Source organism: Punica granatum, chromosome 8 (genome assembly GCF_007655135.1).
Source record: "Punica granatum isolate Tunisia-2019 chromosome 8, ASM765513v2, whole genome shotgun sequence".
In the NCBI taxonomy this organism is placed as follows: Eukaryota; Viridiplantae; Streptophyta; class Magnoliopsida; order Myrtales; family Lythraceae; genus Punica; species Punica granatum.
The window spans coordinates 4030464-4098995 of record NC_045134.1 but is presented as its reverse complement, the minus strand read 5'-3'; the positions used below and the strand labels follow the sequence as shown (position 1 = coordinate 4098995).

Below are 68532 nucleotides of genomic sequence, written 5' to 3'. Positions count from 1 at the left end.
AGCTAAAAGAATGAACTCAGCAAGAAAATTAAAATAAATAAATAAATAAAAGAATGATGATTCATTTTGGGTTTGTAGGGCTTATGCATACGGAGAAAATAATGATTTAAGTATTATTCATCCTCTTTAAATGAGTAATAACCAATTAAAATGCTTGTGGTTGAAATATATGTGATCAATTGAATTTCTCACTTACAAATATTCTAATTGGATATTACATACCCAAATGACAGAGTAATACTCATCGAATATTTGGACGAATCGAGAAAATATTGATTGGATATTAGTCATCTACTTTGATTGAATAACAACCAATCAAATTCTATTGGATTTTTGGCTTATGTCCTTTCGATCTTATATATACGATTCCGTGGTAAAAGCGCGTGACTGGGGAAATAGAAAAGGACTTATAGGAATATCAAGAATAATCTAAGACTAGATATGGGCCCGCAGGCCCACAAGTTAACAGGCCAGAGGCCCGTATGCCCACGGTCCCACGGGCCCATGAGACCACCTCAACAGGAGAAATGCGCCTACAAATGTATTTGGATCGTTTGAGGCGAAGGGATCGTGGTCTTGAAGCTGATAAGCCGATGATTTGTCCCTACCAAGATCTTCTTTCGTGGTTCTGCGAATCGGAACGGTACCGTTTGGGCAGGCGGGAAAAATGCTGGAAGGTCCAAACCAATACTTGTTAGATTGTAACGACGTTCTTCCCTCATTATATGGCAAATGACTCGGTGCCAACTGAAATATTACAACACTGCTATTTTCAGGTTGAACCATGCATCAGAACAAAGTGAGTCGCTGAAAAATTAGATGTGAACATATATTGATTTCGATCATGGTGTAAACGAACCTGTAGTTTGTGATTCTTCAAGAGTGGGTAATCAAAAGCAGGCTGCTTGTAAATGTCCACGCAGTCGATAATCCCGTAGCCTGTCTATTATCATGCATAGCTAGAGATAATTTCCACGTAGCATATCGATATCGATATAATATTAGAAAGGCTGAGAAACCCTAAATCAGGAAACCTAGCTAATTTTCTTAATGAATGTGCATGGACAAAAAAAAAAGAAAAAAAAGAACCCCTAATCGATATGGTCTCGAATTCGATCACATGTGCTATAGGTACCTATAACTGGCAACAAGTAGCTGGATATCAATACCTTGAAACTCTTGATTGGAGGCTTATTGAGAGCATCCAGTTGCCAATCCAAGTCTAGGGTTTCCCCTGCTTGATCAGAGAGATCTCTAGCTTCAGTGGTTCCCTAATTGCTCAGAGCAAAGAAGATAGCCACAGTGGCTACAAGAGCAAACCCCTTGATCAGTCCCAATGACATAATTGATTAATTTGATAATTTCGGGAGATATCGAGTACGACTATAACAGTAACTAAATCATATTCCGTTATGTATGTATATACATATATATATAGATAAAATTTCAGGTTGCACGCGATCATCTTCTTTCTTCTTATGTTTAATTCAACCAAAATTCCGGTCTTCCCCCTCATGTAAGTTATTTACACTTCCATACTATTATATAAAGTCAGAGAAGTGGCTTTTGGTCTCACTTTACATTTCATATTAAACCCTCGTCAAATCCCCCAAAGCAAAATAAAAATAAAAATCCAGGCAGTTGAAGCCATTTCAGTAATTTACCCCTTTCAAACACCCGTATTTAATTTTGGCTCTACTCCAATCATATGCAGAGGTATGCTGACTGCTTTTCTTCGCTTCTTCACCTCTCATTCTCCATGCTGCAACTTATTCACTTTTCCAAATGCATAATTGATGATTCTTCAACTTGCACATATGTGTACTCACTTAGTTATATGCCCCAGAGACGACATATGTATTTGGATAATTCTAATTTATGATAATGATATTTATTCTGTTATTCATAAATCATTTATATTTAATATAGTAAGTCCATAAGATACTTGACAGATGTTTCATTCTCATAGAATTGAGAACATAAGTGACGGAGTATTTTGATACAAGTTTCTTTAAACTGTTCGTGGTCATAGGAATTTTAGTTGGGCACTATCATTATGGATAGGCCTCGTCTCTGTCGGTATACATAATTAGTATATATGCTAATGAAGATAGAATAATGAGTCTCATGCTATTTGATATCTACTATCGAGACAAGCATGTTGATACTTATAGAGATAAGTGACTCGAATTATGAGGCGCAAATAATATTCACGTGGTGTTTTACTGTTGTCAATGAATATTATCTAAATCGTATCAGTGCAAATAGTCCTTAGACTTGGGATGACACGGTTATCTCATATATAGGTAATTAGGATTTACTCATGCTTACATACTGGTGCTAAGCATGGATATCCGGCAGATAGTGATCTTAGTTAGTTATGTATGGAGGTAAGTGCCCAGTTGAGATGGGATTCATTGACCTATGTAAACGGGGAAAGATCCTATGGGTTTGAGTTCGTCATGAAATCCTAGCACTACAAGAAATTTTATATGTTGTGACAATTTCTATTGCTGCGAAAGAAATTTTATCACAAGAAAAATATATTATGATAAGAATATTAAATTACACTAAATAAAGTCTCATAATGCACATACTGAATACGTTTATAGATACATATATATTTATATGTATACACATATCTTTAACATTATGTGAGCGCCGAAAATCAAGTATTTACATAATAATTAATATATATGTATATTTAATGTGCATGTATATACATACTTAATTTGTATATTGTGATAAGATTTTAAATTACACTAACTAAAGTCTCATAATGCACATATTTAACATGTATGTAAATACATATATATTTATATGTATACACATATCTTCAATATTATGTGAGTATAAAAAACCAAGTGTTGTCATAATAACTAACATATATGTAAATACATATTTTCATATATTGTGACGCATAATGTATAACGTTTTTCATCGCGAAAATAAGTTTATCAGGATTATCGGGATGGTCCTGGTAATCATTATCGTCGTCGTGGCTGTATCGGGGTACTCCTTCTGGCATTAGTTCAACACCAAACACCAAGTCACACTGGAGTCCGAGATGTCTCGAGCACTTATTTTTCCTTCTTTAAACGAAGAAAGAAGCTTGTATAATTATTCGCCTTAAAGGAATTATATGATGTCCTCTTGCTAACTATTGATGTTACAGCTTCTTGCTCCGATTCAATCTTATAATGATTAGATTAAGCGTGATAAATAATTGCAAAGAAAAGGAAAGAGTAACCATTAAAAATAAATAAAAGCAATGACTCGAATGATAAGTGTTACGGAGGAGATGTTCAGCGAGCATGCCTACCCTCATCAACAAAGTGCAGAAAGACGAGTTTTGATCAAACAGAAATAGCATAATAGATGAACTGGTCAATCGATAATGAATGAACCTTCCCCCTTTGGGGAATGCCCCTCACTAGCTTCACCCCGAAAAAAGTGATCCAAAAATGGATTTGACCTAAAGTTTCAGAGCACGTCCGGCCAAAGATTTTTACCCCCAGACTCGTAACAGACAGCTAGGAACAAGAAAAGGGTCAGTAGTCTCTGGCTCTCTGTCGTAGCAGGTCCTTCTCCTTCTGCTGAGACGGCCCTCACCCAATAGTGAAATCCAGCAAATAAAGCAAAAACGGCAAGGTGGGATTCGCTGCTTACTGCTCATGGAAGGAGACATCCGACCTATACTATAGTCGTCCGCCTATCTTTCTGATCTCCTTTCCTTCTATTCATCCAATTTTTGGCTTTGACCTTTTCAAGGTGAAAAGGGGGCTTGATGGTCTTGGCTATCCTCTCGATCTAAGGTGCTTAGAGAAAGATCTCTTTTTTATAACTTTTAAAACTCGGTCCTGAGATTCCTTTTCACAGCCCTTTACGCAGCGTGATGATCTCCTCGGGGGATTACTTAGCCCCCATCCCCTTTGACTGACGTCAACTCCTAGCAGAACTTAGATTAGAGACCTTTTCTCGTTCTCGTACAGCCTGGTGCATCGTTGTAGTTAGGGGACCAGGCTGCTCATGAGCGTAAATAAAGGCTCTCTTGGTCCTTTCAAAGCAGATGTTTCACCTGCACATTCTTGCATGCGTCTTGTGCTCGTTCTAATTAATTTTACATACATAAAAATAGAATTATTCTCGAACTGAATGCGGTAAGATGGATGTCCCAACCGTTTGTGCCAAATGTCTTCAGTCTCTGCTTTCATTGCTCGTGCTCCCTGAAATGATGAAGACACTCGCCGTAGAAGCCAGACCTCCCCGTGAAGTTCACTCACTCCAATCGTACTCCCCGAGGTGCGGTCCTGAAATATACATAGGCCGGAGATGTAGTGTACACTACAATCAAGTTCTCGAAATAATTGAGCCACAGACAATAAGTTGCAATTGAAATCCGGCACGTATAGAACATTATGAAGAACCATATTTGTTCCAAATGAAACTTTCCCAATAAAAGTGGCTTTCGTTGTTCCGTTCGGAACATGGATGATCGGTCCATTATTAATAGGAATAATATCAAAAAGATTATCCAAGCTACCAGTCATATGTCGTGATGCTCCCAAACCAATGATCCAATCAAATTTGGAATTAATAGATACAAAGTTCTCACCACTTAGTCGATTAATCTCACTGTCATCACGTGAGACAATAGACATGAGTTGCTGCAATTGACCCTCAAAGAGATGGGCCAATCTGCTGAGGTCTGCGGGCTGGTCTCCATGGGCCTGGGCTTGGGCCGCCATGTGGCCAGCTGAATTGACATGTTGGGCTACTGAATTGGGCTGCCATTGTCCTCGTGAAGATTGGGCCGGACGAGTCTGAGATGGGCCGCCCAAGTGAAAACTTTCGGATTGGCTCGAATGAAAATTTCCGCCCGAATGACCATATCTGAAACTGACGCCTCCATTACCCGAACGCTGCTCTGGAATCGGGGATGAAGAAACCCAAATTTTCCTCTCGACCGTGGCTACCCTGTCGAAATTCCCTTCGGATTTCGTTGATTCGGCTGGTCGGAGGTCGGATATTCATGAAGTTGGTAGCATGTGGCTCAAGGGTGACTATTCCGTCCGCAATAGTCGCAAAACGGCCGTCCCCGCGACTTGAAATCGCCCCTGTTCGAGCCAAAATTAGGGTTTCCGCTGTTGAAGTTGTTTGCAGTTTTGGCCGCGAAGCCCATCACTTCGGTGCTGGAGTCTCTTCCCTGAACGATTAGTCATTGAGCCTCATCGTGAGCGGCCAAGGAGTGAGCTTTATTGACGTTCGGTAGGGGATCCATACTCAAGATTTGAGACCGAACGGTAGAGAATTCCGGGTTGAGTCCAATGAGGAATTGGTGGACTTTCTCTTTCTCCTTGTAGGCGGCGAGTCGAATATCAGCTTCACAGGTGCAGGGTGGTAAATCAAGGTACAACTCCAATTCGTCCCATAGACTCTTCAGTTTGGAGTAATACTCCGATATTGATTTCCTCTCCTGCCTGAGCAAACAAATATTGGTCTTGATTTGATGAATTCGTGCTTCATTTCCTTGCGAGAAACGTTCCTTGAGGTCGTCCCAGAGAACTTTGGCATACTTTGCTCCAACTACAGAGTTCTGCAAATCCTCATCTAAATGGTTAAAAATCCAGGAAACGAGCATCGAATTACAGGTTACCCATTGATCACGGTAAGGTTCTCCCTCTGCCGGCTGTTGCACCTTCCCTTCGATAAAGCCTAGTTTGTTCTTGGTTTGAAACGCTGTCTGCATTGCTTGTGACCAGATGTTATAGTTCCTGCCATTGAGTTTGCAGGAGACTAATTGGGTCCCGAGTCCATCTGAAGGAGATAAAATGTAGGCAGGAGGCATGCCCCCACTAGAATTGCTGTCTACGGTTGTTGTCGACATCTCAAGGAGAAAGGATGACAGATGACGCTCAGTGAAACTGGCAGATCTAGATGATGAGGGACGCTCAGTTCAAAAACTAGCACGACGGAAGCTCGACCGAAAAACAAGTCGGCAATGAGAAGAAATTATCAGGATCGATGCTCTGATACCATGTAAAGAGACGAAATTGAGCAGAAGAAGTTGAGGTTCTCATTCATCTTCATGGGTATGTATACAACTCAATTGTTGTCTATAAAAGAAAAGAAACATCTATAACTAAAAATAGATTGTCCTAAGTATGGTACATAAGGATATATGCATAAAATACAATGAGGAGAAATTCATTCCATAATATGGTCGCAATGATGTCGGCACTCACCGAAATTGCTGCTGCACTCACATTTGGCAACCCGACTATAGGCTTACCTGAGAGGCACCAACCGCCTTTGCTGGACCAAAGCACTGGTGCACCAAAGGGCATGATTATCAGGATGGTCCTAGTAATCATTATTGTCGCCGTGGCTGTATCGGGGTACTCTCTCTGGCGTTACTTCAGCAACAAAAAACAAGTCACACCGGAGGCCGAGATGACTTGAGCATTTTTTTCGTTTCCTTCTTCGAATAAAAAATGAAGCTTGCGTGATTATTAGCCTTAAAGAAATTATATGATGTACTCGTGCTAACTATTGAAGTTGATTGGATAATCCATGGGCCGGCGTAATCTCTGGTTTGGGCTTAATGGGGCAGGCCCGGCCCAATATGTATGTTTTCCCATAAAATAGAGCAGTCCGATGTTACCGCTTCTTGCACCAATTCAATCTCATAATCATTAGATTAAGCGTGACAAATAATTGCAACGAAAAGGAAAGAGCAACCATTAATAAATAAATAAATAAAATCAATGACTCGAATGATAAGTGTTACGATGATACATCTTTAGCATAGGCTCCTAATATCCGGCGAGCTGGATTTCCCCCCGACTATAACACCCCAACATGTGAATAACAAAGGAACAATGTACGGTGCGTAGATACTCTTGTTTGGTCGACTAATTCATCAACTGTAATCTCTGATTTGGTTGGTTTTTTTTTTCCTTCAGTTTAACAACATCGTGAAGAGGGCTATAATAAACACCCAATACATAATCGATTATGGCTTGCAAGTAACCGCAAAGGAGTTAATAAAAAATGTCAAACAAGAACTCCAGAACCCCATACCTCTTAATTGGTCAAGATGGTGTTTGTCTCGAACATCCTCACGGCAACAATTGATGACCGATGAAGGTGTTGTTTAATGTTAATTAATTACTCTCCACATAAACACACGGAAAATAGCTAATTAATGCCACAATTAATTTCAATGCTTCTAATTACCACAAAACTGATCATCCCGCCCCTTCTTTCTTTGCCTAGCTTGCACAACTTCTTAGTTAGGCCCTTGTTTGGTTCAAGTCGAACATTCCGATATAGAAATGTATGGAAGATACAAATATATACGTAAATGTATGATCTCATGATTTGTTTGGTTTAGTTTAACCCAGAACCGGAATGCGAATTCATTCGCTATACGGAGTATAGCAAATAAGCAGAAACGGAAGTGCTCATTCCAATCGGGGTCCCTTTCCGAGAACCAAACGGGCCCTTTATTGTTCAAGTGTTGTTCCACTGTTTCTTGTTTCGCACTTGCTGGCTCGTAATTGACGATGGATCAGTAGTATACCTAGCGAGATTACTCCAAAGGGCCTCGTATGTGTTCATGGGGGCAAACTAAGGTTCGGAAATTGGGACATGAGCTGTTTATCCGACAAAATTGCACCATATTTATACGCGTAGATACTCTTGTTTGGATAGTCTCGAGCAGCAAACTGCTCCTGATCACATTAAGTGAATCGCGGGACGATCAATGAAACGATACATGTAGTCGTATAAAACCAGATGGTGTGACATATCATTGGACTGATTTAATAAGTTCCATCCTGATCGGTAGCACGTTGCCTCTTAATATGGAAATTAATGAATTCCATATATCACAAGCCTCAATGGTTCGTGTTCTCCACATGAGGCGACACTCACTCTCGTTCGACTTGGCAAAAAGATTCTGAATGCAATTGGTATCGATGGAACTTATATACCAAACCAATGAGTCCCCCTTCGAACATTAAAAGAAAATATAAGAATGTCATAATTACATCTTATCGATTAAGGATAGGACATTAATTTCAATTCGTTATAAATGAACATCGGATCCCAAAATCATCTGAATGCTAGTCTTTCGTGTTTATCGAAATCAATTAGTGGTTCTTCTTAGTTCCGTCTCATATCACTTTCTCTAAAATTCCTAGTCCCATACCTTCTGATGATGGGTGTGAGTCATATGTTTAGACAATATTGTTCTTCAAAGGTTACAAGCAATTAGTAATCAAAATCTCTTCCCCTTCTTTAATTAAATTCTCTTCGATCATCATTAACTATAAATATATACGATGAGTTGCAATCTTTAACTCAATTGTCTCAACAATTTCTGTTCCAAAGTCCTTCTAGTTTCAAGCTTCTTCTAAACCGATCTCTTCTCCAATTAAGTTTCCGAAAATGTGGCTTAAGACTCTATTGCTTTCGGTTTTAGTCATAGCGAGTTATCCTTTGTCGTCGTCCTGTTTCTGCATCCATGCAGAGGACCAAGTCGCACTAGATCATCCTGTCCTTGGTACCAGCCTCCGTAAGTATAAGGATAGTCACCATTTGAAAACCAACGAGGTACCCTCATCTAAGACGATGATGAAGACTCGTGAAGACCAGGATAATCGTTATGATTCGAGTGTAAGAAGCTCATTACTACCGAGTCGCGCACTGCTCATGCGAGCTTCTACGTCAAGAAATGTTGTAAATGTCAACGATTACCTGAATGGAAGAGACGGAGAAGTTGACATGAATGAGGTGCTCACAACTCCGCCTTACAGACTTCATATATACTTTGTATGATGTTTCATTCGTTCTTCACATATATATTTCCGTTCCGACTGATGTTTTCGGCTTCCCTTCAACCTGGATCATGCCATAAGTTATATATAGAATAGTTAGCATCGGCAAGCGAGAGTCATTTTGAAGTTAATACATACGTTTTAGTTTTTCTAATGTTAATTATAATTAATTTATTAGTCAATCAATTAATCGATTAATCAATGCAAAATTTTCAGGCATTCAATGAAGCTTGGGAGTTGGCATGCAAATTAGAAGGAGGAGTTTTCGAAGTCCCCAGTGGTCAAATCTATCGTGTTAAGCCCATCACCTTCTCTGGACCTTGCACGCCTAATCTTACAATCAGGGTCAGTCCTTAACTTAATTATATCAATGAATGCAATATTAAATTTTTACGTATTCGAGAACATACGTTTGTAGAATTAATCGAGAGGGATTTCACTGCCGGTTACGCATTCTTTCTCATGATAAAGTTTCTATGCGTTCTTGGTTTATTTGGGGATAGATTCTGGGACAAATCCGAGCTTCCGTCGATGCGTCAGACTACAAAGATGATCCCCGGGAATGGCTTGTATTCCAGAACTTAGACAGCTTCACTGTAGAAGGTGGCGGCATCATCAACGGCAATGGACAGAAATGGTGGAAAAAATCTTGCAAGATCGACAAAACACAGGTAAGATGATGTCCAATGAACTTGTGTTTATATCCAACTGATCATGTGACGACCCGATCAAATTTCATTTATATCGCCCGGAATCTGTAACTATTATTCGAATAATACTGACAGTGAATGAACGGTTTTTTTTTTTTGTCCTTCTCTTGCAGCCGTGTAAGGGAGCACCTACGGTAAGTCACTCGCCTTCAATCATTTGATTCTTATCGGTGGGAGTTCAATTTTTGAAAGATTATATAGCATTGATATAAGTCGAACTTCAATCAGTTAAACTAACATGAAATATGCCGGCAAATAGTCGAAGCTCTCCTTCCTGTTTCGAGACTCTCTCTCATCACTTGAAAACCGAAATCAAAATGCAGGCCCTGACGTTCAACGACTGCAAGAACTTCATGGTATCGAACCTGAACCTCAAGAATGCACAACAGATGCATGTGAGAATCCAAAGATGCAAGAACGTACAGGTGAAAAATCTGCAAGTAATTGCGCCGGGAAATAGCCCAAACACCGACGGAATTCACGTCACTGGAAGCCAAAATATCCTCATATCCGATTCTGTTATTCGGACAGGTAAGTAGGAAGAACTGAGCGGAACATCGATGCATTGGGTGGATCCACTTATCGTTTTGTTACTATATTTCAGGGGATGATTGTATATCGATGGTCAGCGGGTGAAGACATGTCAAGGCGACTAACATAGTTTGTGGACCAGGCCATGGAATCAGGTCTTCATGGCGTGATAATATCTCTCAGTTCAATTACTACCGTTGTTTTTTCGAACTCCATAGAGTTCCATGATTTCCTTATGTAATGTACTCAACCGATCACATGTCCAAAGCAGCATTGGTAGCTTAGGAAAAGACAACGGGAAAGACTACGTCTCGGACGTGTTCGTACACGGAGCGAAGCTTTCAGGAACCACAAATGGCCTGAGGATAAAGACTTGGCAGGTAACTAAATTGGGTCGGGCCTCGGCAAAGCGCACCAATAAGCTTACTATGGCCAATCGAGGTCAAATTTGGCTACTGTTGGCTAGCCCTGGCCACCTAAAGACTCATCTTGGTCTTTTTTGGGTCTTTCAGGGAGGATCAGGTTATGCGAAGAACATCATAGTTGAAGACATTGCAATGAACAACGTGACCAACCCCATCATCATAGATCAGGATTATTGCAACAAGGAGGGACCGTGTCCCGAACAGGTATGAAGATAATATAACACATGTTCTGCAAAGTAAAAGCCATCACAATCCAGCAATGTTCCATCAGATATGTATGAAGTTTGACCCATCCGTCATCCGATCTAACTGCAGAAATCGGCAGTGCAAGTAAGCAATGTGACATATCGAGACATTAAAGGGACTAGCGCTTCTAAAGTAGCCATGAAGTTCGATTGCAGCAAGACGCATCCCTGTGAAGGAATAGTCTTGCAGGATATTGATCTTAGGAGCCAGTCCAGTGAAGTAGCCAAGGCTTCCTGTCTCAATGTTAGGTTCCAATACAAGGGGCAGGTCTCTCCTAGCTGCCCTTGACAAAATTCGGGATCGATAGTACAGGAAACTATAGCGATGATAAAATTGTTTATTCTTTGTTGCTGTAGATATGATTCGTCCAACCAATTACTGTTTATTGTAAGCAAATTATATTTATGTGAGCTCCGAAAACCAAGTATTCACATAATAATTGATATATGTATATTTAATGTGCATGTATATACATATTTAATTTGTATATTGTGATAAGATTGTTAAATTACACGAACTAAAGTCTCATAATTCACATACTTAACATGTATGTAGATACATATATATTTATATGTATACACATATTTTTAATATTATGTGAGCGCCATAAACCAAGTGTTGTCATAATAACTAACATATATGTAAGTACATATTTTAATATATTGTGATGCATATGTATAACGTTTTCATAGCGAAAATAAGTTTATCGAGATTATCAGGATGGTCCTGGTAATCATTATTGTTGTCGTGGCTCTATCGGGGTACTCCTTCTGGCATTAGTTCAGCACCAAACACCAAATCACCGGAGTCCGAGATGTCTCGAGCACTTTTTTTTCCTTCTTCGAATGAAGAAGGAAGCTCGTATAATTATTGGCCTTAAAAGGAATTATATGATGTCCTCGTGCTAACTATTGATATTTTGGGTTCCGGTGATGTGAATCCCGTCAATGTTCCGGTAACTGGCAGATGTTTCACCTGCATGTTTTTGCATGCATCTTGTGGTTGTTCCAATTAATTTAACAGTTTATGCTGATTATCAGGTCCCTTATCCTGGTCACGATGATATCGGCACTCACCGCCATTGCCCCGGCACCCACATTTGGCGACCCGACTATAGGCTTACCTGAGAGGCACCAACCGCCTTTGCCGGACCAAAGCACGGGTGCACCAAGGGGCGTGTTTATCGGAATGGTCCTGGTAATCATCATCATCGTCGTGGCTGTATTGGGGTACTCCCTCTGGCGTTACTTCAGCACCAAACAACAAGTCACACCGGAGTCCGAGATGACTTGAGCACTTTTTTTTTTCCTTCTTCGAACAAAAAGGGAAGGTCGTGTAATTATTAGCCTTAAAGGCATTATATGATGTACTCGAGCTAACTATTGATGTTACAGCTTCTTGCTCCGATTCAATCTTAAAATCATTATTAGATTAATCGTGATAAATAATTGCAAAGAAAAGGAAAGAGCAACCATTAAAAGATAAATAAATAAATAAAAGGAATGACTCGAATGACAAGTGTTACGATGATGTATCTTTAGCATAGGCTCCTAATATCCGGCGAGCTGGATTTCTTTCCGACTGTAACACCCCAAACATGTAAATAACAAATGAACGACGTACGGTTTGGAAATACATTTTTTGCCTTCAAATTGGTCAACTATTTCATCAACTATAATCTCTGATTTTTTTTAGTTTAACAGTATCGTGAAGAGGGATATAATAAATACCCTATACATAATCTATTATGACTTGCAAGTAACCGCAAACGAGTTAATCAAAAATGTCAAACAAAAACTCCAGAACCCCATACCTCTTGATTTGTCAAGATGGTGATTGTCTCGAACATCCCCACGGCAACAATTGATGACCAATGAAGGTGCTGTCTAATGTTAATAAATTACTCTCCGCATAAACACACGGAAATAGCTAATTAATGCCATAATTAATTCCAATGCTTCTAATTACCACAAAACTGATCATCCCGCCCCTTCTTTCTTTGCCTGGCTTGCACAACTTCTTAGTTAGGCCCTTGTTTGGTTCAAGTCGAACATTCCGATATAGAAATGTAATGGGATGGAAATGGAAGATACAAATATGTACGTAAATGTACGATCTCATGATTTGTCTGGTTTAGTTTAACCCAGAACCGGAATGCGAATTCATTGGCTATACGGAATATAGCAAAAACCAGAAACGGAAGTGCTCATTCCAATCGGGGTCCCTTTCAAAGAACCAAACGGGCCCTTGATTGTTCAAGTGTTGGTCCATTCTTTCTTGTTTCGCACTTGCTGGCTTGCAATTGACCATCGATCAGTAGTATACCTAGCGAGATTACTCCAAAGGGCCTCGTATGGGTTCATGGGGGCAAATTAAGGTAAGAACGACCATTCGGAAATTGGGACATGAGCTGTTTATCCGACAAAATTGCACCATATATATGTGCGTACATACTCTTGTTTGAATAATCTCGAGCAGCAAACTGGTCTTGATTACATTAAGTGAATCATGGGACGATCAATGAAACGATACATGTGGTCGTATAAAATCAGACGGTGTGACATATCATTGGACTGATTTAATAAGTTCCATCATGATCTGCAGTACGATTGCCTCTCAATAGGGAGATTGATGAATGCCATATATCACGAGCCTCAATGGTTCGTGTTCTCTGCAATGCAGCGAAAACCCTCTCTCAATCGACTTGGCAAAAAGATTTTGAATTCGATTGGTATCGATGGAACTTATATATGTACCAAACCAATGAGTCCCCCCTCGAACATAAAAAGAAAATATCAGAATGTCATAATTACATCATATCGATTAAGGATAGGACATTAATTTCAATTAGTTATAAATGAACGTCGGATCCCAAAATCATCCGAATGCTAGTCTTTCGTGTTTATCGAAATCAATTAGTGGTTCTTCTTAGTTCCGTCTCATATCACTTTCTTTAAAATTCCTAGTCCCATACCTTCTGATGATGGGTGTGGGTCATATGTTTAGACAATATTGTTCTTCAAAGGTTACAAGCAATTAGTAATCAAAATCTCTTCCCCTTCTTTAATTAAATTCTCTTCGATCATCATTAACTATAAATATATACGATGAGTTACATTCTTTAACTCAATTGTCTCAACACTTTCTGTTCCAAAGTCCTTCTAGTTTCAAGCTTCTTCTAAACCGATCTCTTCTCCAATTAAGTTTCCAAAAATGTGGCTTAAGACTCTATTGCTTTCGGTTTTAGTCATAGCGAGTTATCCTTTGTCATCGTCCTGTTTCCGCATCCATGCAGAGGACCGAGACGCACTAGATCATCCTGTCCTTGGTACCAGCCTCCGTAAGTATAAGGATAGTCACCATTTGAAAACCAACGGGGTACCCTCATCTAGGATGATGATGAAGACTCATGAAGACCAGGATAATCGTTATGATTCGAGTGTAAGAAGCTCATTACTACCGAGTCACGCACTGCTCATACATGCTTCTACGTCAAGAAATGTTGTAAATGTCAATGATTACCTGAATGGAAGAGACGGAGAAGTTGACATGAATGAGGTGCTCACAACTCCGCCTTACAGACTTCATATATACTTTGTATGATGTTTCATTCGTTCTTCACATATATATTTCCGTTCCGACTGATGTTTTCGGCTTCCCTTCAACCTGGATCATGCCATAAGTTATATATAGAATAGTTAGCATCGGCAAGCGAGAGTCATTTTGAAGTTAATACATACGTTTTAGTTTTTCTAATGTTAATTATAATTAATTTATTAGTCAATCAATTAATCGATTAATCAATGCAAAATTTTCAGGCATTCAATGAAGCTTGGGAGTTGGCATGCAAATTAGAAGGAGGAGTTTTCGAAGTCCCCAGTGGTCAAATCTATCGTGTTAAGCCCATCACCTTCTCTGGACCTTGCACGCCTAATCTTACAATCAGGGTCAGTCCTTAACTTAATTATATCAATGCATGCAATATTAAATTTTTACGTATTCGAGAACATACGTTTGTAGAATTAATCGAGAGGGATTTCACTGCCGGTTACGCATTCTTTCTCATGACAAAGTTTTTATATGTTCTTGGTTTATTTGGGGATAGATTCTGGGACAAATCCGAGCTTCCGTCGATGCGTCAGACTACAAAGATGATCCCCGGGAATGGCTTGTATTCCAGAACTTAGACAGCTTCACTGTAGATGGTGGCGGCATCATCAACGGCAATGGACAGAAATGGTGGAAAAAATCTTGCAAGATCGACAAAACACAGGTAAGATGATGTCCAATGAACTTGTGTTTATATCCAACTGATCATGTGACGATCCGATCAAATTTCATTTATATCGCCCGGAATCTGTAACTATTATTCGAATAATACTGACAGTGAATGAACGGTTTTTTTTTTTTGTCCTTCTCTTGCAGCCGTGTAAGGGAGCACCTACGGTAAGTCACTCGCCTTCAATCATTTGATTCTTATCAGTGGGAGTTCAATTTTTGAAAGATTATATAGCATTGATATAAGTCGAACTTCAATCAGTTAAACTAACATGAAATATGCCGGCAAATAGTCGAAGCTCTCCTTCCTGTTTCGAGACTCTCTCTCATCGCTTGAAAACCGAAATCAAAATGCAGGCCCTGACGTTCAACGACTGCAAGAACTTCATGGTATCGAACCTGAACCTCAAGAATGCACAACAGATGCATGTGAGAATCCAAAGATGCAAGAACGTACAGGTGAAAAATCTGCAAGTAATTGCGCCGGGAAATAGCCCAAACACCGACGGAATTCACGTCACTGGAAGCCAAAATATCCTCATATCCGATTCTGTTATTCGGACAGGTAAGTAGGAAGAACTGAGCGGAACATCGATGCATTGGGTGGATGCACTTACCGTTTTGTTACAATATTTCAGGGGATGATTGTATATCGATAGTCAGCGGGTCGAGCCATGTTGAGGCGACTAACATAGTTTGTGGACCAGGCCATGGAATCAGGTCTTCATGGCGTGATAATCTCTCTCAGTTCAATTACTACCATTGTTTTTTCGAACTCCATGGAGTTCTATGATTTCCTTATGTAATGTACTCAACCGATCACATGTCCAAAGCAGCATTGGTAGCTTAGGAAAAGACAACGGGAAAGACTACGTCTCGGACGTGTTCGTACACGGAGCGAAGCTTTCAGGAACCACAAATGGCCTGAGGATAAAGACTTGGCAGGTAACGAATTGGGTCGGGCCTCGGCAAAGCGCACCAATAAGCTTACTATGGCCTATCGAGGTCAAATTTGGCTACTGTTGGCTAGCCCTGGCCACCTAAAGACTCATCTTGGTCTTTTTTGGGTCTTTCAGGGAGGATCAGGTTATGCGAAGAACATCATATTTGAAGACATTGCAATGAACAACGTGACCAACCCCATCATCATAGATCAAAATTATTGCGACAAGGAGGGACCGTGTCCCAAACAGGTATGAAGATAATATAATCACATGTTCTGCAAAGTAAAAGCCATCACAATCCACCAATGTTCCATCAGATACGTATGATGTTTGACCCATCCGTCATCCGATCTAACTGCAGAAATCGGCAGTGCAAGTAAGCAACGTGACATATCGAGACATTAAAGGGACTAGCGCTTCTAAAGTAGCCATGAAGTTCGATTGCAGCAAGACGCATCCCTGTGAAGGAATAGTCTTGCAGGACATTGATCTTAGGAGCCAGTCCGGTGAAGTAGCCAAGGCTTCCTGTCTCAATGTTAGGTTCCAAAATAAGGGGCAGGTCTCTCCTAGCTGCCCCTGACAAAATTTGGGATCGATACTACAGGAAACTATAACGATGATAAAATTGTTTATTCTTTGTTGCTGTAGATATGATTCGTCCTACCAATTACTGTTTATTGTAAGCAAATTATATTTCTGGGAATAAAAAGTTTCATCTAATACTCAACTTGAGATCTAGAAATTTGACGTAACCAGCAAGAAGCAAAAAGATCAACATGTCTTTGCTAAGTCAGAGAAATGTTAGATACTAACCAAATGCAGAGTTGATGCCGAAGGCATGCTGTCTGTAGGAGTTATATACGAGATATATACATATGAATGCTAACCTGACAATTGAGTAAGCCTTATATTAGACTTCCAGCTGAGACCTCCTCGTAGCTGCGAGTACAATCATCCGGGAGCTTTTTTGAGTCGGGATTAACAAGTAACTCTTGCAAACTACAGTAGTCCATATCCACTGGAAAGCTGCTGTTCACAGCCAGGTCTGATCGATTTGCTTTATCCAGCTCAATTAGACTGCTCTGGTCCTCAGAAACAAAGGCTTCAAGAATCCCCTCATCAGATGGAACAGCAATATCAGGTTCTAGTGAACCGCCGAGTAGGGCTTCAAGGACAGACTTGGATGTGCAGTTTTCTTGAGACATAAATTTCACATCAAGAATAGGAGTTCCAAAATCCAACACGGAAGCAGGTTGAGAAATTGCAAGAACATCATGCAGTATATCTTCTTCCGAGTCTTTCCTTGGAACTTCACAAGCAATAAATTTGGCATTAGCAGAATTTGTTAATTCTTCCTCCACAGGATGGGAACTACTCTTGATATCTGTCAGAGGCAACTCCTCCAAAGCCTCAGATTCATCAGGAACCGGGCTAGAACCTGTTTCACAGCTAGGTTCTCCATCTTCATTTTTGGGGATTATCTGATGAGAACTTATGCTTCCAGAGATGGGTTTAGCAGCATCATCTGTCATATCCCTTGCTTCATGTGAATTTTCTTCCTTACTGGGCTGCCCCAGATTATTACTTTCTATGGCAATCTCCGCTAATGGATCCTCGTAATTTACACCTTCTAGAAAGGAAATCTTGGATAACTTCATTTCATCAGTCGCATTCAAGCCAACAGAAGAATCAGTCGCCGCCGCATCATACTGAACTCTAGGTGAAGCATTTTCTTCGCCGTTCTCATCTTCAGTTGAGAACTCGGGAGCCCTCACCACGAGTGACTCGGAATATCTTTGGGGTTGAATTGAAGTAGATGACAAGAATCCAGCAAAAGCAGATGCAAGGGCATCATCTATTGACACAGCTTGTCTTTTGTCTTTAGGAGACTCAGCCACTGCCCGACTTTCCACCACAGGGTTCTCTTCCTCATCATCCCCATGCGAAAAATCAGGAGCTGTAATTGTAAGACATGGAAGCAACTGACCAGAACTTTCAGAGTCGGACTTATTATCTTCAGGTGGGACAGAGAAATTATCTGAACAGTCCTTTTTATAGGGTTCTAACTCTCCATGATCATGATATTCACTCTCATTACCGTAGGAGTTGATATTTGAATCAGTCAGTGAACATTCCGGAGCCGAAAATCTCTTGCAAGACTGCTCTCCAGAACTGAGGGTTTTTTCATGAAGTGCTTCGAGTTTTTGCTCCACATGCTGCAACCTAGCTTCAATATTGCTGATCGGCTTAAGCATATTTTTCTCAAACCTCATGAAGAGATCTTCAATTCTGCTAATGCGAGAAACAAGCTGCTCCAAGACAGTTTCAATGTGACTATAAGAAGCATCTGGCTTTTTCTCAATATGTGGATTTTGAGATGTTTGATGAGCTGATTCGACAACAGGGTGGACAGCCTTGTCATTGGGGACTTCAAATTTCACTTCCTGCTCATTTACCTTTGAAAATGAAGTTGACTCAGATTCTTTAGAAAATTTATGTTGCTCTGTCACTTCTATCCCAGTTGTAGTTTGTTTTCCGTGAGCACTTGAATCAGAGGAACCTTTTTCCGGGAGAACACTAGCACCCTTTGATTTGGAGAGCTGCAGAAGGGAAGGTACCAGCATCGACAAAAGAGAACTTCCAGCTGAATTTTCTGCCTTATTCTCTTGAATTTCCAAATGAGGATCAATAGGGTCAACAAAAACATAGACTTCATCAACATACACGCAACTTCCACTTTGAATTGAGAGCAGACGAAGTGTGAGAGATATGCAGGGCTCTGCATCAGAGATCTCCGCTGTTGCCTCATAAAAATCCTGAAATATTGACATCAATGAGCACTGATATGACCGCAAGAAGGACAGCAATGTTGACATCTATACCATTATTCTTTGTAATAACTTAATGATATCCCCCATTCCATTTTTACTTACGCCAGTACAAGTTTCATGACATTCATCCTCCGTATCTTATTGCCAAGCCCTTTGCATTTCATGGTTTTTTTCCTTCTCCTCATTTAACATCCTCAATATACTTTAACATCCTCCTACTGCAAACATGCTGAAAAACTAGTAGCAAATACCTAATTTATATTACATTTTCAAATTGCCTGTCTTTAAACACCACAGGTTCAGACAAGAGGAACACATTCCTAAGCAAAGAACATTAACAGAAGGCACTAGCAACCACTGGGTACAGGCCATTCATTAAGTAGGATGGGAAGTAAACATAGTTTGGCAGAAAGAGTGGGTTTGAATTACCATAATCACGTTGTTCTTCAAATGCAAGGAGGTGCTCCCATCAGTAACTGCAGGTGAACTGGGGCCTTTGATATTAATCCATTCATCATCATTGGAGTTAGAGCTATCGTCTTTGTATCTTTCTTCGTCCAGGCCCTCATTAGAGTCCCTGATACATGTTGAACCCGATTCCCCACCACAACACACATCAGCAGCTTCAACTTTAGCCGCCACCCCACAACGAACAGTGCAAAGATACTCATTGTCAGCCTGTGGTTTCGGAGAGTAATATATCTCGTATATTCGAGAAGTGCTCCGAACATAAACCTGCCTCACCTCGTATCTCTGCGAGAAATTGACTGCAGCCACAAAGCACATTTCTCATTTAGCAGAACATCATTAAAGCATGAAACAACATATTCGTCACGAATGAATTGCTCGCATCAAGAATAGAAAACTATCTTATCATATAAAAGGAAATATCATGAAATTCTTCAATAACAGAAACAAAGTGGGATCTTTATGCGGTTGAAGCAGAGATGGAGTTGGTGATGAGCTGATAAATGACAGAGCCGAATCGAACCTCAGCCTAACAAATCTAAGAAACTTAAGAATTCTCGCCGTCTAACTCCAAATCAGTAGTTACCAAACATATGCCCTCATCAGCCATTGGAGAAGAGCTTACTCGTGATCTCGCAGGGGCCCGGATCGGCTGACGGGGGAGGAGACAGAACGAGGTGAGATTTGGGAGCTGAACTGAGAGCGGCTTCGTCGACAGGAGAAACGGAGGATTCGACCGTGACAGAGTTCCCGAGGGAGCCGCCGGAGACAGCCCAAGTCGTCTCGAAGCTCCACTCGGCGCGGAGTTCACTGGTTGACTCCATGGAGGCTCGAGAGCTCTCTGCAGCGAAAGGAAGAGCCTTTGGAGGAGAAGGGAAGCATGCGATGGCAATCTCGTAATATGTGGAATTTTATACTTTACCTGATAATCGGATGGCTTCAATTAGCTCCCTAAACTTCTCTCTTTCTTTCAATTGGCCCCATATTGACGGTCAAACATGCCAGTCAGTGTCGAGCATTTTGTTAGGGTCAACAGCGCAAGGAATTGCGGCCTTGACATAACAGCCAGAACTAAACTTGGCTTCTAAGAGTTAAAAACCTGTGGTTTCGATGATTATTGATCTCATGCTTGGAAGCAATGAGTTCGTTTTCTTCCTTATACACGAAAACCTTCATTTTTCGAACATGTTGTATGCGCTTGTGGAGACACATGCCACCGGAGGCGACGGGGAGCAGACAGAGCTTCCTTCATTGCTGGATGAAATCTGGTGCGAGATATTGGCTCGTTTTCCAGTTCAAGATCTCCTAAGACTGAAGGCGGTATGTAAAAGTTGATTACTAGTGACGAGTTCAAAACTTTTCATCTTGAGAGGCACTGAATTATAGCTAAAACAGCCTCCAAGAACCGAATGTACCTAAGCTTCGAGATTAATGGCAACGATGAGAGCATTCGGAGCCATAGTCTACAGTTGGAGCGTTCTAGTTCACCACCTCATTGATAGGTACCGCATGCGGAAATACTCCAAATTGAATATTAAGGTCCTCAATTCTTGCGATGGAGTGTTACTCGTTGCCATCTTCGGGTTTTATTTCATAGACGGATACTATTCTGCTGCTCGTCTGCAATCTGGTAACAAGATCTTACAAGCTGCTGCCTTATTGGAGATATAACGTGGAAGGTGTTGTGGAAGACTGCCACTGGAGGATGGTGCCCAGCTGTTCGGCCGGAAGATACAAGATCATCGGGTTGAGAGCTACTGCGAGGAAGATAGATTTCCATATTTGTGATTTTGGCTTGCATACACAAGAAGGGAACCAGGCCACGTGGAAGGAGCTCCACTTTCCTCCAACGTCGGATCTTCCTTTTGTGCAAAACACTCAGGCGAGCACCTACGACAATGGAAAATTGCATTGGTTGAACCCAGTACAGTACAACCCAGAAGAGACACGTTCGGATTCGTGCGCACTCTCTCTTGATATTGCAACTGAGAAGTTCAATGTTGCAGCTTGTTTTCCAGAGCTTTATACAGACAGTTGGTCGTGGTTCCAATATCCATTTGCATCAAATGAAATGTTCTACAGACGCATGATCCATACCCTTTCACCATGGAGGTTTGGGTGCTAAATGACTTTGGTTCGCCTGTATGGACCAGGCATCGGGTAATCGATCTTCTCGATCTTTATTTTAATCATTCTCTGAGTCACATGCAACCCGTAGCTATTTTGGATGGGGACAACAAGTTGGTAATGCGCGTCCCGTGGACTTCCGAGACACAGATGTTTGTGATCGACAAGCAATCGGGTGATTGGAAAGAGATTGCAGTGGATTTCAAAGAGTTTGCTCCGCTTGGCGCTGATGAATGGGCGGAACGCGATCAGTATTACATTCATCATGTAAATAGCCTAATGTTAGACTTGGCAGAGACCGACTGGAATTTCTACTATTTCCTTTGGAAGTTTACTTCTCTTACAAATGTTTAATTTTCATTAGATTAAAGTCGATTTTAGGAGGTTCATTGCTTGTACAAACCTCTTCAGATAATTGATTAAAAAAGAAAAGTTCTGTCGATCTAAAACACTAATATAATTCCACAAAAGAAGGAAGAATTCTAAAATCAAGCACGTAATTTCGAGTTAATTCGGTTCCAAATTTTGTTATATACTGATTTTGTTGCAGTTATTAATCATTTGACATGGTTCCTGATGGATGCAAGCCAACTGAATCCGATAAAAAAGAGCCATGCTATATACTGTACATACCGTGAATTGTCCGTACCTATCAAAACGTTTCAATCATCGAAAGTTACCGAAGCATGAGAAATTTGTTTACTTAATTACATCGATCCACAAAAAGATTTATTACATGACTTGCTGGATGTCGATATGGAAGCAAGTGGAACGATGGATCACGGGACGAAAGAAACAGGCATCACTTCACTTCTTATCGAGGACAAATTTCTTCTGAAACACGAATGAGATGCGGGCGTATTGGAAGAAATATAAGGACCGCTCCAACATCGGATCTTTCTTTTTCTAAAGAACGTAGAGGCAAGCCTTGGAGCAAATGGAAAAATGCATTGTTCGACCACACAGCACAACCCGGAAGAGAGAGCTCGGTGTCGGGCATGCTTTCTCTCGGTATCGCAACTAAGGAGTTCAATGTTGCAGCTTATTTTCCAGAGTCTTATAACAGAACAGGGTCATGGTGCAAATATTGACTCGCCTCAAACGGAATGTCCTGCCATATGTTTGGCCGCCCTCCATCCCCTTCCCCCTCCAATCCGTCATCCCCAACAACACCATGGAGGTTTTGGGTTCTGAACGACTTTAGCAATCCGCTATGGACCAGGCATCGAGTAATTAGACTTCACCATCCTTATTCTCATAGGATGATAAAACTGAACAGGGATGATAATATCCCCAAAGAGGATATATCCTAAAACCAAACACATTGCTTCTGGTTCAAATCCAAAGTTCTAGTTGCAATCTGCTCGTCTTTGGTTGCCTCGACCTGTGTGTGTTTAGATTGATCCTCGGATAATTCTGGTTGGACAGAAAATTTAGAAGTATCGCGATATTTTTCTGTTCCATTTGTTGGGTTCGTTTCCATTTGCTGGATCTCTAAACAGACAAAAATTGTTCCTAACAATTATATGGTATCGCAAACATGTCAAAAAAAAATTAATTGCCCAAACCGCAAAACAAATCTTTGTTAATGTGTTCACCTACTGCCATTAGTATAAACTGAATTTGGGCTTCTTTTTGTTCGTCCGTTCAATTAGTTGAGCAATTATTGATCATTTTACATGGTTTCACAGAGATGCAAAATAACAACCGAATTCGGAAGGAGCCGTGCATATATATACTATGGAGACACCTGGAATCATCCATACCTATCAAAACGTTTGTAGCATCGAAAAAGAATTACCAAAACATGAGAAACTTGTTTTCTTCATTATGCCTTTACCCGAAAGGTTTATTAAGTAAATCGCAAGCAAATGAGACGCTGAAGGACAGCAAGGGAGAAACAAATATCACTTCACTTCCTCGCGATGTTCTGATCAAGATCCTGCTCCTCCTCCCAGTGGAGAGTCTTGTCCAACTGAAAGATGTGTGCCATTACATGCACCGAGTGATTACTAGCCAGTATTTCACAAGACTGCATCTTAAAAGGTCAAGATCGCAAAGCGGGCTCATATGCAATACACTGCCCAACCACAGGATTAATCCGATCTCCAAGTACATATCTGGGGAAAGGTACCATGCCTCCTTCATATCCTTTGATTTTAACGATCAGGTTACAAAAGTTAATAGTCATGGTTTAGGGCTAGAACATTGTCTTCGCGCCCTCGTGAGTAAGTATCACATATGGAAGTATAAGATGGATGTTCGGGTCCGTGACTCTTGTGACGGGCTGCTTCTTTTAGAGATCACGGGCGATTGTGATCTCTTTGAGAGGACGCCTCTGCTAATTTGCAATCCAGTCACACGATCATACCAATTGTTGCCTGCCCCTGGAGAATTGGCTATGAACTATTTCTACGGGAAGATAGTATACGATTCTTCTAAAAGAAAGTACAAGATTATCGGGTTTATACTTAAGTTGGCAGCGGCTGCGAGATGTTTTATTCTTGAGTTGCCAGCAAAACCCAAGGGGGAACTGACCTCATGGAAGGAGATAAGCATACCGGCTTTTCCGTTGAGCGGATTGAGGGAGTTCGGGGCAAGTGTGTCCGTCAAAGGGAAATTGTACTGCCTGATGAGGCAATACAACAGAGAAGCGAAGCAGATGGAACAAGGCCTTCTATCTTTTGATGTTGTGACAGAAGAGGTCACCTACACCTGTCCAATCCTGCGACCCTTGAGTGTGTGGGACTTTGAATTTTCCTCAAGCAAGAAATTGTACCAGACGTACTGCCAGGAAGGCAAAATCGAGGTATGGGTTCTCGAGGATTTTGACAGTTTGGTTTGGTCCAAGCACCACATCATCGAAACTACTTGTCGAGATGATTTTTGCACCTTATATATGGAAGCACATATGATGAGGCCGATGGTACTTTTGGATGGGGACGACAAATTGATCGTGAAACACAAAGGAGATATGTGTGTGTACCTCAAGAGTTCGAAGGAGTGGGAAGGACTCGCAGTAGATTTCAAACGGTTCGCTCCATTTAGACACTGGTCCATGGCTCATTACGAATATTATGTTCCTCATGTTAATAGCCTCATCAGTTGGAATAATCTTGAGGTTAACTGAGTATCATTTCCATCTTCGCAAGGCGATCAATATCAAATCACTGTCGTGGAGGATATTACACATTGATGTGAGAAATCTATGATTGCTTGCTAAAGCAATGCAGGATTTCAATCTTGTAATATAGATAACATCGTGTATTCTTACATATGACAATTGTGTAACGAACAGAATATTTAGTCATACCACATCTCCCTCTTTTCCTATTATTTCCTGAACGATAAGATTGAACGAGGAGCTGTCAGCTTAAATGGCTCAAAATTCTATTAATCTCTAGCAGTGCAAAGAGTTCAGATGTACATAAGCTCCCGCTCTTTCAAAACGTACGGGGGTGGCAACAGATCGTAACCCAGCAAAATGGTTTTCCAATTGGGGTCGGGGACCTAAAATTGGCACGCCCAGTACAAGTCGGAATAGCGTCAAGTCCCTCCTTGATGAAGGACCTGATCATATGCAGAACCACCAAAAGAAGTCTTTAACCTTTTCCAATTCGCTGGCTCGTTTTTCCTCTTTGTGATCTGATAACAATTTCCCAGAAAAACAGAATACTCAGCGACCCGTGCAGTTCTGAAATGCAACATAAGCTTTCCGCTTCGACAAACCATTTCCAGATTCTTAATGGAAACGACCGAGCGGTGGCTACAGTCATGAAACAATTATCAGACAAATTAATGGGAAGAGAATAAAGCAAAGCATAACCGAATACAAGAACAGCTGTTTCTATATAGTTGTACCGGACTGCATGTGACACCGGTGCTTGGTCTGCCATAAACAGCAGTACTACATGTCCCATAGAGACCAGCTGGGCCTGTTAAAACTTAGAGGCCTTGAGTCACCCGAAAAGAAGATTATATGGAAGTAGAGACTTTAACTCAGATTATAACAACTTGCATGAGGGAATGAGGAGCTCGATGGGCTCGAGCTACTGTGCTGTCTAATCCTTATGACATAGCAAATAAACTTCAATTTTAACTTAGAAGGTAAAAAGATATACGGCCTCACACAGCTCATTGCAAGATCTTGATAATTAATTAGCACCAATTCGATTATCGGTATCATGATAATAGCCTCGTCAGTTGGGATGATCCTGATTCCTGAGGCTAACCGAGATATCCTTCCAAGGTTTGCAAGCGAATCAGTATATATCGAGTCATTGTCATGGAGCAGGACAGTAAAAAGTTCTTCCACCAGAAGACGCGCGAATCAGCTTGATGAAGGATCATATGGAAACCAGGAAGATTTGGGATCTGAACCGAGAGAGGCTTCAGGCTTTGTGTAACACCCCAAAATCCCACATTGGTGTGAGAAGAGATAGTAAAGTGGTTAATAAAGACCCGCCTACGGGATTACTAGCAACTTGGACTTAAACATTTTGTGTTGGTTGTTGGGCTCCTTAACAAGTTGTTGGGCCAGTCCCATAGATTGAGTCGGGTCTTTACAACTGGTATCAGAGCAGTGCACCAGCCAGAAGTGTGAGAATTGGGTGTTATGCAGACAAACTGCTACACCCGATCGACTGGGTGGGAGCCACCTCTAGAAATCTGCTTGCCTGGTGACACCCACCTCTAGAATCATACATGCCTAGTGTAGTGGGTCCCAAAAATCCGACATTGGTGGGAGGATTACTAAGTAAAGTGGTTAATAAAGACCCGCCTATTGGATTACTAACAACTTGGGTTTAAGCATTTTGTGCCCGCGGTCAGGCTCCTAATTTGTAACGTCTCATTTCCCGAGCCTCAAAATAATCCAAAATACAAGAATTATAAAAGGCATAAAACTTTCATACATATCCATAAATCCATAAATTATACAAATATGTAATAATACATGATTTTTCTAATAGTACTTCATAAATACAATTAACAAATTAAATCTTGAAAATACACTTTCGCTTCCGCTGTGCGCTCTAATAACTTTTAGACCTGAAAAAAAAATATCTGAAAGGAAATCGAGGGGTAAGTTCGGGAAGAACTTAGTAAGTGACCATAAATAATATTAGTTGGATCACGCATGTAAAATAACTTCTCATAATCATACATATATTATGATTGTGGAATACAAATCCAAAATGAATACACAAATATACAGATGGCTATGCTAACCTTAGCCCGCGAATAATAAGCCCAAAAACATCAATCACTTAAATCCAGCATATATCTCGACTGGTGGAGTCCAGATCATAGCCGAATGTAGAGTACACAAACAAATTCCGCAATTATGGGTACCCAAATTATATTCGCAAAATCAATATTATTCACGCGTGATCCATAATTTTATAAACAATGAATCCAAAGCAATATCAATTTCATTGCCAGTAGCGTGCCTGCACTGAGACCTCCTAAGACTAAAGAGAAGTCGTAACTGATGGAAGAAAGACCACAGAGGATTCATGTCCCTGAATATATAGTGGGAGATCTATATATTGCACGGTAGAACGATAAACTTGTTAGTAGAAAAGAAAGAAATGCTTTGATTATTTTCCGGTATGGACATGCAATGAGTAATTAGACTTATTGATCCTTATCCTCATATGATGTTAAAACAGAATGGGGACATAGTTTCCGGAAAGAGGAGATGTCCGAAAACAACACACATTATTTCTGGCTCTTGTCCAAAATTGTGGTTGGAATTTGCCCCATTTTAGTTACTTATTTAGATCAATCCTCGTAGAATTCTGGTTGGATAGGGAAATTAATAGTTTCATGCTGCAGACTCGGCTCCATTTTGTTGGGTCTGTAAGGACATAAATTATTAACAACCATGATAGCGTTGTTAATTGCCAAACCAGAAATCTTTGTTAATTTGTTCACTTACTGCCATTAATATCACTTGAACATGGGCTTGTGTTTGTTTATTGGTTAGATTTAATTGTTGCTGCTATCTATCATTCGACATGCTTTCACAGATATGCATGCAAACCGAATTCGAGAGGATCCACGCTATATATACTATGGACATACCCAGAGTTGTTCATACCTATCAAAACATTTCAATTATCTTCGAAGAAATTTGGAAAAAGCATGAGAAATTTGTTTTCTTCGCTACATCTACCTGCAAAAGGTTTATTACGTAACTTGCAAGCAGATGAGACGGGCAAGAATGGCAAGGAAGAAGCAGGCATCACTTCACTTCCTTGCGAGGTTCTGATCAAGATCTTGCTCCTGCTCCCAGTCGAGAGTCTTGTCCAACTGAAGGATGTGTGCCATTACTTGCACCGACTGATTACCAGCCAGTATTTCGCGAGATTGCATCTTGAGAGGTCGAGATCGCGAAGTGGGTTCTTATGCAATACACTACCCAGCCACAATCCGGTATCCAACTTTATATTCGGGGAAAGGTACCATGCTTCCTTCATAACATTCGATTTTACCGATCAAGTTACAAAAGTTAACAGCCACAATTTAGGACTAGAATATTGTCTCCATGCCCTCGTGAATAAGTATCGCATCTGGAAATATAAGATGGATGTTCTGGTCCGTGACTCTTGTGACGGGCTCCTTCTTGTAGAGATCACAGGGTATTGTGATCTCCTCGAGAGGACTCCGCTGCTCATCTGTAATTCAGTCACGCGATCATACCAGCTGTTGCCTCGCCCTGGGAAAGTGCATATGAGTAGTTTTTACGGGAAGATAGTATACGATTCTTCTGTAAGAAAGTACAAGGTTATCGGATTTATATTTAAGAGGGAAACTCCTCCGAGATGTTTTATTCTTCAGCTATCGAAACCCAGGGGGCAACTGACCTCCTGGAAGGAGATGAGGGTACCGACTTTACCACCGAGCAGTTTGAGAGAGTTTGGGGCAAGTGTGTTTGTTGAAGGAAAAGTGTCCTGCCTGATGAGGCAATACAATAGAGAAGAACATGTTATGGAGCAAGGCCTTCTTTCTGTCAATGTCACGACGGAAGAGGTCACCTACACTGGTCCGATCCAGCGAGCCGTGAGCATATGGGACTTTGAGTTTTCCTCAGGCAACACATTGTACCAGACCTACTACCGAGAAAACAAAATCGAGATTTGGGTTCTAGAGGATTTTGACAGTTTGGTTTGGACCAAGCACCATGTCATTGAAACTACTTGTCAGGACAACTTCCGCACCATATACATCAATGCTTTCATGATGAGGCCGATTGCACTATTGGATGGGGACGACAAGTTGATTTTCCATGGAAGAGATGAAATGTGCGTGTACCACAAGAGTTCCAAGGAGTGGGAAGGACTCGAAGTGGATTTCAAACCGTTCGCGCCATTTCATCACTCATCCATGGCCCACGACGGGTATTACGTTCCTCATGTCAATAGCCTCATCAGTTGGAATGATCCCCAGGCTAGTTGAGATATCCTTTCCATCTTCACAAGTCCATCAATATTCTGTCGGATTACAAGGGATCAGCCTGATAGATGTCGATGCGAGAAACCTAAGACAGCTTGCTAAAAGAATGCAAGATTTCAATCATCTAATATAGATAGATCAGTGTGTATTCTTATATATGCTATTTGTGTAACAGACATTGTAGTCATTCCAAGTCTCAGAGGCTGTCAACTGTTACAGCACAAATAATCAATTGATCTCTATCAATGCTAAAATGTTAATACAGACAAGACATCAGGCGGACATAAGCTCCTGCTCTTTAGAATCGTATGGAGGCGGCAGCTTATCTCGTACCCCAGCGAAAGGGTTTTCCGAGATGAGTGGGGGCCCTGAAATTGGCGCGTCCAGGACAAAGTCTGGAATGGCGTCAAGTGTCTCCTCAAAGAAGGACTTGATCGTCTGTAGAGTAATGAAAACAAGCATTTAACCTTTTCAGCGCACCGAGAAAGCATATAGGTTTGATTTATTGGCCTATGCTTCTGATAAGATACGTTAAAAATCACAGAGACAGCAGAATACTCGACGTACAGTGCAGTTCTGAAAAGCAGCATCAGCTTTCCGCTTCCACAAACCATTTCCACGCTCCGAATGGAAAAGACCAAGTAGCGGCTGCAGTCAAGAAACAATTTCGGGCCATCACAGAAAATAAAGACAAGAGAGAATTTAATATAAGTTAGTGTCGCGTTTGTACTTTCGCCACATCTCGGACATCTGGTTTCTTTCCATCTCTCCATAGAACAGAATCCCCGTAAACTTGATACTTCTCAAGGACCTAAAATCCAAGTATATGCAAGCAACAGAAAAACAATAAGAAGAAAATCAGCCAAAGCAGCCAAATATAAAAATGGTTATTTGTTCAGCTATACCTGACGGCGTGTGACGCCACTGCTTGGTGCACCATACACAGCAGTATCTACATGTCCCAAAAGAGACCAGGGGCTGTTAAAATTTACAGTAGCCTCGAGTCAACCAAAGAGAAGATTAAAAGGAAGTAGAGATTTTAACTCGAATTATAACAAAGTGCATGAGAGAATTAGGGGCTCAATCGACTTGAGCAACTATGCTGACTAGTCCTTACAACAAATCCTTGCAGAGAAGCCATTAGATTAAAGGTTCATTTGACTTATGCCAATCTAATCTAGACTTTAGAAAGATTCTTTCAGGTCGATTAATCACAACCAGTAGACTGTCATAAATCTCGCATTGACGACAACGGGTCTCACAGTGATCAGGTTACAATTAACCTAACCAAAAGTAATTATCTTCTTACATTGGGTCCAGGCTCCCCCAAGCAAAGACAATATAATAGACACGGAGAAATTAGTGACACATAACGACGTTTAACTCGACGTGTTTGTGTGTAACACTTACTTCTTGTAGGCAGCACGACCCACCATTACACCATGAGCTCCTTCACGCAATGCTGTATTGACCTGTATATGTCCATTGAAGACAGATGAGCACTAAAAGATCAGACTGTTATATATAATTAAAATAAGGGGAAATAATCTTATCTTCAAAAGAAGCTCAACAAATTTGAGTTAACATATTTCTCTTTCCTATACTTCCTCTCTTTTATCTTTTTGTGGCCCAAGCAACGAGAAAATGATTAGCATGAAGACAATTACCTCGTCAACAGAGTCAATGCCTCCATTTATTGTGAACTTCAGGTCGGGAAAGTCACGCAACAGAGCAAAATAGTATTCATATCTGCATATGACAAAGTAGATTAGTTAATGAAACATATTCCATTTGGGCATTCTTTTTCCATATATGAGAAGCTACTGTACATTCTGAAGCTCATAAAAAGGACAAAAGAGTTGTAACTCTTTCAAGTTCCATTCATATTATATTCCTTACTTGAGAGGAGGAATTTTACGATTATCTGCAGGACTAATGCCATTAAGGAGTGCTTTACGAGAATGTATAATGAAGTGCCTGGTCGGTGACAGTGAAGAAACCTTATAAATAAAATCACCTGCAAAGGGAAACGAGCAATTTTTTCATATGCAGACAACAATTAAACATAAGAAGGCAAATGGCATAAATGCCAACTTATTGGAGGGAAAGAGATATAGGGCCTCACACAACTCATAGTAAGAATCATGATCATCAACACCAATTCGGCATTTAACACTGACTGGGGAATCTGTCTTGGAAGCAATTACGGACATAGCCTCACCAACAAACTTTCTCATGAAGCCAAACAATTAATCACACACATCAGTAAAGAAGAACAAGAACATTACTTTTAAACGTTTGTAACTTCAAAGATTCAACATTATCAAATTATCAAACCAACCTTTGGATCAAGCATAAGACGTGCACCAAAACATCCATGTCCAGCTACCCTCGGACTTGGACACCCACAACTAATCACAAGAACTATCAAATCAAATCAATGCTAAAAGAATAAGAATTAACTGTGCAATTGAGAAGAGAGAGGGGCACACTTGAAATTAATTTCATCATAGCCATAAGGATTAGCAAGTTCGGTAGCTGTGGCAATGTGCTGCAGGTTGCTACCCCCAATCTGTAACACAATTGGATGCTGATCTGGAGAATATGCTAGGAACCTATGCTGGGCAATTTGAGTAGCAATACAAGTCAGCCATTACTCCATAGATAGAAAAATCCCCAACAGAAGCATAATCATTATCTAGGAATATGCGAGAGACAGGTGAAAGACATTTACACCTCCTCATAGAGTAGGAAACATGCAACTATCTAATGGAAAAGAAGAGTTTATTTATCCATAAAATGGAGTTTTAACTGAAAACAACCCAAGAACCATATTAATAATGAAACTACAGAGATGTAACTGAAACTCCAATAGTCCATGCTTTTCCCCCTTTTCGAGGCAGTAAGATCTAAGAAATATTGCATGTCTAAACTGGACTTTTAAAAATCGGCAGCAGCTCCAAACTTTTGCTTGAAAGCCTGAACATCCCGTTAGTCTTTTGAAACAAAATATTTAGTTCTAAAATTACACTTCTCCATCCTAGCCACAAAACCACAAGTTCATTCAGCTTACCAAGTTGTCCTTTTGATAAACAATTGTTTCAGCTGCAAGCATCTCTGTGTACAGCCATGCATGTTTTGATATGAGCCGGGCAAGAGTCCTATAGTGATGGTCTGTCCACTCCATCATCGGAGCGACGCTGGCAATCAAGCAAAGCATATTCAATCAACCATGATCATGAAAGCTACATATCTCCAAAATAGAAAAGATGTACAAGAAAAGAGACAGCTACCTAAATAAAGGAGGATAATAGTAATCAGCCACGACCATTGGAGCCTTTGCATGTAAATGTTGTCTTGGACGATAAGCCAAAATGTTCCTTAGTTTAGTTGAATTCCCCTTAAAGCTGCCTAATGAAAATCTGCGAGGGCTTTTAATGATAATAGGATGAGTAGGAGTAAATGAAGAAATTAAATTATATCCAGCAAACTTCATCGTATCTTTACTCGACCATGCAGCTCCTTTAGGACCTATCCAATCAATAAAACTAAATACACATGAGAATGAGTAAGTTAACTTAGCTATGAAAGCAGACAATAATTGTTTGTAGCACCGAATGATGAGAATAATCTTCTACACTACATGGTTAATATCAGAAAGATTAGCTAAATGGAAGCATAGTTGGACTTCATGCTTTTGTTGCAAATGCAATCCATCCACAAAGAGCTACTGTACCAATTCTCTCCAATGCAGATTCTCCAGTTAAAATCGCTTGGAAAATATACGGTAAAAAATCATTACTAGTTCTCAATTACTCTTATCCCTCTTATTCACAGTAAAATGCCTTTGTAGTAGACACAAGAAGACTGAAAGAAGATTATTTGGAAATGGCAAGCACCAAAAACTGGGGGAGGATTCAATTACAATTATAAAATTTTTAAGATTTCTCCAAAAATCCCACTAGTCTATTATTTTCCGTAAGAGTGAAAGCAGTTTTTGTAGAACAAACCATCATAAATTACCGGTTTTGACACCATAAGAGCTTCTTCATTTTGCATAGCAGTTCTATTTCCTTATTGAACTGGATTTTATTCCAAAGATGTGATTTTGAGCTCGCTCACTTATAATAGTTATACCATCAGTGGGACCACTTTCTACTCAAGAACTGTTTTGCCCCATTTCACTTTTCTAACATTTGTTCGAGGACTAGTGCTCAACACCAACTTCCCAAGCCGTTGGAAAGCTAACCTAACCCAGTATCCACAAAGGTAATCACACTAACTCCACCGGGTTAGTCTAACAACACTAGCCATGCTTTAGGAACCACTCAAGCTCAAACCTTTACAGCGACAAAACTAAATCTCAGAGAGATGTAGCAGCTGCTTTGCCCCCACAATTGCCCCATGAAGAGGACGAGAAGCTAAACATTCCTGGGTGATTGCTCTGGGTAATTGCTCAAGCTAGCTAAAAGACTCCATCTTCCTTTAATGGAAAAACAAAAGTAGTTAAACGGCACAGAGAGGGAGAAGAAGATGTCCAAATCCTTTTGCCCAGAAACGAAATCAAGGACATGGTCACTTTTCTCGACAACGGAGCTGCTTTGAGTTCGATAAAAACAACTTGCTGCCCCATTTCAGACTGAGAAACAAGCAGGAAAGTTCACAGCGGCATTTAACCAAACATTTACAGCGTAGGTGACCTTGCAGCTCCATAAAGACAGGAACCAACCAAGAATCCCACAACTTACTTATGGAAATGCAAATTCGAAGTATACGAGAGCAAATCCGAGGAGGGTCAGAGCTTACATCAAGGGAGGGACAAGAGAACTTCACGAACTTCGCTTGAAGAAGGAAGTCTGAGGAGCGAAACGGAAACGGATGGCATCGGTTTCTTCCGCACCGTTCAGCGGGTGGCGGTAAAGCCCAACGCAATCCCCAAGCCATGGGCCGGCCCACGTTGGATGATTGTCAATTAAATTTCTAATTGCAATTTGCTCCCTGGAGTTTATCTTTTTTAACTTTTCTCCAATAGATTTATTTATCTCATTTAACCCCCCGTTTGTTTTGTAAGAAATTTGATTTTAACTTTAACTTTAACTTTAACTCAACACAACAAAAACACACGTTTCCCAAATCAAATTTATAATCACATCTCATTTGTCCTTTTTCACAATCAAAATCAAAATCAAAGTAATTTTAACTCTGAATCCAAACGGTCCCTCTTCCCCCCGACATAATTCAGGAGTCCTCCCTCTCGACCTTCGGGCTTCATCGAGATGTACTAACACCATTCGACGTGGTATTTCAATGATCTGTTGTATCGCTAGAACAAATAGTAGTTTCATTTTTAGTTCTGGATGGAAAATATCGGTTCGCAAGTTAAATAAGTAAGTAGTTAAAATTGATGGTAAGATATGTTTGTTAATTTCTTGTCAAATTTAATATTGTGGAAGGGAGGAGAGACATGCGAGCCTACTGATGACCCATAAAGAGTATAAGACTATTCTTTGTCTTGAACGACTCGAGAAATTATAGATGACCGACGTAGTAATTTATAGACCAAGTGATCAGAGAAAAATAAGGAAAATTGAAAATTTAATTGATACGATTCTAATATCATGAAATCAAATCAAAATTTCTAAAATTTAAACTGCCATATCTACTTGTAATCAAATATAATCTTTCCTAATAACTACTAATTATTATCTCCAACATGTCTATAACTATGATTAAGTTATTTCCGTGAAGCTCATAATATTTCCTACATAATTCCAATTTTTTTCCCCTTTTATGAGACAACGAAGTGCCACCAATCTATTGTCCGAGACTAATCATCGTATGGGTATCGGCCACGATGTATTTGTGGAGACTTTTGAGCCCTACACTTGCAGGTAGAGCGAGAAGGGCAACGAACCACAATGAGGAAAATGATGATAATAACGAATAATTAAGAAGAAGTACAATTGTTAAGGATGATTATGCAAACCTGATTGAGTTGGTACTCAGTAGACACCTATATATATATATATATATATATAATGATAGAGATTACAAGAGAATCCTTAATAGATTGCGCAAATCAACTATGCAAAAGAGAAATAATATCGAAAAATAATACTCCAGATTCCTAAGATATTCTTTTTTTTTTTGGGTGAGCTTCCAACCGCAAAGCAAGATTTGGCAGTTGTGACAAACAAACATATATATGTGTGTGTGTATATATAATCAGTGTAAAACCATCTTTGAAATATACTTACTATCTGATCAAACTCGCAAGCGATGATGAGTTCGTTGCGCTCTGCTTTATACACGTGTGTGAAACCCATCTGTTCTTATGTTTTTCATGTGCTTACCGGTACGGATACACATGAGATCGAAGGTGACGGAGAGCAAACACGGATCACTTGGTTGCCCGACGAAATTTGGTTCAGAATACTGATTTATGTGCCTGCTGAAAATCTCCAAAGATTAAAGTTGGTTTGTAGCAGCTGGAGGAAAGAGATCACCAGCAACAAGTTCCAGGCTTTGCATCTCGAGAGATTGCTCTCTATTCCTCGACACGGAGTAATAGCTAAAACGGTATTGAGGAAAAGGAGACCACGGGCATACTCTGTTAAGGATTATCGCACTTCTTACCTTAACTTCGAACTTAACAGCGAGCATGAGAGGATACACAGCCATAGTATGCAGTTAGAAGGTTTAGTTCGCTACCTCACTCACAGGTGCCATGGTATGCAGCAGTCCGATGACATGGAAATTCACGTCAACGATTCTTGCGACGGGATCATCCTCGCTGAGGTACTTGGTTATTATTCCTCCGAAAATGTTATTATGCTCCTCGTTTGCAATCCCATCACAAGATGCTACAAGCTGTTGCCTTTCTGGAATTCTCCAGTGAGATATCATACCCGATGGAGGATAGTACGCAGTACTTCGGTCGGAAGATACAAGATAGTGGGATTGTTTGAAAGTTTATACAGTATAGATTGTCATATCCATGACTTTGTGTTGGATAAACAAAAAGGGAGCTGGGCCTCATGGAAGAAGCTTTGCTCGCCTCGGACAGCCAGTTGTTATTTTATTGGCGCGAGCCTGTACGCAAATGGAAAATTATATTGGTTGACCAAACCACACGACTCAGTAGAGAGAAACTCGGAATCATGCATGCTTTCTCTTGATATCGCAACCGAGAAGCTCAATGTTACCACTCGTTTTCCGGAGCCTTATCCCACAACGCATTGGTGGTACAGAAGCCAACTCACATCAAATGGAATGTTTTACCAGATGTATTACACGTACGATGTGTCTCCCGACAGGCCCGACAAGATGGAGGTATGGGTTCTCAAGGATCTTGATAATCCAGTATGGATCAGGCATAGGGTAATTAGTCTTCCCGCTCATGGTAATTTTGTTCATGCTACTGACTCGCAATCTGCAGCTACTCTAGCTACTGACACAAAACTTATAGCTATTCTTGATGGGGACAACTATCTGGTTTTTACAATGGATTCCGGGGCAAGGATGTTTATGTGTGACATGAGATCAAGTGAATGGAAAGAGATCGCCATGGATTTCAGGGAATTTGCCGTGGTTCACGCAACTAACGACGTTCATCATGTTGGTAGCCTGATCAGCTGGACTAAATAGAGACCAGTTTGGATCTAATACTTTCCTCGTTTTTCTCCTTTTTTGTGTTGTTTCTCTGAGAAGATTAATTAAATTAGTGTAATCACAAGTCAGTTATCAACTGTGTTCTCTCCTATAAATATCTAAGTCCATGAGATTAAAATTGAATTTGGGAGGTTAATTTGTTGCTGGTGCATGCGAATCTCTTTTTATAATTTTCTTTTTCCGAGAATAATAAAATATTAATGAAGAATAATAGGAGTTCATCAAGAAAATCTTGCTAATATGTTGAAACTACGACCATATAATCGACCAATGAACTTCAAAATCATGACCAAAAGATGAGAAAGGACAGCAAAACGGGGGTGTTGTCGTGTTGAGTATTTGCACAAAGGTCAGGAAACATTCTGAAACCAAACACGTTACTTCAGGTTCTTCTCTCTAATATGTTGGTTGCTGCGAAACCGAATTTTCGTTTCTTCAGGTTAGCAACAGTTAACGATCCTCGGGGACTTCTGTTTTGACTGGTATTAATTCTGATTATCTAATGCAGCACCTCCATTTATATTCTCTTGGAAAGTGTTTGTTAAAACCGTGTAAACGAACATGTGTAGCTCTAAATCAATCTTATGATGATGCCCCATATTCAAAATAAAATTCCTTTGCAGTAGGTCACTTCATTAATACGCACAAGGAGATCGAAAGAAGATTATCTTAATTAAGCACCAACTAACAGGGAAAGGACGCAAAAGCCAATCAGGTAATCGCTCATAAGCAGGGCAAATTGACAGCAGCAATTTAAAACATCTGGAGCGCGTAAGCAAGCAACATGCAGCTCCAGGAAGACCAGAATCAATCAAGATTTCCGCAACTTGCTTATGCAAATGTAAATTTGAAATGAATGAACGCAAACCCGAAGATATGGGATTTTTATGCAAGGCCCAATGACCTCATAATCAGCTAACACTTTTGAGTGACGAGTCCAGCGAGGACATTACATATGGTATCAGAGCCGACCTTGGCCCACAACCATGCGGGATCGCGGGTAGACATTATGGGGTTACCCACGAGCCCGAATTCGTTGGAGGTATGTACTGGACCCCGGCCCAACAGCCCAGTTAAGACTCCCTGTAGGCTCACTCACGGGAGCAGAAAATAGTTCTTTGTATTAAACAACCTAAGAAATTACAAATGACCTACTTAATAAATAAACTAAGTGGTTAATGAAAAATAGGGAACTACAGTTCTTTTCTTCTTTTTTTCCCCTTCCTTGCATGACAAGGGAGACCAGCAAGGTTAATTGAAGGAAATGGAAAATCTAATAGAAGGTCACGGATAATCCAACAATGATAATTATACATGGAACCTCTAAGTAACTAGGTAAAAATATTTGCCGCTACAATATACACTCTCTTTCTTTCTCGGGTAAATGAAAATTTGATTGATACATCCTAATAATTGATATAATCGTAATATCAAATCAAATGTATATTCCAAAAATTTAAAATATCATATCTGCTTGTAAATAAATATAAGCTTTCCTAATTACAAAAGTATATTATCTCCAACATTTCTAACTATGATGAAGATATTTCCATAAGCTCGTAAACGTTTCTGCAGTATTCTTTTTGTATAGGTGAGACAACAAGGTGTCATCTTTCTATTTCTATAGTCCTAGACTAGTTCTCATCTGGATATATATGGTAGTTTGGTCTGAATAAAATGTACTTCCGATTTCCAAGTAGAGTGAGCCCACTAGTCGACTGCATGGAGAGCCAAGGCTGTTATTGCAGTTAAACATGCCATGAAGAGTCAAGGCGGTAATTGCGCAGAAGTGCAAAAAATTCCGGCCTTTCCAACCACAAAGCAAGATTTAACTGTTGTGAGATATCATATAATAAATTACTGAAAAACCGTATTTGATAATAGCTTCATTGATCATCTGATCAGACTTGGAAGCGAAGATGAGTTCGTTTTGTTCTTTATACATGTCTGCAAAAATGTTCTTCCTGGTGTGTTTCATGTGCGTACATATGCACACAAGACCGAAGGTGACGGAGAGCGAACAGGGTTTCCTTCATTGCCCGATGGGATTTGGCTCTAAAAATAAGTAAAAATATCACATAAAATTGTCTCTACATACTTTTTAAAAGCAATTATAGTTGTCTCAATATGTATATTTTCCTATATATAAAGCTCTACATAAAAAGTAAATATTTTTTACGGAACCAAGTGGCAGGCCCGCAAATCAAACAAACCAACATAATTAATTCTACAACAAAGAGATTTGAACCTTTAACCTCCATTTTAGTATAACATTGGCTTATTCAATGCATCAATGCTCCTTACTTGTCAAATTTGGGAGTTTTATTTTTTATTATACTTTAATGATAATATTTATATTCTAAATAAATTATTAATATTTTGTATTTATAATTTTTATTTTTAAATAACCTACATAATATAATATTTGTTCCAATAAATATTTTGTGAGGGTTCATCCTTTTAAAGAAAAAATTTTGATAGATTTCTGTTTGAAATTTTATCAGAAAATTTCGGACATAATTTTTATAAAAAATTTATTTGTCAAGCGAAAGGCTAGAAATTCTTGTGGTCGCCGAATTTTTCTTGGATAAGTGATCGTCGAATTTAAGTAGAGAAAGAGAAGAGAGATGTGGTGAGGAGGAGAAAGAACCGAGAATAAAACGTAAAGTATGACAAGAGAAAATATTTGCATTGAAGAAACCGAATGAAGAATATATATATATATATATATATATTCTTCATTCGGTTTCTTAAAAAAAATATGAGTGAAAAATTGAAATGAATAAAGTAAAATTTATATAATTTTTTATTCTTAACTTGTAAAATTTTTACCTTCAATAAATAAAAGTTTCAAATTCAATTTAGCAACAATATATTAGTCTATATGTCGATACACTTTAAAAGCATAAAAATTAGTCTCTATTGCTCATACTTATGTCAACAATTTTTTTAATTAATTGTATTAGAGACAAATAATATATCATATAGAGACACAATTTTTTTTTTGGTCCATAAAAGTAAAGATTTAGAGACAAATAACACCATATACAGAGACATATATCTTATTTGTCTTTAAAAATAAAAATTTAGAAATAAAACAATTAAAATGTCTCTAATATTTTATTTCTATAGATCATTTGTGATGTCGTGTTCTGCCAAGGGTTTACTGCATAACTTGCTGTTTTCCAATGACACAAATACGTGAGAGAACAGGAGGAACGAAAAACATAACTTCATTTCTTTGAGAAGTGCTGATCAAGATCGATCCTACCCCTGCTTTCCGTCTCGAGCCTTGTTCGACTGAAGAGTGCGTGACAAGACTGGCGCCAATTGATTACCAACGAGCATTTCGCAAGACTGGCGCCAATTAATTGCCTACTGGAAGATAATTTACGATTCTTCAGTAAGAAATTACGAGATTCTCGGGTTGCAATCGGTTGGGCACAATCCGGTCACAAGATTGTACAAACCCCTTTGACGCCGATGGTACCTTCAGATGAGGACGATGAAATGATCATGAAACACGAATATAAAATGTATGCATTCGGAAGGACTACCATCAATGGCTTGTTATCTGTAATATGCTCCTCATGTCAATAGCCTCATCAGTCGGAATGATCCCGAGGCACACCGAGACATTATTTCCTCTCAGAAGTGAAATAACATTGAGATACTGTCACATAAGTCCTCACATCATAATTTGCTTGTACTTATCTCATTCAGAAGAAATTGAAATCGCAGAGGAACGATACTCGTCCAGCGAACTTGCCAATCGTGGCATTCATTCGCCAATGCGCTCAGTCCTGTTGCAACATCCATAGTGTATGACTGCCTTTTCGGGTGAAATACGGGACTGAAACACATCGTGCCCAAAGGTCAGCTTGTTTGGTTTCACAAACCGATTTTAACTTTAATTTTAACTCTACTCCACTTATCTTCAATTCAACAACATAATCGTTACTTTCTCTCAACTATTCATTACTTTTTCTAAAATTCAATAACAAAATCATTATTTTCTCTCAATTATTCATTACTTTTTTTTATATTTTTTCTTATAATTAAACAACACAATTATTACAATCCAATTAAAATCTAAATCAAAACTCAATTCTACTCTAACTCTAATACCAAATATAACCTAATAGTTTCTCTAATGTAGTGCAACATATGATGGGTCTAACGAGCATAGCCCAAACAGAGCATAGCCCAAACAAAGCCCAGCCCACGAACATTGTGTGGTTAATAATCAACTAACTGAAAACTACCAAATCAGTTCCCTTTCTCTCTCTTCTTCCTCTCTTCTTATCAGCAACACAGAGCTTTCATTTCCATGGCTACTCTGAGCTTCAATGCCGCCAGGCTCAGAACCCCACCACCCCAATCTCTTAAACCCAACCTCAATTTCCCTTCTTTCGTAAAACCCGCAAATGTTCTCTCCCAAAGTATGCCCAGAAATCGCTTACTCGTGCAGAAATTCCACTTAAATTCAGTCTCTGAGGGCTCGGTCTCGACGCAGAAGGATGCTGAAGTCGGCGAAGAAGATGGAGAAGAAGACCAAGCACAGGAGGAGGAAGATTATGATGACCCGACAGCGGAGCTGAGCTATCTCGACCCCGAGACCGATCCCGAGAGCATAACAGAGTGGGAGCTCGACTTCTGCTCCAGGCCGATCCTCGACATTCGGGGCAAGAAGGTGTGGGAGCTCGTGGTCTGTGACGACTCGCTCTCTCTTCAGTACACGAAGTACTTCCAGAACAATGTCATCAACAGCATCACCTTGAAGGATGCTATCGAGTCCATCAGTGAGGAGCTGGGCTTGCCTTTACCTGAGAAAGTTCGCTTCTTCAGGTTGATTACTACCCGGAATAGCTTTGCAGTGCCATTCTTCATTATTTTTCTGGAATCATTAGATTGTTCCAGCATTTTTTCTCAGTAATGTAAAATTTTGCAATGAAGTTTGCCCCTTTCCGGATATAACCAAAACTTTGCTTTAAAGGGAGAAGCTTTTCCTTAAAATCCGTAGTTTGACAGCTCATCTTGAGTTTCGTGTAATTAAAAAGATGCTCAATCATTGCTTTGCCGTGTCCTAGAATGATCACTGAAATTACTCAAATGTCGGGTATCCTGTTGATTCAAGAAAATATGATGATGATGTTGGTGTGCGCATATAAAGTACAAGTCTAATGATTCATATGCTTCCATTTGCATTTTTAGGCCCTTGAGTGGACATTCTTCTATTGATGCATATGGAGTCTGATTAATATTGCGGGCGTCACATTACAGGTCTCAAATGCAGACAATCATAACGAAAGCATGCAAGGAGCTCGGCATTAAACCTGTACCGAGCAAGAGGGTGAGTTTGATCTTCTCTCATTTTAGTGCATTAAAGCTATCAATTTGCTGTTAACTGCATAAATATTTGAGTTCTTGCAGCTGCTGAGTATGAAACCGTCTAGTTGAATTACAATCATAAGAGATACCAATTACTTCTAATCTAATTTCATATCTGACCTAATGTTTTCTCACATGAATTATTTCTATTAATGGCTACACTCTCTTGACAGACGGCCGTAGCACTCGTTACGTAATGGAGTATGTTTGTCTGACAGGATTAGGAATCAGCATAAAAATGCGTCCGTACATATTCTATGTTGGAACATTGAATCACTTCACTGTGTCTCACGAATGTGAATGTTTCGATAATGATCTTTGGAAAAGGAATCCCCTGCCTCCTTTTCATCATAAGGCTGGTTATATGCAGATGCTGCTCTAATTTTTGTGGACAAATGAATTTATTTCAGTGTCTATCGCTACTTTTGTGGCTTGAAGAACGATACGAGACTGTATATACACGGCATCCTGGTTTCCAGAAAGGATCTAAGCCCCTTCTCGCTCTGGACAACCCTTTCCCAATGGAACTGCCCGAGAATTTGTTTGGAGAGAGGTGGGCTTTCGTCCAACTGCCGTATTCAGGTACTGGAGCAGCAACAAATACGAAGCTCCACTTTTCTTTATGTTGTAAAAGATTAATTTCGTTTACAGCGTCCGTCTGACACGGGTAAAACATTCTAATTCGTCCTAATTGAACTGATAGTATGTTGTTTTTCTTCATTTAGCTGTCCAAGAGGAAATCTCATCCTTGAAGACAAGATACGTGTTTGGGGCAGGTCTTGATTTGGATCTATTGGGGATTGAAATCGATGACAAGACATTGATTCCAGGGTTGGCTGTCACATCATCCCGTGCTAAACCGCTGGCAGGTGCACATTTCTCGGATAGGTTCCATTTTGAGAAGAAATCTACTCCTTTTGCCTAAACTATAAAGATTTTCATCATCTCAAAACTTTGGCGCAATCCTTTACTAGTATCAATGAGCACTTAAAAGTTAATAAAGCTTAATGCGTTATTCTGCCAGCTTGGATGAATGGACTGGAAGTTTGTGCGCTTGAAGCTGACACGAGCAAAGCCTCCTTGATACTCTCGGTCGGAATTTCAACACGGTACATTTATGCTACCTATAGGAAAACTCCGGTAACAACAAGTGAAGCCGAAGCTTGGGAATCTGCGAAGAAATCCTGTGGGGGCTTGCATTTCCTCGCCATTCAAGAAGACTTGGATTGTGATGACTGTGTTGGGTTTTGGCTTCTTCTCGACATGCCTCCTCCCCCTGTATAAATTTTTGACTTGCAGATAAATAGAGAATACAATGTGTAACACAGTATCTCTTTCAATCGCCATTATCTTCGGCTTCTATTATTAAGGATAAATGCTTAACTAAGGTTCTGTAGTTTGTGTCCGCTGAGTGTATCTTGGGGAAACCTTTTTATCACTTCTCCAAAGAATTCGATGCAAAAACGGAAATCAAATGAACCAAACGAATTTGTTTGAATAATATAAGTAACTTGAGGCTTGAAGCGATGAAAAGCGGCGATGGGCGATTAAATTTGGGGGGTCCTGTATAATTGCAGTCCAATTATAATCATGCAGAACCGGCTCGAGTATGAGGAAAAAGCATCGGGACCACGATACATAAACTAAAAAAATGAAGAGATCTAACGAAGTGGAGAAACATGGTTTCAAGTTCTGTGTATGAGGCGGGATTCCGGCATCATTTTTTGGGTGATCTCTTGATATAGGATCGGAGTGGCTCGGAGAAAAATAGCAGTTAAAGGAGTTAACTGCTACAATCATGCAGAGGAACACAGCATGTGAAAAGCATCACATGTGTTTGCTACAATCATCCATGCAGACAAAGAGCACTGAACCAAAGTACATGTACAGGTCAGGTTTGCGGTGCAGAATAGAAAGACTTTGCCATATAATATAGTTCTATAATACATACATACATATATGATACTTACATAGATACTGGGCATGGCTGAATTCTTTCACTGAATCCTGATCGGAACCATCGCTAGAGGAATCGTATCTACATCGACCCCAGAATGGTGACATATCTAATTCTACCAAGGTGGCTTGGGCATGGACGTCCAGGCATAATAAGCACAGACAATCTTCTGAGACATGTACACATAGACAGCAAACGACAGGCTCATCAGAGTCAAGTCCTTCCAGTCGCCCTTCCTCTGCGGGCTCAGACTGTCCCGCAAGCCATTTCCCAACTTCTCGAGACCGCCCAGGATTCTCGGCGCCGGGGAGGGGCTTCCCTTGTCATTCTTCATAGTCGACTTTTCCGGATCGTCGGGCTCGTGATTCTGGCAACGAACGGCCGTGCCGAAGCTTGCCCTCAAGAAGTTTCTGTAGCTGGGTTCTTGAGTAGGTCTGATCTTGCTGCGGAGGGAGCGAGGCAAAGAAACAGCAGCAGCCATGGATAACATATTGCTGGAGATGGGATGAGCCAAGGCTTGAGGAAAAATATCTTAAATGGTAAGGGCCTCAGAGGGAGAAGAGCCAGCCAGTGGGGTCCCAGCCCATGATCAAGGATATTTTTGATGGGCTTATCTAGCAATTTCCTTGGATAGTTCATGTCAAAGAGCAGTTCTTGAGTAGGTTTTTTCCTACCATAAAAATCCACCCATAATGCGTATTTGGTTTTTCGGGTTCGGGTATTCGGTCAGGATAGATTCGGATTTTTTGGAATTTGCTGACTTTTGCACACACCCCTAGGCCAGATCGACTTTGGATTGGAATAGAAATAATTGGCGGACAAAAGTAAATATTTAAAACAACAATGCGGGCAAATCGTCGCGGCGGCTTCCACACAGATAGTTTTCTTTCCTTGTGAGGTCGGATCTCTTTCCTTCAGGATGCCGCTCTTCCCTCTCACGGAGAACGTCTTGTCCGTTCTGGATTCGCCGGAAGGTGAAGCAATAGGGTCGGCTTTCGGCATCGGAGTTGAGCTTACAGGAATGCTGACGGCGCTCAGTGACGTCCAGGAAAAGCTTCAGCAGATGAAGGGAGCACTCGGTGGCGCTGACTTCTTTCTGTTTGGGACTCCCCTCATCCACTGGGACAGATTAAAGGAAGCGGTGTTCGATGCGGAGTTCCTGCTCGACGAGCTGTCCACGCAGCTAGCGCTTTTCCGGAGTATGGGCCGCCACACGCTCTCCGGAAGGATAGGTCTTTTCTTCTCTAGACGGAATCCCTTTCGATTGAGGAGCAGGATCAAGCAAATCAACGAGGGGCTCGGTGATTTTGCCCGTGAACCTCTAGACTTTAATGAAGGAGCGTGGAAGCAGCGATCTAATTACTTGGTGGCCGCTCTTCAGGGACCGGAAAGGGGCTTCTTCGATCTCCCTTTACGTTTAAAGCATTGCTTTGCATACTGTCTGTTATTTCCCGAGAACTACGTGATTGACAGGTCGACCCTTACACAGCTGTGGATGGCTCAGGGACTGGTGCCATCAGCCGATGCCAACAATGATAGTGGAGGAGAGGATGTAGGGTCTGCTTATGTCGTGAATCTGTGCAGGAGGTCTTTATTATCCGAGGTTCAAGAAGACGAGTTTGGCAACATAGCAAGCTTCAAGGTGCACAATCTCGTGTACAAATACTTGCGAGCAATCGTGTGGCCCGAGTATTCCACTCTGTTTTTTTGTCAAGAGTGCTTTCACTTATCGGCTAGCGAGGTTAGATTTGACCAGCAAGGACGTATCATTGCCAGTGCCATTTTCGATGTGCCTAGATTGAGGACATTCCTCATACCATATCAACCGAAGCTAGTCAATCTGATTTATGACCATGGATGGAAGTATGAATGGTTCATCCAGACGTCACCTTGCCTTCGCGCATTGGATTTGCACCGCACCCATATTACGAATGTGCCATGGTCCGTAGACAAGCTAAAGCACCTAAGGTACCTCGATCTCTCCGGGAACGCTTGCATAGAGACGCTTCCGCGTTTTATAACTACATTATGGAATTTGCAGACTCTCAAGCTGTCTTTTTGTGAAAGGCTCAAGGAATTACCAGATGACATGGAAAAACTAGTCAATCTTAGGCATCTTGAGATTGATGGGTGTTGGGGATTAACTCACATGCCTTCCGGTATCAGAAACCTAAGAAGTCTCCGTGTATTGTCGATGTTTGTTGTGTCCGAGAGGAGTGTTGACCCTGCTTCCTCAAACAATGCAGGGTTAAGCGAATTGGAAGGTCTACATCAGTTGAGAGGAAGGTTAGAACTTCGAGGATTGGAAAAAGTGAAGGATGCATCAGTAGAAGTGAAAGCAGCAAATATCAAGAGCAAGAAATATCTTGATACATTGACTCTAGTGTGGGAAGTTAGAGAAGCTGTTGGTGATGATGATGCTGCTGCACGGACTTATCGAGATGATAAAATGACTCTGCAGACTCTTGAACCGAACTTGAACCTCAAGGGGCTGTGCATTAATGGGTATGGTGGAGCTAAATTTCCAACTTGGCTATCCTCGCTGATTCATCTAGTGAAGATCACCTTGAGCAATTGTTATCAATGCCGATATCTCCCTCCACTGGATCAGCTTTTTGTGCTGAAGCATCTCATGCTTGAAAAGTTGAGTGCCTTAGAATTCATAATCGGAAATGACCCGAGCAGTTCCTTTCGAAGACCTCGAGTGGCGACATATTTCCCCTCCCTTGAACAACTCTGTCTTAGAGAATTGCCAAACTTGAAGGGCTGGTTTGAGGAAGATATGATCACAGATTGGGAAGATGGCATGTATCAACAAGAACATTTGCCGACTTCTTTCAGTGTGCTTTCTGCAGTAACTATCGATGACTGCCCTGAGCTTTCGATGTCACTACTTCCAAGGGTTCGGAGCCTGCGCGTAAACAAGGCAGGCAAGAACCAGTTGCAGTGTTTCTTACAGCCGTCTCTTCCTTGGCTGGCTCAGTCAGGTTCCTCTTCCTCTATGTCCAACATCATGCGCGCAGACCTCAAGTCCTTGTGCCTTTCTTACATGAGGGATCTCGACCATCTGCCTGAGACGTACTTCTCGAAGCTCTCGTCCCTTGAGGACGTAGAGATTCAGCACTGTCCTAACTTAGTGGGTTTGCCACCCTTGAAGTCCCTCAAGCGTCTTACTATCTTGGGTTGTCAAAGGCTAACTTCTCTCTCGGGATGGATCAATCATCTCACTGCACTTGAGAATCTCAAACTTCACAGGTGTCCCGAGCTTGATCTGTCGCTTTATCGCTGCCATAGCAAGATTGAAGACATTGTCCTGAGGTGGTGGCCTGAATTTGAAATGTCACTGAGTTCTGATACTGGGGAGCAAAAGCTTGACTCCTCAAGTGCATCTGATGATTCTGATGGCAGTGGATTGTGGGGCAAACTTCAGAGATTAACTTCATTGGAGATTGTGGATATCCCAAAGTTGGCTTTTCTGCCAGGAGGGCTTCGACTTGTGACATCACTGCAGAAGTTAGAATTGACCGCATGCAGTGCCCTGGAAGAGTTGCCTGAGTGGATAAGTGAATTTCAGTTTCTACGCCGGCTGAACTTGAGTTTCTGTCCCAATTTGAAATCGTTGCCTAAAGGATTGGCTCGTCTCAAAGATTTGTCTGGCCTGAATATTATTGGCTGTCCCCACCTCAAGCGAAGGTACAAGAAGGAGACTGGTACTGATTGGAAAGATATCGCTCATGTTGGGGATGTTGAAGGTTGTTAAATCTGTGCTCATTGTCAACGATGGAAACTTCTCTGTGGGTAAGATCTCGTCAATGCCTTTGCGTAGTGTGACTTTTTCCTTATGAAGTGAATCTCTATTTGTTTTTCCCACATGACACGCAGTTGTGAGATTTTGCTTAGATCCTGATGCCTGCCATTCTGCAATTGCAGGAGCTTGGCTCATGATCAGCCAGTGCAGAACATTCTTATTATTCATGGATGAATCATCATGCTGTAATTTGAACCCGAAGGTTAAATGTTGTCTTCTCGCCTTGCTTTCTTGATCAAAACTAGGTCGCATGTACAGAGGAAAAGGTGAAAAGTGGGAATCTGTAGAAACTTGTTCCCTTTTTCTGTTCTGTTGGATCATCTCAGGCCAGGGACCTTCTGTCTATACATGCCAAATTCATTGTAGGATCCCCGTCCTTGTCGATCTTTGTGCCATTTCTTCTCTATGTTATGCCAGTGATCTGCTTATTTCTCTTTGCCTTGAAAGCGGATTGAAAACTAAGGTTTATTCCTTGAAGAAATTCAAACGGACTCTTCTGCTAATAACAACCATCACAAAGGTCTCCATGAACTAGTGTTCCGAAAGCAAGACGAGAATCACCGTCGAACCACCATTTGCGACCAAAGCTATGCACTCCTCAATGAAGAATCGATATCAATGGTCCACAGAATCATATCCTGCGAACTTTGTATCTGCAATTTTGTAGTTGTTCAATTTCCTTTGACGTGGCCAGGTAGGATAGGGTTAGTATTAGAGTAAGAATTTAGTATAGCTTGAGAACCAATCGGTATAGCCTTCCGCTATCCAATCTGCCCATGTGAGCTAAGCACTTGATATTATGTCAAGCAATGCAATCCCATTCCACATTACCCTGGCTAACTAATTGCAACTTAATTGAATGATACAACTCATAAGAGCTTGCGGGGAAAATTGAAACAGTTCGGAAACTTTTGTCATCACTCTGAAATGACTGGAACTAGAGGGATCATTGCGAAACTTTGTACAAACTAAGGACCAAAGTGAAATTAACCACAGCACAGATCTACTCTTGTAGTTTCGTTGACCGTCTTTCCTTCTGCTTCAACTCGCCCATGGCTTCCTCCTCTGGGAACCCCGACGTCGGCGCAGACAGGGCCATGAACATCCCCGGCATCTTGACCTCCTTATCAGTTCTGCACGGCCTTCTCGCCGAAGCTAAGCTTTCCATCGCGCAGAACCCATCAAATGATGGTCATCCTGAAATGGGCAATCAGTGTGAGAAGCTATGCAGGGAGCTCAACCAGATCAAATCCGCCTTCGCCAAGCTCGATAGGCTTGGAGACGAAGTCGCCGTCGCGTTGACGAACTTGGAGAAAAACGTCGGCGAGGTGTTTCGAGCCATCCAGGAAGCCTCCGGTGATGGGTCATTCGACCGAGTCCAGCCCAAGCTACGAACCGTCACCAAGAACGTCCTCAGGTTGAGAATTCAGCTTCCTTCCTTCCCCGTCGTCGAATTTAAAGATCCGTTTGCTGATCGAAATGCGGAGATAGGCGATAGGTTTTGCGTCCATAATGAAATATCCGCTCTGTACATGGCAGAGAAGTATGAGTATTGCTCCGTGTTTGGAGAAGTCTTCGAGGGCCTTGATGACTTAGAGAGGAGGCTCCTGCTGTTCTTCGCAGTGTTTCCCGTGGGTTCGGTGGTGAAGAAGAGAGTCCTGAAGAATTGGTGGGATGGAGAAGGTTTGTTGGAGCTTTCTGCAGAAAAGACGGCAGAAGGTATACTAGAGGAAATGATGGGCAGGTGTTTGGTCGAGGCCGTGAGGGAAGGCCGGAGGTTGGTCGGTTTCAAGATGCGCCCCTTCGTGCACTTTGCGGTGGTTGCTCGGGCGTTGGAAGAGGGATTCTTCGCTTTCGATTCTAAGGGTAATCCCACTGTTGAGCTCTTGAGGTCGAGTAGGGGATGTTTGGTAAAGACTGAAGAAGGGTCTTCTTCCTTGGATAAACTCGAGGATGATCTAGGTTCTGCGCTTGGATTTCAGACTCTGTTCAATGTAAGCGAGCCCTATCCCGACTTCAAGTTGGACTTTTTCTTGAAGTTGAAGCGCCTCAAAGTTCTCAGCTTGGGGAAATGGCAGAGCTCCAGCGGTCACCACATCGAGGTGGATAATACGGAGTTCTTGAAAGGGCTTAAAAGTATGAGAGATTTGAGGCTGTTTAGCCTCAGGGGCATCTCGAGAGTTTCCGAGCTACCTGATGCTGTATGCAAGCTTGGGAACTTGAGGATACTGGACTTGAACGCGTGCCACAACCTCGAGGCACTGCCAGATGGTATCGGCTCGCTCAAGAAGCTGATTTACTTGGATATTTCAGAGTGTTACTTGCTGGACTGTATGCCCAAGGAACTGGCTTTACTCACCGAGCTACAGGTCCTTAAAGGTTTTCTAATCGTTGAAACTACATTTAGGGAGTCCTGCAGTTTCACGGATTTGGCCGGACTAAAGAAGCTGAAGAAATTGAGTGTTTATGCTAACAGAAACGATTTCCCGAGAGCTGATGAGCTTGGCATTTTTCAGAAATTTGAACGGTTGAGGAAGCTATCTATATCTTGGGGAGGCAGGGCCATATTAAAAAAGACGGAGAGCCAATCTGCGGTAGATTCTAATACTACTGCTGTTGTCGATCCAAAGGAAGCCGCTGTAGTGGTCGAAAATGAGAAAAATGTCGCTCTTAATATAAAACATGATCAAGAGGACCATGTAAGCGCTGCAGAACGCAATTCATGGGATAGCACAAAGGAACGAAGTGTCGGGGATGTGGTTGCAGGCGATGAAGGTTTGAAGAGAGCAAGAGAGAGTGCTGATGCTGGAGAAATTATAGAAGAAAGTTGTGCGACAACTGGAGGTAAGTACTGATGTCTCGATTTTGTATTTTTAATCATGTTGTGGTTGCATAAAATTGATTCGAATAATGCGACGTCTGATATTCCAACATGGTTGTGCAACAAATTCAGGAAGCTCCAGAACGTTGGTCGGCAAATATAAACCTACGGAGAGAATGGACGGTTCTGCGGAACTAGGTGCAGGAAACTGTTCGAGGTCATTCAGTGGTCAAGATGGTGACGAGCAGCAAAATGTCACAACAGAGGCAGAGGATACGACAACTCAAGTTGGTGCAGGACATGAACCCGAGCAAGGGCGTAGGATGGACAAATCAAGGAAAGCAAAAGTCTTAGACACACGCATCCGGAAAATTTTGTCTAAACTACCAACGGTTAAGCAGCAAAATGAAGCAGATCCAACATCTGGGGAGGTCTTTAAAGCTCTAGAGAAATTGGATCTCCAATGTTACCCCAACGAGAGCAGTCCTGATTGGCTGAAGCCTGGAAACATGAAGAGCTTGATAAAGTTGTACATTCGAGGAGGGAAACTCCATGATTTCGGTGAAACTCAGAATGATGATTCTTGGTCTGTGGAGATACTACGACTGAAGTTCTTAGATGAGCTGGAAATGAACTGGGACGATGTGCAAGCTTTGTTTCCTAAGTTGATCTACTTGGAGAAATTCGAGTGCAAGAATCTCACGACCTTTCTGGGTGATCTGAATGGAGTGTGGGTGAAGAGATCATAGGGAACTCAACATTTCGCAGTGTAGCCAAGAACTAATTTAAATTCATATCTAGCTCAGTTTTATGTTTCTCAATTCCATTGGCTGCTATACTTTATATCTGGCGTCATTAGACCTGAGGACAGGCACACTAATTGACCTCTCGAATCCCTCAATCGCCATCGTCTCTTCTGCTTTCTTCAACTATCACCTGCTGCGGTTGGTGATCAGTCTATTTGTTACTGAAACTTACATAGATCAAAATTTAAAAAGAGTTCAAGAAAATCGAAGATACTAAAGAAAGCCGGTACTTAGTTGGATCATAAAATAGCCAAAGGATTACAACTGCTCGCTCCTCCTTTCCAACGATGAGTACAACCATCTGCAGGATGCTAATTCTGTATCCGCAGAGTGTATCGCTCATCTTCTTTTGAAACACGTAACTGTCTTTAATAGTATGGGAAGAACAGATCAGTGAGTTCACAAACAGAAGAAGCCAGGCCAGGTCTTGCTTTTGGACCAGACCTCCAAATTACAAAGGGAAGTAAGGCAGAGAAATAGCCGTCTGCCTTGTGACGGTAAATTGTTCTTCTACTTGTTTTCGGGTTTCTCGCTTATGTTATCGCTGATCCTAACATGAAAATAGACAACACCGTTGTGCAAGTAAGCGAAAAGGTATAATTCAACAAGGGTCTGGCATAGCGGAATGAAATGGAAAGAGGAAGGTGTAACCATTACTATGAAGCTGGGTTTGCGTGCGAGATTCCGTTCGATGGGATGTCATTGCTTTGTTTTGAAGGTGACACGAGAGAATTTTCTGACTTTGTTCACTTCTCATGGCTTTTTCGACTCTCAATTAGTCATGGTCTCGTATATATATAGGTTTACAGATGTGTTTCTGTCTTATCTTCTGTGAAACATTGTAAAATTCTGCATTTTTCGTATAATAACCTATTTTTCAAACAGTTTATTATACGAAAACTCAAAGGATTCTACGAGAGCTTTCTTTTACAAGATACGAAACCAATTTAAAATTTAAAAATTTTCAAAATTTAAAATACATCAAATTACCTATTGGCTCACATTTTGCATATTATTTTTTCAGATGATTTGAGTGATAGTCTAGCTGCATGGAAAATCATTTTTGACAGGGACCAGCTTGGAGAACTTCCGAGTTTGACTTGTTACCTTATTCTTATAGGAATAAAGGTTGTATAGATTTCGTGTAAATAGCTTACGAACTTGAAGGATTTTGTTTACCTCTTAATTGAATTAGTGCGAACAATTCATGAATGAATATTTTTGGAGATTTTTATGAAAATAATATTTAATGGGCTAAGGATTATTCAAAATTTTAAGGGAAATGCTGTTGAGAATTTGGGTCGTGACATCTTCCTACAGGGCTAGATTTGGTTAAAATCCACTAGTGCTGCATAAACAAAAAAGTATAACAAAGGTTTATGAGAAAAATGTTGACAGACGATATTATTTTCTAAGATCAACTTATCGGAAAAATGTCCAATATACTAAAATAATGGGACTGAAGTGGCAGGTCGCAATGCACTAAATCTTTCGAACTTTGAAATCCAAATACTTTACAGAGGAGTAAATCCTTCCATCAGTCACTCCAAGTTGAGATCCTTTGTGACTCTGCCCGATTTCACAGCACAAGGAAGGCCCTTCAAGCTCGGCGACCTCTGCTGCTGACCACTCAGCTTCCCACCCTTATAGCTGCAGTTCAAAGTGGGCACTTCACTGATGACGGACGACACGAGGGACAGCTTGCTCTTGTAAGGGGAGTAGCTATCAGAATAAGTATCAAAAGCCCCGGGCCTCAGCTTTGGCGAGCTTAAGGATCTCACTTTTGCCCTGGCAGATTCAGTCGCAGCCATGTATGTTGGGATCGACGGAGAGCTAGGGAAAGTGTCGTCTCCCATCGAACACTGCTTCTTGTGCCTGATCTGTCTCTTTGGAACTGACACTGGGGAACCTGACTGCTCGAATGGGTTCCCTTGCTGTTGTTGCTTAAGGTAGCTACCAGGCTTCAGCTGTCTCCTGCCGTTGTCTTCCTTGGATTTCGGGGTTGGGCTTGGAACTGGGTCTAAGTCTTCGTATTCTCGGCTTTTATTGAGCTGCGTGTCCACCCATTGCTCTAACCAATACCTCCATCTTCCATTAGGCTTTCTGTTTTCAGATTCCGCCGATCTCTGGAAAATTTTCCAACATTCTAGAACATGACATGATATTAACAAAACAACAGGCTTGGATCATGCATTTCACTAACCCGATGATTGTATGAATATTCCTTTATCCGTTCTCGCTTGATTGCAGCCTCTTTCTTGCTCGAGACAAAGGCTTCTTCTTTGTCCTTTGACATTAAGCTGTCATCCCATCTCCTTGGATTGTTCTTCTCGACCTAAAAATGTGAAAACTCATCAGCAAAACAGGCAAAGCATCCTCTTAATCACCATTTACGATTTTTCTAAAGTTCATTTACCTTAATCCTGTCTCTCCACTGTCTGATATGGCTGTTCTCATTGTAACCCCCAGTTCTTTCCCCTACATGAGATCTCGTCGCACAGACTTGCGAGTGAATATTCACGATGGACTGCAGCCGCTGCAGAGTGGTTATCGCCTGCCGCCGAACTGCTCGACCTCGAATGATTGCTTGAAGCTTCACTATACCTTTCAATGCCCTTAAAGCTTTTCTTGCCTGAAACATTTGCAGGCGTTGTGTTAATTGTAAAGCCCATCAGTCATCAGCGATCATAAGACATCAACAGTACAACAAAGATGTACTTTTAACAGATCCAAAAGTTGAGCTCTTCCCATCTTATTTTCTACTTGAAAATAGTTGTACCATGATAGCCTTATTATGCAGTCATCCAAAAGCTTTTCCAAGACTAAATGAAGAATTGGAGGGAATCATTCGAACAGGAAATTGAACAGAGAAAACTCACTAGATATCCTCGAAATGCAGCTTGAATCTTGATTGCAGCTTTGATCTTAAGATCTTCTAATTCGCGGATTTTCATCTCACACTGATGAGCAGCCAGTGACTGAGCATTACCTTGACCACTCTCCTTCCGATCGACTCGAATCGCAAAAGATTCATCCTTTTCTTGTTTATGTTGGTCTGCAGTAGTGATAGACTGAGGGACCAGAACACCGGTACTGAGCTTAAAGACTTCAGCGGCTATCTGAGCAGCCGCCATAGCAGCCTCCGCAGCAGCAGCTGTGGCAATGGCCACATTCAGAGCACTCTTGCTCTGCACTTCCTCTGCTTCACTTAACACTGCCCTCTGAGGCGGGCCGGTAATCGGTGGAGGCAACCTCTTGTTCTGAAGCTTCTCGAAAGCCCATCTCCTCCTCCTCTCCTTCTATGGAACATTAGCAAAGAATGAAATTACCGAACTGAAATCAGCTTCAGTGAATATATTCAATTCCAGCAAGTGATAGTGCTTACCTTTTCTGCCCTTGATCTCGCATCCAACCTGAAGAACCTCTTAACGAAGTCGAACCAGCTCTTCTTCTTCCTAGCCATGGAGCTGACTCACATACTCTGATGATCACTGCACACTTACCATCTGATCAGTGAAGCAATTTAAAGCAACGGAAGAGGTTTCTAAATAAAGAAATGACAGTTGAAGTTGATACATGAAACATTCCCATCAAAGCCTTGGGGAGAGAGACAAATGGAGAATAATATAATACTATTTTTTGACTTCCTGAACCCAAATTGAACACGAGGGCCTCAAAACCAGGAGCTGGATTTGGTTAAATATGCTGAAACCAATGCAATTAAAATTGGAAAATGTTACCTTTTCTGCACTCCTTTTCTTGCAGATTTAGCATACCAAGCCTACTTCTTCACTGTGGACATGCATTGGGAGAGTAAAAAATTGGAGAAAGATTTGGCTTGATTTCAGATCACATGGATCACTAACATATCCATACCGATATCCCATCAAGCTCTCGAGCGGATGGAACGGAAACCCACTTGACGAATCCCCCCCCCCCCCGGGAAGAATGTTAAATACACCAGCACAGGAGGTGGGTTGTGATGAGAATGATTAAGCATCAAAGTTGGGCATGAAATGTTGTTTAAACTGTTTACAGGAATGATTTATATTTACCTTTCATTATGAGATTTGCATCACATCAGTTTCAGAGCTGTGGGTCCTCCTCCCCTCCAAGCACTTGGTGTGATAAAAGGAAAAAGCCTCCAATGAGCTTCCTTGGGGCCTGTGCTCAAACTGTCAATGGCATGTTCTATGTTTGCTGGGCGTGAAGTTACTCCTATGCCCTTTGGAGATTTGCCTTCTATGAGGGGCAAAGAGAGAGAGAGAGAGAGAGAGAGATCAGAGCAGAGCACCAAAGCCACGACCACTATCATCATGATGGTCTTGATGGTGCATCTACAACATGCAGAGATGGGCCCGTCGCTGGGATGATGAAATTTCACTGTCCATGTATACATATACACATGCTTCCAACTGCACATATATAGCTTTATATCCCTGTCTCTGTCTCAGATGTAATTCTTCCTCTGTGGAGTCCCTTTTATGGCTAAAATAAGTTACGGGACTTCTTGGATGGTTCTAGGGAAGGACCTGCAGAGTCTGAAACGCAATCGATCTCATCGGTTTTGCAATCTGCTCTATTTAGCGCCTTGAGAATAATCCCAACAACATAAGTAACGAGGAACGCGCTAACTGGCATTATGTACTGTTAGAGTAGAGTTTTTACAGCAGTAAGTAACGCTTTGTTGCAGCTTTTACACGTCGTGGGCTGCACATTGAGCAGCAGCAGCTATGTTGAGGAGGGCATCTGATAGATTCCTCCTCGCGTCCGAACAAAGGGAGCATATGAACTTGCAGAGCACTAACACTTCTGATCCAAGAGATGGAGAGAGAGAAAGAGAAGGTGACATTATTGAGGACAGGTGGGGAAGATTTTGAATGTGCAAAGGGACAGGAGAATGTAAAGGAACAAACAAAGCTAACATGGGTCTCTGCAACAATGGCAGTCCAGCTGTTAAATGGCCCTCATCGACTTTTCCAAACTCCACGCATCCCTCAAATATCTCTCGTCTACGAACTCAAATGTACTATCCCTGGGATACAGTGCCTTTAAGATCGGATACGAGCCGTCTTTATACGCGAAAGGCTGATCGTTGGCTCTGCAGATAATGATCGAAAAGAGCGAGATCCGTGAAGGTATCTTTCGGAAAGGGTGAGGGGACTCTTCATGAGTTTTGGCAGGTTATTCAATCATGCATTGAGGCTTTGTCAGAGAATGGCACTGTTGGTGTGTGTGAATGGCCTTTGCGTGCAACTTTGGTATGATCAAGGTTGGGTCTCTCACCTCACATTGAGTGGAGACTGGGGCAGCCCCATTTTAGGTAGCTTCCAAATGTGTATACTTCCATGTCTTTCTGACTGCTTTCTGAACATACACATCTTTCTACTTTGAACATCTCATTCATTCACTACAAATCGCGGCCAGAGAGGTAAAATCTAATTGCGATGTTGAGCAGTCAGCCCATATAAACGGGGACCAGTTAGTCAAGCCGTTTCAATAATATTCACCGTATTGCACTGTATAGTATACTTCATTATAGATATTGTAAAGCAAAACAACCCCTCTCCTGTACAAGGACATCCTTTTAATCAAAACAGTGGCATTACTTATGCCATAAATCACTCGGATGTGTATATTCTGTGTAAACTGTTTATGTATGTCCTTGTGTAGTGCTGTGTCGACCCCTTGGAGATGGTGTTCATTTGGTGATGCGGAAGCTATCTTCCACCGCCTTCTTTCGGGAGTCCACAAACTGCATATAGATTTGTGTTCAGTGACATCTGTTTACTGTGTTATAACTTAAAAGATTGGGGGAAAGAACAGTTTAAGGCTTGAAGCAGTATCTGGTAAAGAGTTACACGGAGAATTCAAATATGATATCGGGCTAGCTATACTAACCTCTAACTTTAGTTCATTTCTCGTGGCATGCCCTCGTAAGTATCCGAACTTTGAGATCCTTACTAAACTCCAGTCTTGCACCTGCAGGGATATTAAGTTTGGTATTGACAAAGACGGACTCCAAATTGGTTTAAAAGAAGAGAGAGAGATCTGACTAACTCACATTATCTGGAAATCCATCCAGAGTGAAACCCGCCATGCCAATAACAGCTTGCACCGGAGCACTGTAGTTGCTGTGGTCGTACACGTCTACCCTGTCTTGATCCTTTACTGGGAAGGCCTTGCACTCACTTTGGTATACAGAGCAAGTCCGTTCGTAATTGTGAACGTGCCCAAAAAGAGCCAAATCGACCTATGGACGTACGTTTCTGGTTACATTGGTATAGAAATACGAGACCAGAAAGATGCTGAAGAGCTGATGAGAATGATGAAGAAGCTCACCTTGTTATCGAGGAGTAAAGGCTCAACAGCATTTTGAAACCTCTTATCGACGCTAAATACCCCGGTAGAGGAAGTGTACATAGGTCTGTGCCTGTGTCATTGTGTAAAGACATGATCTCAATTGTCTGATAAGGTCCTGAAATTTAGGAGAAAATCGACTATGGTCGTTGAAGAATTATTTGTACGGACTAGTACTTACCCCATGAAAACGAGCCAAGGAGTTTTCGACCTGTCAACTGAAGCCATATCACTCTTCATCCATTGATACTAGAGCAGAGCAGAAATTAGAACACATGAGATCAAGACAGAAAAATGCTATTGAACAGACATAACTCAGGTGAAAAGTTTGTCAGATTACGGTAATTTTAATTTACCTGCTCCGAGGTTTCAGTCCAATCGTGCTCAGTCGAGATCACCGTGAAATGAATGCTCCCCTGCTCTATTGAGTACCAAGGCTTATCCTTGGCTGGAGTAGGCATTGGAAAATAGGTCTCATAGGCAACACCACATTCGCCTCCCGAGTCTGGGGTACCGTAAATCGACCCTGAGTCAATGTAGTCCCTTTGTGCGAGAAATGAACAGCCGGATCAATATTCATGGACCAAATTACTAAGGAAAACTGGACCAACATCGAGAACTTGGGATACTTACCTTTCATGATTTCCGATTGCAGTCATGTAAGAAACATGGGATGCCAAGGGGGTGATGAGGTGAAGGAAGAAGTCCCACTCCACCAAAAAGCCCGTGGCATAGCTTATGTCTCCAATATGAAATATAGAGTCCACATTGCCTGAATTTACTTCTTCTGTCATAGCATCGATCACCGAGATCGATCCAGGCTGCAAAAAGTCATCAAGCTCAAAAACTTTATGAATGGGTGGTATCTCGTATGCACTCCCAATTAAGTGATACTTCCTCTACCTGAATGTAGTGCTCGACTGAAGCATCCTTGGGAGCTTTTCCCATGTCACCGAATGCAAGAAACTTGAGCTCATCTGATCCCCCAGTAGGGGGCGTTTTGAATTGGATCTTATCACTCCAACCGGCTGAATCACTACATCAACAAAAAAGAAATAGATGCAGTGGTTCATGTATCATTGAGACCCGATAATTTGAGCTGATCATTCGTATTACATATTGAAGAAATGCAGAATACTATCATTCAAAATAGCAATACACTAACTTCCAGAAACTCGATGTAGATACCAGAGAGTCAGTTCAAGTGTACACATATCGAAACTGAGGGCAAAAATTACCTTCCAAATTTGTAGGAATAGCTTGTTGAAGGTTGCAGCCCTGTCAGCACTGCAGAGTGGATGTAACCCGGATCATGCCAACCGAAATCCTTTGCCGGACTTGGTATAGCCTTACCTGTCGGTTTTCAACCGACAAAAAACATTGTTTTAGGTTTCATACATATTAACATTGTTGCATCTATCAGCTGAGACTACAAATCGAATCAAAGATAATTTTTTTCATCTTCCATGGAGTTGTTCAGTTCTCAAGCATTTCGATTATGAAAATAAAAACATATTTCAGTATCAAGCTCATCAAGTTTATTTGAAGGAGCCCACCCTAGCCAAAATGTCATTTTGCAGTAAGTCTTTGTTGTACGATTTTCTCAAGCCAAAATTACTCAACTTAGCAGGACAAGGCAGCAAGCTGTTTTTAGCACAAATAATCTTTTGATTCTAATACCAAAATCGATTAACCACTCACTGCACATATCATCTTGAGAAAATGTGGCGACTTGTGATGTCTCTGACTTGCCATCTCCATACTGCACCTGTTGAGCTTCTCCATCTCCACTTATCCATGACGCCCTCATCTGCAGCATTTGGTTATTAATAAATACAGCCATTGTACACGCATCCCAGAAAACATGAAAACATTCGCCAACCAACTCTACTGTTTTCTTCATTGTGGTCTGTGGATCAGAGTCCTCTGCAGCTGGGCTTTGTATGCAGTTGACAACAATCTTGTTGTCGACAATAACACGGGCAGACACAACTGAACTGACCCTGAACTGCAGTGGATCCAGTTGGACTTACAATCTCATTTCGTGGACCCGCCATTTAGTTCTGATCCATCAAATCTATTCCTCAACCCTGTTTAAAATTTCTAGCATCTTCTGAATTTCCATCAGTTTTTGTTGTGACTGATGACAATTACTGGCAAAGATAAATAGGATTAAGCCACCATTGACCCTGCGCTATCTAAATCCCGATAAATTGAAAAATTAAATTATAGTGCAAAGTGGCTTAGATCTTTAGTCCATTATATCAGCTTTGCAAGTTTCAGGACATTGAGTACTTGACTAGATGGAAAAAGAAGTAACCACATTGGACCGAAACAAAGAACTATAAGATGAATATACTTACAGATGTTCCCGTAGAATCAATGCTGTTGAGATGCGCATATAGAGGCTGCTTAGGATTGGCAAAACTGATGGCATCGGTCCTCTTCAGTATGCAAGGAGTCAAGAATCCTCCGGTGAAAAGCACGAACTCAATGTCAGTTCTGAAGTTTACAACATGGAACGATAAGGACCCGCTGCAGGTGGCCACCAAGCAGGTGCCATTATCATTAGACTTCTTGCATTCTTGCTTCCCGCAATTCAGGTAGTCCGGGTCATTTCTCAGGTACTGTGCCTGAGATCACCAAAAACCAACCCTCACGATCAACATACTATGATGTGTAGGTTCAGAAGCCAAAAGCGACCCAAGAACCATAATGTCACTATGAAAATCCTTCAATAACCAAATCAATTACTATTCCCTATTAACTTGTTTAGTCAGTTTTGCATATCTACCAAGGTACACACCGAAACACTTGTTTAATCGGTTCGACCCGGATTGATATATTTTCTTTTCAGGTTTTGCCAAAGTGAGGTGCCGAATGAACAGCCTTGCTTGGACTTTGCGTAAACGTTATGGACTTCCCGGCTGACTCCACTCTAAAGTGAAAGGCAATTACTATGAGGTTGTATTTCATTTTATTAATTTGCAATTGCACCCCTACTTTTACAATTAATAGGTAAAGTTCCCCAAATATTAACTTGATTTCACATTAAGGCCCACCAGACATTGAATTCTCATTACTTATCCACAAAGATGAAAACTCTCGATTATGTATGTGAATAATATTATAAACGTTGTTCATATACACCATTATCAAATACTTGTCCAATATTTAGTGTGTTCGATCCCAAACCATTTTATTTTGTATCCTGAATCGAATTCCCCATACCTTCGATCGATTCGTATTAAATTAAACTGAGCCTGTAGATCCATTGGTTGAGCTATATTCACAACACGATATATGGTAAAACGCTCAAAAGATGGGAAAATGACTCCAACAAATTGGAATAATGGTGAGTTCATATCAGATGAAATTTTCTATAGTTTTCCACCTTCTACTTTCGACTGAAACTGTGTTCCTTTTTCCTTATTATGCAGAAAATCAAAAGTTAGGCACTGAACACATATGAGATCACCTACAAAAGTTAGGCAGATAGATCATCCATAAGTTATGTTCATGCTGATGCACTATGCTTGTGAAACTTTCACTTTACCACTGCTGCACAAAAGATTTCACGTGTTCAGCAACAAACTATTAATTAATGAGTTGATTTTTGATTGGATAGCACGTGCACCATGGAGCCCAGCCGGTGACCGATTAAACCGTCTCGTCTCGTATTTGTTATCTAAATCTCATGCCGGACGGTAGACGTAGTATTTCAGATATTCTGAGCCAGTTTTATTAGCTCAATTCGTCACATTGAGTTATTAGCATACCAGGCAAGTATCAAACCATAATTTTACGTGCTTACAAGAATCTTACTATTTTTTTCCTGCTACATAAGATCATCTGAGATTCTCTTGTTATTCATAATACGAATTTTAACCTTGCCAAAACTAAGAAAGAGGTAAAACTTTTGTCTAACATTCAGTTTTCAAAAATTGCACTTTAATATAATCTTAGAAAATTTAAAACCTGTTTGATAAGGAGAATGAGGTGAGTCTATCAATTCATATCTCCGTGAACCGCTCGCTCATTTCGATATATTTCTTCTGATACTCCACTTTTATAAATTTTTATTGATAACTTGTCGATATAATTGAAAGAATAATTCTAACAGTATTTTCTAGACGAATTCCATAATCAGAGGATGTTAATATTAAAAATAAAAATAAAAAATGCAAATTATACATAAGACTTGATAATGAAAAGTTTGAAGAAAATCGTGTGAAGCGCTGGCACAATATCTAATGTTTATATACGTGAGGAATTTTAATATTAATGTCAAAAGAATTTAAATAATTAATTAATTAGTTAACCATAGTTTCCTATGCGAAAGCAGTTAGTTCATATTACCTTGACGGGGTAGTGGCAAAGGAGGGGAAGATCGCTAAGGTCACCCGTTTGGACATACTGAGCCTTGTTCAATGGACAAGCTGATACACTACACCATGAAGAAAATAATAATAATAAGAATCAAAATAATTACTCATATACAAAATAACATACACACACACACATATATATATCGATATAGACATATATATTGTGTCAACCTTCTCAAATGTGTTAACTGTTAAAGCTATGATTCTTACTCAGAATTCGATGGCGTGATCATCGCGACCCAATCGGACTTCGAGGGAGACAAGACACCGCTGACGTTCACCGTGACGTATTCATCGTCCGAAAGGCTAGAATTTGCCCTGACACTGATCTTCAGGTAAGGGTTTGCGTCGGGACACTTGAGGAGACTCCTTCTGTTCAGCAGCCGGAACTCTGAGATCCCGGTGTAGTTCCGGTGTCGGGCAGCAGAGTGGGCAACCAAAGGATGCAAAGAAGAAAGCCCGGTGGAGAAGAGGAGGGAAGAGATGAGCAAAATAACAATATGGATGGCCTCCGTCGAAGACATGCTTCGAGGATGTCTATGAATCAATTGATACTTAGAAGACAAGGGATTGATGATGATGATAATGATGATCTCTTTGGTTTCTTCTCCCTAAACTTTGCATTGAGTGTGGGGTTTGATTAATGTCGAATCCAAATGTGTGCAAGGCAATACATATATATAGGCAGAAAATTAGGCACGTTCTTGTTTCATGGCGTGACATTTGTTGCTCATGTTGATACTTCATAGGCAATAGTACTGCTGTCATTTCTATGATATTCTGTTTGTTCTTTTTCTTTTCTTTTTTCCCTTTTCTGGAAAAGTTGGTAAAAATTTATTTTGTCTTTGCACCATTGCCAAATTTTCACAATATCGCATTTATAATTCGGATATTCTTACTGCTCAGATTGGCATGTATGTAATTTGGCAACATAGTAATTACCTACCCGAACTCGGTTTAATCCATCGGCTAGCTGTGTTCATAAGCTTTTTTTTTATAGAAGAATCCATTCGATCCGTACATGAATTGAGTCGTACAAGATTCTATTCATCGGCTTTTCATCTGTTCTAACCAATCCACAGCCTCTATAGATTGTACGTTTTTACATGAGGAGCAATTTGAATAACCCTTAGGCGCGATATAATTATAATAAGATTTCCACAAGGTATCATGATTCATTGCTTGATTAATTACGCATCAAGAGGAGCATATATCACGGTAATACAAAAACATTGCGTCAAAATCTAGTCTATATATCTATATCTATATATACGTTAAATTGAGGCCCTTTTTTTTATGTCAAGCTCGTCGTATACTATAAATTGATCGTGTTGAGTATTCGATGTTCATACCGTGCTTACACTGATTATTTCCCTCCTTTTATGTCAACGGGGTATCCATCTAATAACATTGATTGCTGCTTAAGGCAAAACTAGTGTGCGTATAGTATAGGTTCCGGTACTACAATTTGTATTTTTGTCAAGCATGCCAATTAAATATTCTAATCATAGAATATAATGTTGTTTTATTGCAGAAGCCACTCTTCAGAAGGTACCACTATAGATTAATCGGTCCGCTTCGTTTAATTTAATGCGTCACCATCGCACCATTTTCAAGTCACGGGTAAATCGTATTTTAAGCTGGACCGATCAGGTGGATCGTAATGTCTCCTCTCCTCATCAGCTTTTCGGTGAAAAGCGTTCTAAACTCTTGTGAATTTACACCGAATTACAAAGGAAATGAGTAATTTTATTTTTAAGATGTTTGGCACTCGAAAGTGGAAAGTTAATTAATCTTTGGTAGGTGATTGAGCAATGGATTTGTTTGATATCCTCCCACTAATTATAATTTGGCACAGTCAATTTTCGTGTTTTAATTTGATCGGCGCCAAAGAAGTTTGTGCGTGGAAACCATACTAACTAACCATGAGCATTGAGTTATTCTCTATAAGCATAGTGGAAAAGAAATTAGTCAAATTTGGTCGTACGCTTTTAGAACGGCTAATTAGTTACATATTCACAGTAGAGTTAAATGCACTTTGCCCCCTGACCTATGAGGTGAAATTAAGTTTGCCCCCCAACCTATGAATTTTGGCAGAGTGCCCCTTCACCTAATCTAAAAATAAGCAATGTGACTCCCATATTAAATTTTGGTCATAATTTCGGTTAAAAGAAGGCACATGTTGATCACATGTCAATTTAATGGGGGCAAAATTATCACAGGGAATAATTAATCAAAAATTGGATTTTTGCAAAATTAGGCTATTTTGATTGTTCGTCTTCCCCGATGTCTATAGCTCTTCCCCGACCGCCAGCACCATTGCGAATCTAGTTGAATCCGGCAACCGTCGGCCTTCTCTGCTCGTCTGCCGCAGTTCATCATTCTCTAACCATCGTCCGCCTTCTCTACTTGTCCGTCATCTAGCCCTCTTCATCTAGTGATTTTTCGATTCCTTGCTATTGAGTGCCATTGATTTTCCATTGCTGCATATGATGTTCTAATTGGTTCAATTTAGTGTGTGGGTGTTCTGGGCAGCTCAAAATAATCATTATCCCTCATCGTCTATGTGCAATTTGCTGGTTTTCTGGAATTTCCAAACGCCTACTTTGTGTTTGTGTTGTTCTGCAAACATCGGGAAAGACGAACGATCAAAATAGCCTAATTTTGCAAAAATTCAATTTTTAATTAATTATTCCCTGTGATAATTTTGCCCCCATTAAATTGACATGTGATTAGCATGTGCCTTCTTTTGGTCGGAATTCTGATCGGAATTTAATTCGGGAGTCACATTGCTTATTTTTGAATTAGGTGAGGGGGCACTCTGCCAAAATTCATAGATTGGGGGTAAACCTAATTTCACCTTATAGGTCGGGAGGCAAAGTGCATTTAACTCTTCACGATACTTGTGAGCACGGACCTTCTTTCCAGTCTGTTTCATGAACCCGATTTTTCGCGAGGGCCGGTCTACTCCGATCAAATTTGCACACTGTTGCCCTCATAGAACGCGATGCTACTTCCCTTCTGTAATACGGGGACTCCTGCAGTGAATACAGACTATCCAGTGGATTGGGAGTTCGTCACACTAATGACTAATTGGACTCCATCGTATCAGTAGTTTCATTTCGACTCATTTATTAATCACATTGTGACGAGAAGGCTCTAATGTAGTCCAAGATGTCTCCAGCTTCCCGTTCTCGACCCATGTCGTCGGTAAACCGAATTGAATGGAACCCGAGGAAAATGAGGCCCATTTCTGAAATCAAAGAAAGCCCAGTCTGCCCGTCGGGCCCAAACCAAGCGGGGCGTGCCTCGTGAGTTATGACCCGCAATGGTCAGCTGTTCACTTTAGCTGTTGCATTTGCATGATCAATGCATTGCAACGATTCAAGCGAGTCTCATTAGCAAGTTCGAGTTTGATTAACGGTGTTCTACCTATTAGAAGGAGGTCGTTACGGAAAACCAAGTGACCGGATATATTTGGCATGATATCATATTGACATAGTGGTAAATTCAGGCCCATTCGCTTGATAAAAGCCCGTGAAGATCTCCGGTCCATCAATGAGTCCCAATCGATTTTCCCCTGCCCTATCTTCACCTCCTCCACTTTTAAGGGACATACATAAAAAGACATGTAGAGGTAACGAGAAAACTCTCTCTCAATTACTCTCTTTTAATGCTCTCCAGATACACGCCCGAGAATCCTTCTTGCAGGTCAAGGAACAACGGTCGGACACAGAAAGGAGGACCCGAGGATCCTTCGTGATGGGGACTTTTTTCCCGCATCACATATATTTCCACCACGGACGAGTGTGAGTTCCCCGAGGATTGAGATCTTGGAATGACATGGATGCATAAAAACTTGTTTAATACGCTTAGGCCTGTTGATTGCCAGGGGCAAGGGGAACCGATGCGAAGATCATACAACGCTTAAAGATTAATCAAGTGCAGATGCACATATCCTCGTATACTTGATTAATCAGCAATCTTATAATAATAATAGCAACCCTCGAGATTCAGCTCGGGATCAGAAACAGAACAAAACTCTGTTTCTTACAGGATTGTTGGAGATCAACATCAATAGATCATCTGCACCGCGGCTGTTCTTCTTTTGGAAATGCTAAATTGTGATCGGTTTCAGAAGATCCTTCTGCTGGTAGGTGCCAAGGTCAAGCTTCAATGTCCATCCCCAACAGCCACAATCCTACTTCACGTCGTGAAAGAACTGTGAGCGAAAATTGCAGCGGAAAACACCAATGGACATGCCAAATGAATGGTTAAAGACCAGAAAGAGCCTGTAAGTGTTCATATTAGAATATATTTTGGGGATTCTTACCTTTGATAGATGATACACATACTGTGTATATTTACTTACCATGTAATCCTGAGATTATAAATACATCATGAGCCAACCCTATTGTGGTGTGAGCATTAACTATTCATATGGTATCAGAGCCATTAACCCTATTCAATTTACCCGGCCTATTCAATTTTCTTTTCTCAGCCTTCTTTTACCCATGGCGTCAGAAGGGGAAAATGTCAATGTCAATCAACTCACCTCTGATAGCACCAATTCTTCTTCCCCCCTTTTACCCAATCCATTTTCTTCTTCGACCTCCACCACCATTGCTGCACAACCGAGCTTTACTGCCCAGATCCTGCACACCAACAACGGAACCATCACCACACCTAATATCACCAATCTGATTACAATTACCCTGAATCAGAAAAATTACATTATTTGGAAATCTTTGTTCTCCACTTTTCTCCTCTCCCATGATCTCTTTTCCTACGTTGATGGCAGCTATACATGCCCGGAGTCAACAGATGTCAACTTTGCAGGGTGGATTCGCACAGATCAACACATTAGATCCTGGATCTTTGCAACTATTGCTGAGGATCTTCTTGAGGAGGTTCACGACCTGTCCACTGCGAAGGCCGTGTGGGATTGCCTCCAGACCCGATTCCTGGAAAGAACACGTTCCCGTGCTGTCGACATCAAGATTCTCCTCTCTCGTGTGAAGCTAACTGATCAAGGAACTGATAAATACCTTCGTGATTTAAAGGTATTGGCTGACGAACTCAGGGAAATCGGGAAACCCCTTTCAGATGAAGATCTCGTCACTTATGCCCTAGCAGGTCTCCCCAAGGAATATGAGTCTTTCGTCACCACAAATGCAAATGATCGTGATCCACTGACCTTCGAGACTCTTCGAACCAAGCTCACACATCAGGAGAAGAGACTTAAACAATTTTATCCAGAATCCAACTCTGTTCCAGCACCCAATCCTCCAACGGCACTGCAGGCACAGACTCAACCCGCTCGAGGGAGTGTTGTTCGAGGGGGTGGCCATGCCCGTGGTGGTCGTGGCGGTCGTGGTCGTGGCCGTGGAGGACGCAATCAAAATCAGTGGAATAACAACTGGACACATCAGGTGTCTGGGGGTCGCGGTAATGGTGGAAGAGGTGGATATGGCAGAGGAAGCTTCTACCCATCTTCTTTGGGCAAAGCTGCACCACTCCAGTCTTTGGGTTCGGTAAGAGCATTCCATAACTCTCCGTCTGCTACTGATGGTATTTTGGGACATGGCCCTGCTGTTGTGATTTGTCAGATTTGCAATAGCCCAGGTCATACTGCCATCCAATGCTATGAATTATATAACCAAAATCCCTCTCCGAGTTATCAGAAGTCTTTAGCTGCTCTCAATCTAAATGAACCATCAAGCCATGATGCTTATCTTGACTCCGGTGCTTCGTCTCACATGGTCAACACCGAAGGTATTCTTTCTCACTCAACTCCATACTATGGGTTCGATGGTGTTATTGTCGGTGATGGATCACTTCTGCCTATTAAAAGCATTGGTTCTATGACGATTCCTGCTTTACACACTAATCTCCAGCTTAAAGACACTCTTTATGTCCCTGATCTTGATTACAACCTAGTCTCCATAAAACGTCTATGCAAAGATAATAATTGCCATGTTATCTTCACTGATTCTGGGTTCATTGTTAAGGACAACAACTCGGGGAGGATGTTGCTCAACAGCCATATTGATGGGTCCTTATATCCAATTCCTCTGCCTCGTCCTACTGCCCTCGTCGTCTCCACCCATTCTCCTACAACCTGGCATCGCCGCCTTGGACACCCGAATAAAGTTCCTTTGGAAATTATTAGATCTCGTAATTTGATTTCCAAATTTTCCCCGTTTAAGGATTTCTGCATATCCTGTAATTTGGGAAAATCTACTCATTTACCATTTTTGCATGTTGAACATTTATCCTCCTTTCCTTTGGAAATAATACATGCCGATGTGTGGCAATCATCTATTCTATCAAATATGGAATTTAAATATTATGTCATTTTTATCGATGATTTCTCGCGATATACGTGGATTTTTCCATTAAAACGCAAATCTGAGGTGTTTCAAAACTTTTGCACATTCAAAACACAAGTTGAAAATTTACTTAATCG

The 68532-nt window shown here is 41.0% G+C and overlaps 8 protein-coding genes and 1 pseudogene across 22 annotated transcripts; 5 read left to right on the top strand and 4 right to left on the bottom strand.

Annotated features, from left to right (window-relative positions):
- Window positions 1-8384: 8384 nt before the first annotated feature.
- Window positions 8385-11123, top strand: LOC116189075 (annotated as a pseudogene).
- Window positions 11124-13898: 2775 nt separating this feature from the next.
- On the top strand, window positions 13899-16697 carry LOC116188435 (polygalacturonase QRT2-like). Its single transcript, XM_031517799.1, has 9 exons — window positions 13899-14313; window positions 14574-14702; window positions 14861-15028; window positions 15181-15201; window positions 15391-15598; window positions 15672-15753; window positions 15870-15978; window positions 16110-16226; window positions 16339-16697. Exons 1-9 carry the CDS (start codon window positions 13969-13971, stop codon window positions 16555-16557), a joined length of 1398 nt encoding a protein of 465 aa, XP_031373659.1. The 5' UTR covers window positions 13899-13968; the 3' UTR covers window positions 16558-16697.
- On the bottom strand, window positions 16150-20154 carry LOC116188434. Of its 3 annotated transcripts, none has more exons than XM_031517796.1 (4): window positions 19902-20154; window positions 19238-19575; window positions 16865-18793; window positions 16150-16332 (listed from the first exon to the last, which is right to left on the bottom strand). In XM_031517796.1, exons 1-3 carry the CDS (start codon window positions 20098-20100, stop codon window positions 16883-16885), a joined length of 2448 nt encoding a protein of 815 aa, XP_031373656.1. In that variant the 5' UTR covers window positions 20101-20154; the 3' UTR covers window positions 16150-16332; window positions 16865-16882. The 3 variants fall into 3 exon arrangements, with proteins under 3 accessions (XP_031373656.1, XP_031373658.1, XP_031373655.1); XM_031517798.1 differs by having other exon boundaries at window positions 16150-16328; XM_031517795.1 differs by lacking the exon at window positions 16150-16332 and having other exon boundaries at window positions 16636-18793.
- Window positions 20155-28986: 8832 nt separating this feature from the next.
- LOC116189356 (tRNA-dihydrouridine(20/20a) synthase-like) lies at window positions 28987-33799 on the bottom strand. 6 transcript variants are annotated; one of them, XM_031518985.1, is made up of 13 exons: window positions 33668-33799; window positions 32155-32392; window positions 31935-32061; window positions 31354-31481; window positions 31203-31272; window positions 30987-31089; window positions 30761-30878; window positions 30529-30610; window positions 30272-30333; window positions 29767-29839; window positions 29592-29672; window positions 29429-29509; window positions 28987-29299 (listed from the first exon to the last, which is right to left on the bottom strand). In XM_031518985.1, exons 2-13 carry the CDS (start codon window positions 32355-32357, stop codon window positions 29135-29137), a joined length of 1293 nt encoding a protein of 430 aa, XP_031374845.1. In that variant the 5' UTR covers window positions 32358-32392; window positions 33668-33799; the 3' UTR covers window positions 28987-29134. The 6 variants fall into 6 exon arrangements, with proteins under 6 accessions (XP_031374845.1, XP_031374846.1, XP_031374847.1 ...); XM_031518986.1 differs by having other exon boundaries at window positions 32155-32292; window positions 33668-33793; XM_031518987.1 differs by having other exon boundaries at window positions 32155-32283; window positions 33668-33787.
- Window positions 33800-40812: 7013 nt separating this feature from the next.
- On the top strand, window positions 40813-43328 carry LOC116189637 (protein TAB2 homolog, chloroplastic). The gene is made up of 5 exons (XM_031519392.1): window positions 40813-41380; window positions 41816-41885; window positions 42334-42505; window positions 42649-42792; window positions 42948-43328. The coding sequence occupies exons 1-5, from the start codon at window positions 40863-40865 to the stop codon at window positions 43205-43207; spliced, it is 1164 nt and encodes a 387-aa protein (XP_031375252.1). The 5' UTR covers window positions 40813-40862; the 3' UTR covers window positions 43208-43328.
- Window positions 43329-44326: 998 nt separating this feature from the next.
- LOC116189635 (putative disease resistance protein RGA1) lies at window positions 44327-48116 on the top strand. 2 transcript variants are annotated; one of them, XM_031519389.1, is made up of 3 exons: window positions 44327-46039; window positions 46127-47678; window positions 47811-48116. In XM_031519389.1, exons 1-2 carry the CDS (start codon window positions 44800-44802, stop codon window positions 47638-47640), a joined length of 2754 nt encoding a protein of 917 aa, XP_031375249.1. In that variant the 5' UTR covers window positions 44327-44799; the 3' UTR covers window positions 47641-47678; window positions 47811-48116. The 2 variants fall into 2 exon arrangements, with proteins under 2 accessions (XP_031375249.1, XP_031375247.1); XM_031519387.1 differs by having other exon boundaries at window positions 44678-47678.
- A 139-nt stretch (window positions 48117-48255) lies between these two features.
- Window positions 48256-51352, top strand: LOC116189636 (disease resistance RPP13-like protein 4). 2 transcript variants are annotated; one of them, XM_031519391.1, is made up of 3 exons: window positions 48750-49105; window positions 49228-50532; window positions 50642-51352. In XM_031519391.1, the coding sequence occupies exons 1-3, from the start codon at window positions 49048-49050 to the stop codon at window positions 51256-51258; spliced, it is 1980 nt and encodes a 659-aa protein (XP_031375251.1). In that variant the 5' UTR covers window positions 48750-49047; the 3' UTR covers window positions 51259-51352. The 2 variants fall into 2 exon arrangements, with proteins under 2 accessions (XP_031375250.1, XP_031375251.1); XM_031519390.1 differs by having other exon boundaries at window positions 48256-50532.
- A 1339-nt stretch (window positions 51353-52691) lies between these two features.
- LOC116188519 (protein IQ-DOMAIN 31) lies at window positions 52692-56323 on the bottom strand. 6 transcript variants are annotated; one of them, XM_031517938.1, is made up of 8 exons: window positions 55371-56323; window positions 55192-55233; window positions 55056-55107; window positions 54701-54806; window positions 54195-54614; window positions 53732-53947; window positions 53519-53650; window positions 52692-53441 (listed from the first exon to the last, which is right to left on the bottom strand). In XM_031517938.1, the coding sequence occupies exons 4-8, from the start codon at window positions 54776-54778 to the stop codon at window positions 52857-52859; spliced, it is 1431 nt and encodes a 476-aa protein (XP_031373798.1). In that variant the 5' UTR covers window positions 54779-54806; window positions 55056-55107; window positions 55192-55233; window positions 55371-56323; the 3' UTR covers window positions 52692-52856. The 6 variants fall into 6 exon arrangements, with proteins under 6 accessions (XP_031373798.1, XP_031373799.1, XP_031373797.1 ...); XM_031517939.1 differs by lacking the exon at window positions 55192-55233; XM_031517937.1 differs by having other exon boundaries at window positions 55192-55751.
- A 398-nt stretch (window positions 56324-56721) lies between these two features.
- LOC116188518 (probable inactive purple acid phosphatase 27) lies at window positions 56722-62724 on the bottom strand. The gene is made up of 13 exons (XM_031517934.1): window positions 62274-62724; window positions 62035-62122; window positions 60039-60308; window positions 59377-59485; window positions 58914-59028; window positions 58579-58711; window positions 58309-58496; window positions 58032-58218; window positions 57857-57924; window positions 57658-57748; window positions 57380-57568; window positions 57217-57297; window positions 56722-57070 (listed from the first exon to the last, which is right to left on the bottom strand). Exons 1-13 carry the CDS (start codon window positions 62585-62587, stop codon window positions 57017-57019), a joined length of 1887 nt encoding a protein of 628 aa, XP_031373794.1. The 5' UTR covers window positions 62588-62724; the 3' UTR covers window positions 56722-57016.
- Window positions 62725-68532: the final 5808 nt, after the last annotated feature.

Excerpts from the sequence above, each read along its gene's own strand:
- LOC116188435 (XM_031517799.1), top strand. The coding sequence starts at position 13,969 with ATGTGGCTTAAGACTCTATTGCTTTCGGTTTTAGTCATAGCGAGTTAT. Across the intron at positions 15,754-15,869 it reads GGACCAGGCCATGGAATCAG|CATTGGTAGCTTAGGAAAAG; the intron begins GTCTTCATGGCG and ends TGTCCAAAGCAG. Across the intron at positions 16,227-16,338 it reads AGGGACCGTGTCCCAAACAG|AAATCGGCAGTGCAAGTAAG; the intron begins GTATGAAGATAA and ends ATCTAACTGCAG.
- LOC116188434 (XM_031517796.1), bottom strand. The coding sequence starts at position 20,100 with ATGGAGTCAACCAGTGAACTCCGCGCCGAGTGGAGCTTCGAGACGACT. Across the intron at positions 19,576-19,901 it reads GGGCCCCTGCGAGATCACGA|TCAATTTCTCGCAGAGATAC; the intron begins GTAAGCTCTTCT and ends TTGTGGCTGCAG. Across the intron at positions 18,794-19,237 it reads TGAAGAACAACGTGATTATG|GATTTTTATGAGGCAACAGC; the intron begins GTAATTCAAACC and ends TCAATATTTCAG.
- LOC116189356 (XM_031518985.1), bottom strand. The coding sequence starts at position 32,357 with ATGAAGTTTGCTGGATATAATTTAATTTCTTCATTTACTCCTACTCAT. Across the intron at positions 30,879-30,986 it reads TGATTCTTACTATGAGTTGT|GTGATTTTATTTATAAGGTT; the intron begins GTGAGGCCCTAT and ends TTCCCTTTGCAG. Across the intron at positions 30,334-30,528 it reads GCATTGACTCTGTTGACGAG|GTCAATACAGCATTGCGTGA; the intron begins GTAATTGTCTTC and ends GGACATATACAG.
- LOC116189637 (XM_031519392.1), top strand. The coding sequence starts at position 40,863 with ATGGCTACTCTGAGCTTCAATGCCGCCAGGCTCAGAACCCCACCACCC. Across the intron at positions 41,381-41,815 it reads GAGAAAGTTCGCTTCTTCAG|GTCTCAAATGCAGACAATCA; the intron begins GTTGATTACTAC and ends GTCACATTACAG. Across the intron at positions 42,506-42,648 it reads CGTCCAACTGCCGTATTCAG|CTGTCCAAGAGGAAATCTCA; the intron begins GTACTGGAGCAG and ends TTCTTCATTTAG.
- LOC116189635 (XM_031519387.1), top strand. The coding sequence starts at position 44,800 with ATGCCGCTCTTCCCTCTCACGGAGAACGTCTTGTCCGTTCTGGATTCG.
- LOC116189636 (XM_031519390.1), top strand. The coding sequence starts at position 48,741 with ATGGCTTCCTCCTCTGGGAACCCCGACGTCGGCGCAGACAGGGCCATG. Across the intron at positions 50,533-50,641 it reads AAGTTGTGCGACAACTGGAG|GAAGCTCCAGAACGTTGGTC; the intron begins GTAAGTACTGAT and ends CAACAAATTCAG.
- LOC116188519 (XM_031517938.1), bottom strand. The coding sequence starts at position 54,778 with ATGGCTAGGAAGAAGAAGAGCTGGTTCGACTTCGTTAAGAGGTTCTTC. Across the intron at positions 53,651-53,731 it reads AGTGGAGAGACAGGATTAAG|GTCGAGAAGAACAATCCAAG; the intron begins GTAAATGAACTT and ends TCACATTTTTAG. Across the intron at positions 53,442-53,518 it reads AATATTCATACAATCATCGG|AGATCGGCGGAATCTGAAAA; the intron begins GTTAGTGAAATG and ends AAAATTTTCCAG.
- LOC116188518 (XM_031517934.1), bottom strand. The coding sequence starts at position 62,587 with ATGTCTTCGACGGAGGCCATCCATATTGTTATTTTGCTCATCTCTTCC. Across the intron at positions 60,309-62,034 it reads TTTGCCACTACCCCGTCAAG|GCACAGTACCTGAGAAATGA; the intron begins GTAATATGAACT and ends TGGTGATCTCAG. Across the intron at positions 58,219-58,308 it reads GCAATCGGAAATCATGAAAG|GGACTACATTGACTCAGGGT; the intron begins GTAAGTATCCCA and ends TCTCGCACAAAG.